Source organism: Pygocentrus nattereri, chromosome 16, assembly GCF_015220715.1.
Source record: "Pygocentrus nattereri isolate fPygNat1 chromosome 16, fPygNat1.pri, whole genome shotgun sequence".
In the NCBI taxonomy this organism is placed as follows: Eukaryota; Metazoa; Chordata; class Actinopteri; order Characiformes; family Serrasalmidae; genus Pygocentrus; species Pygocentrus nattereri.
In genome coordinates, this window is record NC_051226.1 from 24122290 (window position 1) to 24194378 (window position 72089).

Genomic DNA, 72089 nt, shown 5'->3' on the forward strand with positions numbered 1-72089 from the left:
ACATGGAGAAACACAACCAAACTGAGGTAAGGCGTCTAGACAGCCAAGTAGCTAAATTCTTATCTGCAGTCTTTAACTTCTTGTTCTTCTTATCGGACAAATCATCTCTGTCATTTGGGTAATCCATTCTCTCTACTGTAATGATGATTTGAAGACAGTTACCACAGTTATATCTATATAATTTACTATATATGTGAATTCCTAGCAGTATCATTAACGTTCTTTCTTCTGCTAGTGGAAAAAACAATCAAACCAGCCATTCCCCAAAAATCCACCACTAAAGCAGCTGCAGTTTTTAAAAAAAGTTCTCTCCACCTTCAAGCTACAGTAGTTGATTTTCTGGAAAATCTCATTCTCACTTGTAAGCATGTTTACAAGAGATTTAGCAATGTTTACATTCATTTCTTTCATTCAAAAGACTCAAAGTAGCCACTGAAATAAGAACAATAGCAAAAAGACAAGTTAGAGAGTATCTCCACCTACAGTGTCCTCCTATTGAACTGCATTAAAACCTTTGACACAGCCTCCAACCACTGGCTGTGTCTCATGGCAGAAGTCAGATGGAGGGGTGACCCTCTCTGCAGGATGTGTGCCCACTCTGAGTGCATCTGCCATCTCAGAGAATTACTTCCCCTCCACGTTCCTGAGGAAACTCGAAGGAACCGGAGGCCTTTCCCAGAGGGACACATTAACAAGCCCATCTAGTTAAATTGAGCTCCTGCATTACCTAATGTGCTCGCCAACTCCACGGGTAGGAGACAGCACATCCATAATTGATCACATGTGCATCTTTTTTTTCTGAGGCAGCTCAGACTAACAGAATGGGTAGCTTTGTTCTGAGCAAGCTAAGTTAAAGGGAGGAATTTTATTTTCTCATTCGCCTTTCATAAAGACAAGGTTTGCATGGATCGATCACCCCCACACACACCCACCCACACCCCCCCATAAGAGGGCTGGGTGCTGCAGTGCTCAACTCTCCAAGAATGTCAGTGCGCTTCATCTCCACTGCAGTTAGACTGCATTTGCATTTCACACAGGCCATTGGAGATTTGATGAAGTTTCTGTATCTGCTAGATTCCACACTATCAACCTCATCTCCAGATGATGTAGCCAAGGTCAGAGGAGCAAAGCTCTTGTGTGTTTGGTTGGGAAGGTTCAGACTACATTTAGAGCACAAACTAAAACAGAAGTGATCTTTTATTCTGGTTTTGATCATCTAAATAGTGGAATTTAGATTTTAGAACTTAATGTAGTCTTAGAAGAGCAGCGTTATAATATAGACCCCACTTTCAATGGGCTTTCAGTGGATATTCCATTTATAAATAGTTCTCCCTCATCTCTTTTTTAAATCCTACAACCAAGGGTAAAGACAAAAACTGAAGCTAGATGTACACTAATGGAAAAAAGTTTGGAATCATCAACTTATCATATTAATACTATTTGTTATTTCAGATCGGTGGCGTGGTGGGTAGCGCTGTCGCCTCACAGTGAGGAGGGCCTGGGTTCGATTCCCCGGCCGGGCGGCCAGGGTCCTCTCTGTGTGGAGTTTGCATGTTCTCCCCGTGTCTGCGTGGGTTTCCTCCAGGTTCTCCGGTTTCCTCCCACAGTCCAAAGACATGCAGTCAGGCCAATTGGACATGCTAAATTACCCCTAGGTGTGAGTGTGTGAGTGACTGTCTGTGTCTGTCTGTCTGCCCTGTGATGGACTGGCGGCCTGTCCAGGGTGTATCCTGCCTTCCGCCCGAAGACTGCTGGGATAGGCTCCAGCATCCCCCCGCGACCCTGACGGAGAAGCGGCTTAGAAAATGGATGGATGGATGGATGTTATTTCAGATTATTGGAACAACAAGGAATTCTGAACTTATAAACAACATACTGAGACATGTTAATTATCTACCTAGCGATTTGATCACCACTTTTGAAACATTAATCATTCTGGGTATTAATTTTATTATAATTTCCGGCATGACTCTATACAGTCTTCTCTGTTCATCTTTCTAAACGTAGTTAAAACTACAGAGGACTAGCAGTTTAGTCTCATTTTATATATCTTTCCAAATTAGTTTTATATTATTGAAAACATTGATTTTAACTTTACGCACTGATTCCAAACTTTTGTATGGCAGTACATGTCGGCCTCCTCAAACTAGTCCAAGCACTGCATGTAATGGCACCATAAAAGTTTTTACTTACGTATTGTATTTGCTGTATTTGTAAAAAGGGAATCAAAAATAATAAACACTAGTATGTCATTCCACAATGAAGTAAAACAGCTGTATTTAAGATGTTTATATTTGGGAAACAACAGGAATATACCAATAAGAAACGTAAAAGCCCTGATTGTGATTTTCAAGTTATTTGTTGTTGAATAGCCCATTCCAAATCTATAAAACATTAAAAAATGCAGATATCGTTAGGGTAAAACACTTGCGCACTTACTCTGATGCGATTTATCCACAACTGGGTCAGTGGGTGATATTTCTGATAGAACAGCTTAGCCAGCCAGATCTAAAAACTGACTATTTCATCTTCACCTTCAGTAAAATACAAGGGTTGCCCGCTATCAGCCCTCAGCTTGTGAAACTGAGACCTAGGCAAGTAGTAACTCTCATATTTTACTTGAGTTGAAAATGTCTACATATCTACAGTGGCTGTGTTTGTGCCTGGGTTCAAAGAGTAATGCTCTCTTCACAGAACACACTTCCATAAAAGGATCCAAAAAACAAAAAATCTGTGCAGTGTAGAGTGCAAATTGGTGTTCCAAGCTCCAAGCCGGAGAAGCAGAGCGCTGCCCGTGCCAGGGCCCTATTGATTAGTTAGCATAGCCTTGTCTTGGCTCATCCCAGCTAAACGGGAAATTAAAGCTAACTGTCACATTTTTGTGCAGAAAAACTCATCAATATTTCAGTGGCTCCCCAGTCGTTCCCTGTAGCGCGTGCAGAATGCCCCCTCCCTTCTCGCCCCGTCCCGTCTCATTACCAGCTGCTTTGAAGGTGATCCCAGTGTGTCGGCCATGTAAATAAACACCTCCTCAAAGTGGAACACTATCCCCTTCTTCTCAACAGCCGGCTGAACCCCAGAAACAAGAGGACTTCCGTGAGCCCTAGTTGCGGATCCTGAAGCATATCTCCATGCTCCTTCATGCTGGAGCCCAGTGCTACGTTCTGATTCCGTTTTTTCATTGTTTTCCACTTGACATCTCCATGGTAACTGGGCCATAATGGCTCAAAAAACAATTAACTGTGCATGTTAATTAATGTCTATCCAGGGGTCGATGGAATCTTGGCAGCAAAAAAGCAGCTGTTAAGATCAACTGACTTATTTATTCAGGATGGATGGGAATTCTGAAACATTTACTCTCAAGTCCACTCCCAACTAAGAGTTTGAATGTTTCAGATGTTCCTCCATATTAAAGACTTTCATATTAATGCATTAGAGCCTGGCAAACAAAGAAAGCTCATTAAGTATTGCATCATTCTTATTAATGCCAGTCTTCACACTGCACAGAATGACTAAATACATTTTGAGCAATTAATTGTAATATAATGGTTCAAAAGTGCAAGATGAATGCAAAAGTCTACTGAGCAAAATATTAAAGTACCCTGTGCCTTTGCCTGCACTTCCAAATGAAATGAGCACCTTGGCTTAACAGGCTGCACTGCCTCCTAGCACTGGACAGAAAGCCTTCATTTTCACCACAATACACTTATGACCCAATAATGCGCTCTCTCTTCAGTTAGAGAAGCCCTTTATTGACTGATCGATGCTGCAAAGAGAGCTTGCACTTTTATGATCCCTCCGAAAAAAAGACAGGGAATAGGAATGAAAGTTCTGGCAGATACACAGCAGAGACATTTTCTCTCACCTCAACCCCAACAGTAGGTGCATATCGATTTCCCTAATGCCTGCTTGCACGTTATCATTACTGTCATTAGGCCTGCTCCCTGACACTAGGACTGCCTGTGCACTTGGAACATGAAGCTTAGTATTAGAAATACATACCACCTCAAAACTGACTCAAAATCAGAGACTAGAATATAAAACCATAAGAGAATAGAAAACAAAACCATAAAAGTGTTCTTTCATAGCAACTGTTGCGCAGCTGGACAAACCTTACAAATTCTGGCAAAACTCCCATTAAACCTAATGAGAAATTGTAGGCATCCCCCAAACACACACCTTTGTTGAGAGAGCATTTCTTTTTAAATTGTACTTATATTGTACGCATGTAAAATAGTACTGCACAAACATCCAAATCCTAGGAAATCAAAGGGCAGGACACAATGGGTCAAAAATTGAAATTGACAAAGTTTATGTAAACTAAATTTTGTAAAAATTAGTAGAATATGCAGGCTGCAGTATGTGCCACAAAATTAGGGCAATTAATTCAATTAAAAAAAATTTTTTAGTCGCTTTTGCTCTATTGTTTGTGATTTTTTTTCATCATTTCAAAGACTGAGGCTATTTATGACATGGCATGTTGGTGTGTTAGCAGGAACTTTTCGATTCTGTTGTTTTGTTTTATTCTTCATATCGAGCAAGATGTTGTGTTCTCAAGTGGTATCAAACCTGTAGCAGAGTTCTTGGGTGATGTATCCATTGTACTCAACATAAGAGTACAACACAAATTGCTTCTTTAATGTCTCTCACAGAAACTGCTAAATAGCTCCATGTTTACTGTTTTTGTGCTACTGCTCAAACTATTTGAACCTTTCTCTGATAGCAAAGGAGAGAAAAGCTAAAAACACTTATTATTGTTATTTTTATTTCCTGTTTTCGTTAAAATGATTAAAATCTTAGATACTGGAACTCTGTTGTAGGCCTATTTAACGACTGTTTTTTAAGTCAAAAGATCAGACAGGTTAGATTGGGTGTATCTTATTTTAGCTTTCTTTGTAATCAAGCTAGCATTAGCATGATGGCAAATTTAGTATAATTTCCAATCTGGCTAGTTTTGATTAGCTACAACATTGAAACTGAAAGCTAAACAAAGCACAGTACAACTTCTCATTATGATCACAGGGATTTTTCTGTAAAGCTTATCCAATCTGGCAACTCCTGCTATGAAAGAATGCAACAGTTGCTATGAAAAAAATGCACCAACATTCATTTGTAGGAGGAAATGTGGAAATAGTCATAGAACACATAGCTAACAGGTTCCCTAAAATCAGTACATATAATATTTAGGAGTTTTCCACACTGGCTGAAATTTTATCACTGTAGCTTTTTTTTGGAACACAGACTTTGCCAATTCTTTAGTATTTACTGCTCAGGACTCACAACATACAATAGTGCAGAGCAGTGCAGTGCCTGTCCAGCAGGAGGTGCTGCAGTTGAACTACCTCTCTCAATGTACTGCAGTGTGTTGCAAAGCGTATATGGAGCTTCTAGCACAGTGCTAGCCACAGAGTTGACAGGGGTCTTTCCTCAGGACCACTCCCTCATGACAGGCTGACCAAGCAGAAGCTAAGTCAAAGAGGCTTGAGGTAGGACATAGGGGAGCTGGGATGGCTTTGGAGTGCTGCCTAATGGAGAAATCAATGTGCCTCAGAGCCCAAAAAAAGAAGGAGGGGGATTGTGGCAAAGAAGCAAGGGGGCAGAAGGGGGCTGCAAAGGAGGGAGCAGCCACCCAGCTGAATGGCCTCATAAAATAATAATCAGCTAATCATCACCAGAATGAGGAGCTTTCCGACAGAGCGTGGCAATGGTGGACGTCAGTAGAGGAGGGGGGGAATGAACAGTAGTGGGGGTAGGATGGCTTCTCTTCCCACTCCACTGCCCTCTCCACCAGAACACCCACCAGCACAGGGCAAGAGCCTCTTTGGGTTAAAAGTGGCTCGGGGAAAAAGCTTTTTCAGTTGGTGGGGAGGAACAACGGCGCGGAACGACGAGGGCTGAGCTAAAATATTGATGAAGTTTAACATTTTTGCGGCAAGGTAATTGTTTCTTTTTTCTTTCCCCTCACCCTGCCATCATGGATGCCATCACCTAGGCAACTCTCCCTGTCTCCGTCACACTGGTCCATCAGGCTCAGAGTGGCCTCTGACACATGGCAGCAGCAGCGGGACCCAGTGCCATGTAAGAACACTCAACAGTCTCCACTAATGGCCCAGAAAATAACCATGTCAGATCTGGGAGGCAAAGGCTAATACAGTACAACACTTTGGGCTCAAGAGGTGCTGTTGCTGAAACAACCTTTTCTCAGCCTTTGCAGGGAGAAAATGGCATAGGCAGTCTGCCTCAAAAAGTAATGTGGAATCATGAAAGTTTTCAGGGTTCCCACATATAAAAATACTCCATAAAATTGCATTATACCAGTTAGAAGAGAACCTGAGGATACATGATGAGTGATGTCCATGGCCAGATGCAACAAGACCTCAAATGATCTAACTGTGTTCATTGCAATAATGACAGATCAAGTTGAGCAAGACTGTGGAGTTTAAGAGATTTCTGGCCACATTCATCTAGGCTAGGGGTCAGTGGTGTCCACAGGCAAGGACAGGGATTAGATGATGCAAAAATGGCATTTTGCAGAGTTCATCTGTAATTTTTTAGTATACAAAAACACCATTATACACAAAGTTCTTCTAATATTGTAGCATTCTGTACACTAGTCTGATTTTAATAATAAAAACAGAATATATATTGATACATTTTTTATTACAGTGACTATGAAATATTATTCAAACTCTTTGCCAGGGAAAACATTGGTCAACGTTGGGTATACCACTAATTTACAATGCCATGAAGCTTCTTCAGTATTCAATAAACCTAAACTCTTTAAGCATGCCATCATAATATTAGTATCAAACTCGTTATGACATTTCATTATTGCTAAACATTTAAGCTATCACTATGTCGTATTCTGAAGCCATACAGATCTGAAAAACATACGGATGAGAGAAATTGCAGCACTGTGTGATCTGGTATTTTTAACACCCTTTTGAAAATTTATGAATGCAACCAAACTGTGTCTGCCCTGCAGTGATAGTTACACACACACACACACACACACACACACATATATATATATATATATATATATATATATATATATATATACAGTACTTTGAGAAATATTTAGGCATGTAAGCAAAATTTTAAACAATTTACCTCAGCAGTGAGTTTATCACAATATACATTAGAATAAAGTCATATTCATAATTCAAATTAACATAAAAATAAAACAAGAATTTCTTGGATCCATATTTTTCCTTGACACCTTCACAGCCACCACAGAGACTTGCTCAAACCAGGAGTTGCTTTTAACTACATATAATACTGGGCTTCCTCGAGGAGACGTTTTAAAATGGTTAAACAAACAGACCAACATTCATAAAATCATTATTTATTATTCATATGATTATATAATCATATATATATATATATATATATATATATATATATATATATATATATATATATATATCGCACACACACCCCATCATTATTAATTAATATTCTATACATTTTGTTTATTCAAATATTACATTTACATTTACAGCATTTAGCAGACGCTCTTATCCAGAGCGACTTACAAGAAGTGCTTTGTCAATCTAGAGAAAGTATCTTTGCTAGTTATTTATATTAGTTATTATAATATTATCACTTCTTAGCAAATAAACACATGCTACACAAATAAATAGATTTTGAAAATGTGTCTTGGGTGCCTAAGACTTTTGCACAGTACTGTGTGTGTGTGTGTGTGTGTGTATGTGTGTGTGTATAATTTTTTTTTTTTAAGAAAAAGAGGCACACTCCCGAACCTTTACATTTTTTTTAGTTGAAAGAATTTCTTTCAAAAAAAAAAAAACCCTTAATTTAAATATGTTTCCATGCCATGTCATACGGAAACACAAAGACCTTTATTCAATTGATGGAGCTTTATTTTAGCCCCTGCATGTTAAAGCAGGAAGTGACACTGCATCCCTGTCCCTTATGGCCTGTCCCATATGGAATGTTTATTTTAATAAAATAAAGATAATGTAAAAGTCCAAACTGCTAGTCAGTTAAATATCCCAAATATGTTTTCAACTTTGATTTCTCAGCTCTGAAGGACAGATTCAGTAGAATTATCCCAGTAGGGTCTGTGTAGAAATGAAAGTGAATCATTCTGAGGTCATTACAACAGGTTTCTCAAACTATTCAACATTTTCAAACTTGGCACCAAAAAAGCAAGCTTGTGGTTTGTACCACTGTGCTCTGATCCCAGTCTTTTGGTCTAAAGCCGAAAAGAACTGGCAGACTACTGCTATGTTTAGTAGGTACGAAGCCTGAAATAACCCATGAAGGGCAGAAATCAGCACTCCGTGTGAAACCCTCACTTCAGCCCCATCTCCTCTTGTCTTGCTCAACCCAAAGTTCTGGGCGAGCAGGTGACGGGAGAGCAAAGGCCAAGCTGAGCAGTTCTGGCAGAGCGAAAGAGAGAGAAGGAGGGTGATGGGTGGAGAGAGGAGGAGGACAAGGCCCACTACACTCAGCTACAGGAAGGCTGCAATCAATAATTCACATCATCTGTCACCACACGCTCCACTGGACCACTCAACAAACAGCGCAGACAAATTAAAGTAAAAACACACGCAAGAGTCAGGCAGCCCACCCCACTCACTGCCTCACAGCCATAACGTAGAAAGACAATACGCAGCCCACAGACAGTCAGGATAACACAGTCACATAAAGGTAGACTGAATTCATGAAAAAGGCCACACCAAGGCCAGCACGCTCGTTACTGATCAATCTTTGAGCAGTTAAGGGTTTAAACAAGGTTGCTCTTTTATTCTGTAATGCAGTTCTATATTGCATTCACTGATTTGTGGGTATGTTTCTTACACAGCCCTCTAATTTGCATTATTACCATTCTAACCAATAAAGGTGTACAGGTGTCTACTAACAGTTCTCTCTTTACCTAATAAAAGCACACAGCAGCAAAAAGTTCTTGCACTGCTACATGAATACAATCAATAGCTTTTCTGTGCATGTATATTTCATGTACTTTGGAATGATGTCTGCTGATTAGCAGCCCTTTTAAATGCATTTTTCTTAATTACACAAAGTTCTTTCTATTATAATAAAAAAATATTTGATGCATTTTTCTTTAAACTTTAAAATCTCAAATAATGATCCAGAAACAAGAACATTAATTGCCAGTTAAGATCAAACAAGTGGACAAATCAAAACTTTCATTAAATCAAGTCAAAGTCCAGAGCAAAATATGACAGGCTTCATGGAATTTTCCGACATTTTTCGGCTTTTGACTGAACTGAAAATAATAATGACAAGAATTTCTAAGTACTTCTACAAAAGCACAAAGCTTTGTGTTATTTTTCTAAGCCCAACAAAGTCTAAAGAATTCTGATGATGACTGGAAGCCACTGACTCAAAGATGTAAGTTCTGAACATACATTTGGGGACAAGGTGAGTCATCGATGAGGACAGACTAGCAAATGTCCTCCTTAACTCTTTCATAAGTGTCTACGCTATTAATGTGCCAAAAATGAGTTCTCTGAAGAGACGGCATTAAAGAACCATGTTAGATACCTAAAAGAACCTTGCAATAGATGTTTCTGTCAAGAATATTTTTGCAAATGAATGTGAAGAACCACTGCAAAGTTTAAAGAACCTGCAATCAATGTAAAGTTTCTATTAAAGGTTCCTCCAAAAAGCATATGCCAAGTACCCTTTTAGAACTAATTTTAAGATTCTACTTTTGTTGATTCTTATTACATCTTAAAGGAATGCTTTGGAAAAAAATCAAATCTTACCAAGATTTACCAAGAACGTAGTCTATCAGCCAAGAGATGCTCCAAATTTTGCTTCTTTTGTATCACAATGGAGCTACTGTTGCTAAGAAATACTAGAAGTCAATAGTCAACCAAATCTTTTCTGTAATTACATCCCTAAACACCTCACTCAAATCTTCTCAAAATGCACCCAGGTCTTCATCAATGTTGCACAGACTTAGTCAATGTGGTTTAGAGCAAGGTTTCTCTGCCGCTGGGCCTTGTGGTCCGCAAAGCACATTTTGGTGGTCCTCAGTCCAATACTGAAGGAGAAGGAGGGGGACAGTGCCCCTCGGTGGGCCGATGATTGCAGTTTATCTCTGGAACTTCACAACAAAAAAGTAACAAACATAGTTTTAAATTGTAAACAATGTTAGTACACATCTTGCAACAATGGCGCACAAGGGCAGCTTCATCAATTTTTTGCTAGAAATATACATATACAAGGTACATTTTTCAGTGGTCTGAGCGTGAGCAGCTGGTGCATGCCATCATTACGCCTGGTTTCCTGTATAAAACAAGCTTACACTGGGTAAATCTGTTCATATTTTATGTTCACTGATACACAACATATTGCAAGGATAGGTAACCAGTCATAGCTGTATTAAAAATTTTACATTTCCTCAGGCTTTCTAGCCATATATAGGCAGGCCTTGAGCTAAAAATGTTGATATAATTTACAACTTACTGTGAACTATAAAAATGAACACTATGCAGCAGAACACTGGAGACAGCCATTTTAAACAGCAAGGTGTTGTGCTGAATCCTGCTTCTGCTTCGTGTGCTTGCACATGATGCAGGCATATGGACACTACACACACCTGTGGTTGTTCCTATAAATAACTGGTGATCTTGAATTTTCCAGTTGAAGATACATTTAAAAATAGAAAAAAGGGATGTAATCTAGCACCCATTTGCCTGCATGACGTACACTATACTGCCAAAAGTATTCGCTCATCTACCTTCACATGCATATGAAATTGAGTGACATCCCATTCTTAATCCATAGGATTTAATATGATGTTGGCCCACCCTTTGCAGATATAACAGTTTCAACTCTTCTGGGAAGGCTTTCCTCAAGGTTTAGGAATGTGTTTATGGGAATTTTTGACCATTCTTCCAGAAGCGCATTTGTGAGGTCAGACACTGATGTTGGACGAGAAGGCCTGGCTCACAGTCTCCGCTCTAATTCATCCCAAAGGTGTTGTATCGGGTTGAAGTGAGGACTCAGGCAAGTTGTTCCTTGCCAAACTTGCCACCCAAAACTGTTCCCACAAAGTTGGAAGCATGAAATTGTCCAAAATCTCTTGGTCTCTGAAGCATTAAGAGTTTCTTTCACTGGAAGGGGCCAAGCCCAACTCCTGAAAAGCAACCCCACACCATAATCCCTCCTCCACCAAACTTTACACTTGGCACAATGCAGTCAGACAAGTACCGTTCTCCTGGCAATAGCCAAACCCTGACTCGTCCATCGGATTGCCAGATGGAGAAGTGTGATTCGTAACTCCAGAGAACACGTCTCTACTGCTCTAGAGTCCAGTGGCGGTGCTTTACACCACTGCATTCGACGCTTTGCATTGCGCTTGGTGATGTACGGCTTGGATGTAGTTGCTCGGCCATGGAAACCCATTCCATGAAGCTCTCTACACTGTTCTTGAGCTAATTTGAAGGCCACATAAAGTTTGGAGGCCTGTAGTGATTGACTCTGCAGAAAGTTGGCAACCTCTGCGCACTATGCGCCTCAGCATCCGCTGACCCCGCTCTGTCATTTTATGTGGCCTACCACTGATGGCTGAGTTGATCTCATTCCCAATCGCTTCCACTTCGTTACAATACCACTAATAGTTGACTGTGGAATATTTAGTAGTGAGGAAATTTCATGACTGGACTTGTTGCACAGATGGCATGATATCACAGTATAAAGCTGGAATTCACTGAGCTATTGAGAGTTAACCATTCTTTCACACGTATGTAGAAGCAGTCTGCATGCCTAGGTGTTTGGTTTTATACAGCTTTGGCCACTGAAGTGATTGGAACACCTAAATTCAATGAATTGGATGGGTACATGATTACTTTTGGAAATATAGTATGTGCATGAAAAGGGAAGGAGAAAATTTGGGACAAAACACCTGTTGTCTAAAATTGATGCCTGCAGAATAAGTCATAAGTCATATTGTGCTCAACAGCAAGTCTGTGTAACCTTAATTAGGACTGTGTTTGAGGTTTTTGGGGCTGTATTCATGGAAAAGACTTTGGGTGACTACTGACATCTATTGTTAGTTAGCAACACTGAACTCATTGCTCCGGCACTAAAATAAAGAAGCAAACACCCACCAATTATGTCCTGGCTGATCAGCTACATCTGGGGTAAGTGGAAAACTTTTTCGCTGGACTATACCTTTAAGTTTCAAACAACCTTTCTTTTCTAGATATCTATGGTAACGCTCGCTTAATCATTTTTCATAACCATTTATAATGATCAAAACTGTGCAAAAAAAAAGCTGTTGCATTTTGGGAGCGGAGAGACTCAGATTAATCTTTCAGAGCCTTTCCTCATGTCCCACGCCTGACCTTCACATGCCATCAGCTGCCTCATGCTAAAATGCGAATGTGATTCTGATGGTGATTTTAGGCTCATTCAGATGTGAGAGGGCGTGCAAGGAAGCAACAGCTCTAATTTCACACTCCACCGAGTGCCTGCCTCATTCCCCCTGATGGAAAGCAGCAAGAACCTCTGTCAATCAGCACGCCTCTTGATGGAAAAGTGTGATGAGGGGATACAAGACTTAACCCCACTCACAGCTTCTCACCTTTAGTACACTGGAGTTGAACATAGCCTCAGGTTTCTCATGTTCTTCTCTAGAAACCCACCCAGGTTCTCACTAAATGAGCTTTGCCACACACAGCGGAACAGAGGCGAACTTTGCGATAGTCATGTACTTCTGAGGTCAAATAAGGTGCGCTCATTTGATCAAATGCTCCACAAAGCTGTCTGGTAACACCTGTTCCAGCTCTAGTTCAAAGCAGGTGTGTTTGTTAACACGGGCTCTTTTAAGTATGCCCAGACAATGTCTTTATTAAGAACGCTAAAAATGTACAGAGCGTATCTTTTCAGCAGTTTCTCATGTTGGATTGAACTTGTTTTCACACATATGATGGCCCTTACAATATCCACATCTAATCCCTGTTCAGGCATTACATTTACATGGGGTCATGGGCTAATTTACTGATTTACAGGTGCTCCTAGTGATTTTATTGCTGTCCAAATCATCCATGTCTGTGGTTTTCTCCCTCCTCCCCTGAGAAAATTACAGTACCTCCCCAAAATCGGATTATTTTAGTCCTGTCCAGGTAAAATTGCCATGTTTTCCCAGCCTTGCGATTAAGAAAAGAAAAAAAAAACATTTTCGACTACTGATGCTCACAGTATTTGGCCTCCTAGCACTGCCAGAGTGGGTAACTGAGAGAGTTGGAAGATTTCCCAAAGGGCCTGTATCTTTTGGGCCCTGTTACTGTGAGCTAATGGTGTTGTAGCTTGTTCAGGAAATATGTGCATGTTAATTCCAGGTTATTATTTCTACAGCATTTATTTGCTGGGTTAATTCTTTAAGGACTCTTCTGGCTGAGTTTATGTGTAGATCAGAAAGCAATGAGATCAATCTAGAGCTGGCACTTAAGACAGAAGATGTAGTGAGACTAGAGCGAACTGTTCCAGGAAGCTAAAATAAAGCTTGAAAGATTGACGCAACAAATTAAGCATAATAGTGTGAACTGGCTGGCACAACAGGAAGCACTCCTTTTAGATTTTGTTACTTTTTTGCATTACCAATGTAGCCATGTTTGTACATGAATAATGTGAAGATGGACTGTAGCAGCATGAAATGCAAAAAACAACATGGCACTGAGATGAAAAGAATGAAAAAAGATCAAGGAGGATGAGGACATATCTGAGCAAGTAAGTAGTGAAAATGCTCATCATAACTAATTTAACTTGCACTTGTTTGCACAGAAAGAAGTGCCTGGGTTCAGTTCCCCAGCTGAATGACTAGGGTCCTCTCTGTGTGGAGTTTGCACGTTCTCTCTGTGTCTGCATGGGTTTCCTCCGGGTTCTCCGGTTTCCTCCCACAATCCAAAGACATGCAGTCAGGCCAATTGGACATGATAAATTGCCCCTAGGGATGTGTGTGAATGTGTATGCGTGTCTGTATGCCCTGTGATGGACTGGCAACCTATCCAGGGTGTATCCTGCCTTTCGCCCAGTGACCGCTGGGATAGGCTCCAGCACCCCCCTGCGATCCTGAGGGAGAAGCGGCTTAGAAAATGTGTGTGTGGTTTGTAGCACCCCACAACCCAGAAGGAGAAGCGGCTTAGAAAATGTGTGTGTGTGTGTGTGTGTGTGTGTGTGCGCTGTACACGCTCCCCCAGATGTTAAACACTTTCTGAATAGTGAAACAAAAAATGTATGCTTCTGAAGAATCACTAAACCAGTTATGTAGAACAAATTTCGCTAATAAGTGTTATGTAGTGTTATTGGTTCACATATTCTTGTTTACATTACCCAATTCAATATTTTAGCTTTCAATTAAAGCATCAGCACATGTACATGAAACATATCACAATATTGTCACATCATGAATAAACAAAATACAGAGAAAGAGAACAGCCTAATTATTCACACAAGTACCTGATATTCCCATAAATCCACACTTTGATGTCACTTCTGAGTGCATGTGAGGCCTCCTGTTCACTTTAACTTTAACTTATTTATCTATATGCCTACATTATTTGTACTGACTAGTGTTTTAAACAGTGCTTTAGCACCTCTTGTCAACAATCATCAATGACATGAAGAACATAGTGCCAAGCCGAACTCACAAAACCCTCTCAGAGCACTGTCTGAATCTGGCTTCTACTTTAGAGAGGCTCAGGGCTCAATCTATTTCAAGGCTATAGAAGCTGGACTTTCTGTCCACAGCCTGGTCGCAAAACCTCCGTAGTTGACAGATACCCCTCGGCCATACTACCCTGACCCACACTTCAGAGACTCATCAATATTTGAAGTGGTACTTAACGGACAAAACAGAGTAAAGACCATGCCAGAGGCACCTGGGAGGACAGGGAGGGGCTTCTGAGAAGCAGAGTCAGGGGTCTTTTCAGCTTCAGGGAGCGCAACTCTACTCCCATACCTCTTACACATATTTGTCATCTTTTCACTAGCACTATAAAACATGTTTAATTGTCTTAAAGGGTATTCCATAGATTCTTCCAAATGTCTGCATAATTTAATGGTTAGCATGATCTCACACAAGATGACATTATATGTTATGTTGATGATGGTAAAATAGGGGTAAATCCAAATCAAAAAAGTTTTCTTTGAGTATTATTTTGCCCTGTACTTCTCCGTCATAGATTTGGGAAAAAATGTTTTAGACAAAAAAGTTCTCTCAAAACTATCATAAGATAATGCCTCATGCATCAGGCAGTGTAACTGTAACAATTGTACATAACTTTCTGTGAGGGAACTTTCTGTGAGGGAAGAGGCATTAAACTCTTCAGATTGGTTCCCATCGCCACCTCAGTGAACAATTCTGACCCAGAAAGTTTCTTCACAATCGAGCATTTCACATTTAGCATACATGTAGCAGCAATTAATGAAATAATAGTTACTTACCACTGTCAAATCAATCAAACCAAAGCCTCTTACTTCTTTGCTTTCACCAGTGGTGTGAGATACTTTATGAAGACTAGTATCACGCAATAGAGATTTTAGTTTTAGCTTTATTAAAAGATGAAAAAAAGTACTTAACAACAACTGAAATTATTATGGTTAACAGTCATCATTTCATGATGAATGGACTAACAGTAGTGACCCAAAATAACTGTGGGGGGGGTTCTGGTTCCATTGTCTCGCATTAAAAGTAAAGTATGTTTTCTTTCTTCTCCTGTAACGTTACTATTTTGGAGAAACAAGCTTTTTCTTCCAAAAACAGTGATGCTGCCTTCTACCCAGTGCCTAATGACAGCAGGGACAGGCTACAGCACCCCCTGTGAAAAGGTGGATAAGCAGCATAGAAAGTGTGTGTGTGTGTGTGTGTGTGTGTGTGTGTGTGTGTGTGTGTGTGTGTGTGTGTGTGTGTGTGTGTGTGTGTAAACATATGTATATTTTTTTTCAAGCTACCTTGAGCTACTCAGAAAAATGGCTACTCTGCTACTCCCTGGAACTGAGAAATGGGGGACACTGGACAGTCAGAGATAAAGAGACAGGTGAGAGACAGGAAGTGACCGTGTCCTACCGCTCCTCATTCTGCAGAATTGGCTCAGTTAACAAAATCAATACGGGTGTACGTGTGAAACCAAGCCTGCTGCAGGTGAGGCCTCTGTCCCTTGGTGAAAAGACGCACGCACATCAATTATTGAACTGCCCAGCGCTATGGCAGGTCAAAGGTCAGACACCTGCACCCAGTGGCACTCCTGGATGATCCTTAGGAGAACGTGGAGAAAAAGAATCATGACCTGGGCTTATGCCCTAAAGAAACAGTCATATTTACAGACTTATAGTCCAGTAAACCATAAGCACGAGTTCAGGATCACCTATATATATATAAATAATTGAATCAGTGTGGAAAAAATTATGTGCTAAAGTGTTTTGCAAAGCACATATATAAAGGTCTTGATTTCCACAAAAACACGAAAGGGCTTTATTTCGTGTATTTTTCTTATATTTCTTATATTTTTTTCTTATTCCTGAATATAAGGAAATGTACTAGTTTTTATGACATCACAAAAAACTCATTCGAAATGGACCTATTTTTGTAGCCTAGTTTTCACATAAGGGTTGTATGGACTGTGGAGTGAAAAGTACATTTTGAAACTTTAACATTGTTTACATATTACATGAAGACAGTTCTATACACTAAAGCACTAAGATTAAGCTAGGTTTGTGTCCAGTCTGTCTTGTGTCCATGTCTGGGATTACATTTATAGAGACGACGGACTGCAAAAGTACCATGAGATAAGCAGTATGTACATCATAATTATAAGGTTATATTTGTCCAGAGATCTAACTCCCTATGGCCACATAACAGTCTGCTTAGCTGATTTGGGGGTTGGCTGCTATATTTCACTTTCAAGACCAAGCCAATGACCATGCACCTGTCCCTACAAGCCCAAGGTGTAGTTTACCAAGCACACAGTCTACACTGATCTCAAACAGGGTGTCCTATGACGAAAGGCAAGGCTGACTGGGTGCTTTATGGCAGGCCAGAGCTCAGGTTATGGGTAGATTCCCTCTCTTGTCCACATTAATGTTGCATACAGGCTGGGGCTTGTGCCGACATGAGGCAGGGAAGGAAAAAACAAACACTGCACATATAGACACATCAGTTTGCTTATGCCCATGACTCCTCTACATCAAGGAGGCCATGCCACACCAGCTAATCGATCATTTGTTACAACATCTGCACTCTGAACCTAGTTTCCTGTGTCTGTGTTTCCCAACCAGAGGAGCTTAATTTAATAAATCATGGGTCAAGGTGTTGCCTTACTTGAGATCCAACTGGGCACAAAGAGCTTCCACTCTTTTATGGGATATAGTTTAAATGGACATATTTTGCCTAGAGACCCACTCCCCATTTACTTCCACCACCCCCACGAATACCTCTACCCCAGCTCTCATCAACCCAGAGCCTAGACCAGCCCAGCCTGGTCCTGAGCTCTGGGTCCATTAAAGGGACGGCTGATGCGTGTAGCGTTAAAGGGGAAGGCAGCCCAGTTGCAGGCCCCATGTCTGGGCCAGGGCTGCTTCATGAAATATTGAACGGCCGTGTCCCTTCTAGGAGCTGGCTCGCTCATTCTTGGTGGAGGGAGGGTGATTAATATTTTAGACTGCAATCTCCTGCTTGACAAACTCTCCCACATGATTGGGTAAGAGCGCCTCGCTTCCCCTCGCTCCACTCGTCTACCCCACCACCATCCTCTCTCTTTTCGTTTCGTTTTTTTTTTTCCTTTTTAACCAAATTTCATTTATGGGGAAATTAATTACGCCCGGTGATTTTGGCTACCCAAGCCCTTCAACCTCCACACTCATGGGGCCTCCCTGGAGCCCTGGTGGTCCCAATGAATGAAGTAGCATCCATTTTTTATGAAGAGCAGGTTATCCTATTTAGTCAGACTAAAACAGTCAGTGAGGATATGGTTCCAAAGAAACAAGCAAAGCAAAAAAAAACAGCCTTCCAGGTTATCTTCTTTTCTACCCCCTGTCCTTGTCTATGTTATCCAGCTTACCACCCCTTAATGCACACACATACAGAGAGACACACAGTAGCATTTCTGAGGCAGTGAACTAGGCTACAGTTCCCTGCCTTCCCTTTGTTCTCTCACTTAATATTTCATAAGAGTCTAATTACATTTATATACATGAAACATATGAAATGATTTAATTACACTTCCCAAATTCCATGAATTATTTGCACGGAACAAGTGTAGTATTTATTTGTTATTTGACATTATTTAAAGGACCAACAACAAGCCTGCATATCTTAACCACAATCTGAACATGATCTGAACACTTTACTCCAATATACCAACCGACACACAGGCACTGAAAAGTTTCTCATTGAAAACGTTTGGCAGAAAATGTCAGCTGAAAGAGAAAAGGAGATTACATTTTTGACCAAAAAAGAGGCCTACAATGAAGTGTCAAAATGTAAGACTAATAAAAATGAGAAAGAATCGTTTATAAACACTGTTTGTTTCCTTCATTTTCCTGTGTGGTCAGTACAGGCACATTCAAACAGTTTGAGCAGCAGCAGATCAACAGTTAAAATGTCAGCTGCTTGGAACAGTTTCATGGTTTCTACGAAGGACATTAAACAAGGGATTTAGAATCACTGTTAGTTAGAAAACTACTCAACGTGAGAGCAGAACTGTTGCAAAACAACAAAATCCAAAAAAGGAAAATCCCTACAAACACGCTGGTGCAGTATAAATAAAGCTTTAATACAATTCATTGTCTTGGATGACCAGTCATCCTCTGAGGACAGTTGGATTTCATGGCAGAAAAAGCCCATATGTTGTAATAAATTTGATTCTATGAAAACATTTTAAAATGAAAATTTTCACCCCAGTGTGTCCTGAATTCCGGTTTTGGTTTTGGCCGACGGTTTTCTCTGAGTGCTTCGCTACTTACCGATTACGCTTTCTGTTTTTTCTAGTCACACTCCAGTGTTTTTCTATTTAATCTCTGCCAGCTGCATCATGTAGCAGCATGTAGTCTTTTATCACAGATAATAATTTCAAGCCACAACAAAAAGCACAGTAATCAGAACACACAATAGAAGTCAATGGGCAGATGATTCAGCACTACTATAAGTGTGTTTCAAGTCAATAAGTTTTCTGTTCTTTTACATGGAAACATCTCAAAAAACATTACCTGTGGCAATCAACTGTGTGCAACAGATACTGCTAATACAGACTAGCCTCTTTCTTCAGGCCCCTAGTGGACATTCTGCCAGTAGAGAATCAACTCAATGTTTTTAATTAATATAACTAAGCAAAATGTTTTTCTTTGTAACTATAATATCAGATGAACTAAGACACTGGTGGAGGTGCTTGTGAGTAATGAGGGGTGAAAGGGGAGGAGTGTGAAAGCTCTGCTGTGAAAACAATTCATACCTTTCCACAGAAATGAACGTTAATGTACAAATACATTTAAATACAGTGAAAACACTTTTATAAATGTTGAATCACTTGTTTACTTATGAAGACAGAATTTCAGTTTGCTTCCAGTTTTGTAAATCATATATATTTCTAGGGCGGCAACAAATATCTGATAAATTCAGTTTGCCAATGCAATTAGAATAGCTGGGATCTTGACCCATTTTTATAAGAGCACATGCTTCAGTGCATCAGGTTTTATCAGTCCAATAGGAAACAGCGAGGCACCAGAAGTAAAGAAGAGTAGCAGCACATCTAAAGAAAGCAACAATCTGTCTGCACAGAATAAAAATATGAAATTCAACAATAATAATAAAAAAAAATAATTAAAAACGTTTTAATAAAAACTTTTTAATAAAAAAAACACTTTTTATTTAGGCATTAGAGTGAAACACAGCTTTCATTATTTTAAAGAATATTTGAGATAATATTTGGTAGAATACTGGAAAGTAAAAATATCCAGCAGTTTCAGCCCTACAACTTTACTGAAAATACATATGGCAAAAACTGAGGAAGCTCTACAACAGGCAGAAATGGCATTTATGGCTACTGTAAAACAGGGTTATGTTGATAAATCCAGAACAGTATTCCTTTGAAGTTTAACAACTTTCATCAGGTCGCATATCAGCTTTACTATATCAGATGATATCAAAAGAGTCACACAAGAGCATCAGATTCTCTTCTATATCAAGAGACAATAGGGATATGCACCAGCACACACAGACAAGGGAAAGCATATTTCCCTTCTTCATCCTGAAAGGCTAAACAGAATGATACCAACATGAGCACAGTGGCAAGTCACACAGTAGGTCCTAAATGGGGCTGCAGGCGGGGTTCCAATGGACAGACGTCTCACCTAGAGGCCCTGCCATGCCAGGACAGTACCTGATGTCCCGCTGCGACAGTCTGCTAAATGATGCAGGAGGTACCAGACAGTCCTCTTACATGGGAAGGCCAATGGCACGTAAAAACAAGTGGGCAGGATGAACATTCGCCTACTCAGCAGGGCTGGGACTGGGGCCAAGGGAGGATTTAGCTCAACTACAGTGAAGTTTATTCATTGCAGAGAGAAAGAGCAAGGTGGGGTGGGGGGGGAGTTGGTGGTGAGAAAGAGAGAGAGATAAAGAAGAGTCTGATTTCACCTCCAAAAAGATGAGATGAAAGCTCTAAATAAGCATAAACACATTCCCACATGCCTCAACTCAAGAGCTTCTACTCATCTGATGTAACTTTCCACACACAAACTTTCATCGAGGCACGCAAAATCATGGCACGGTGAAAGCCTGCATGCTTGGCACAGCGGTATGACACAAACACACGCAAGCACACACGCGCACGCTCACGCAGCAGTGCAGTACATTTCGTAACATCCGTGCTTTAAAGGACAAGGCCATGGGGAGAGTCAGTGAGCGAGAATCGATGAGAAAGCTGTGTCTCTGTCAGGGAGGTGAGGCTCCTCACTAAAGGGGCAGAAGAAACAGGCAGTCAGGCAGAAAGACAGCAGCATTCCTGCTGATCCACTCGTCTCAGAGCACACATACACAGACCCCCCCCGGACATGCACACACATAGACCCCCCAGACACAATCAAAACACAAACGTTTTGATCTGATACAATTTAAATTTCATGATACTTAAAGTTGCACTATGTAAGACTTTTTGGTTAATACTGAAGGAAGCAGCATTAGTGGGTCAAGAGGAATAAAAAACATGCTGAAATATGCTGTGCGTGAGCTGCTTTGAGTCACTCTGTAAAACCTGAAATGGTCATTTAAGGGGGCGTTCACACCTACCTCATTTGGTGTTGACCTATGTATCAAACTCTTTAGTCTGGTTCATTTTGACAAGTGTGAATGCTTCACCCATACTTGGGCGCACATTAAACAAATGAACCGTGGTCCAGCAAAAATCGCGGGTTTCTGTCAACCTACAAATGATGGCAAATGTGAGAGTAGAAGAGCAGTTGTCTCCCTGTAAAATTCCTGACCAGTAAACAATCACCCACATATGTAATTTGGTGCATTTTTGCTGTTGTTTAAAGAGAACTTAGTTGGTGAAGGATGCATCATCTGAGGAAGTCAATTATCAACAATCATCATCATATCTTCATATCATCAGAATAATGTGCATTTGAGAGAAAAGTAGTTCTTTTAGAGTATACTGTTCCTGCCAAGCAACTATGGACTGTGAAGGAAGCCAAGAACTTTTGGTCTCCTATCATTGTATGTTGCTGTCATTTCATGAACTTTTTCATTTTTTGTTCATTAATAATAGTTTTACTTGACTAATTACCAACAGTAATGCTAATTATTGAGATTATAATGTTAGCACCAAGCGAACAGTGTTGTAAGTCACCTTACATTCACCTGAGGCTGAATCTCAAATGGCTCCCTACTCCATACACTACATAAGTTTTAAAATGATCTGCATATATTGATTAGGCACTATACACTATACCGGCCACTTCTTTAAGCACACCTCTTTGTATCTTTTCATTGTCCGCTTCAATAGCTCAATTTATCTTACAGGTGCACTTCGTAGTTCTACACTTACAGACTATAGTTCATCTATTTCTCTGCATACTTTAATAGGCCCCATTTATCCTGCTCTTCAATGGTGAGACCCCAACAGGACCACCACAGAGCAAGTATTACTTGATTGATGTATCATTCTCAGTACTGCAGTGACACTGGTGTGGTGGTGTGGTGTTAGTGTTTGTTGTGCTGGTAAGAGTGGATCAGACACAGCAGTGCTGCTGAAGTTTTGAAACACCTCCATGTCACTGAGCTACAGTCTCTGACTTTACATCTACAAGGCGGACAAACAAGGTAATAGTGTCTAATAGAGTGGACAGAGCGTTGACACAGTGTTAACAACTCCAAGTCTGCTGCCCCCCCCAAAAAAAATCAAGTCTATGATTAAGATGAGACTGAAGCCAAGATCTGGGGATACAGGATAAAACCGTGGGAACGTTAAGTAAATGCCATTACTAGACTTGGGTCGATATTGTTGGGTGAACACAGTTCAAAAAGCCTACAACAACTTGGGGTACTGGAATTCTGCAAGTAGCAAACCGATAACTATGACAGACAGAAAGACAGACAGAGAGACAGACAGATCAGAGGTTTGACTCTCAGTCTAAGTCTCCTTTCCAGCACCTTGGCAAAAACTTTCCCAGAGAGGGTGAGCAGTGTGATACCTTGGTAACTGGCAAATTAGCAACTCTCCGGTTGCCTTTCTTAAAAATAGGGACCAGCAACCTGGTCTGCCAGTCTAAGGGTACAATGAGGTGACAAAGATGCCAAATTCCTTTTAGTCATTCATCAGCATGGGGAACATTAGAGATACAAGTACCATGACCTTCATAAACGTGGCAGTGGCTCTGAAAATATTTACATATCTGAAAATCCCATGTCCACAGCAACTGTGCCTGGAAGAGGACACACAGTGAGGACAATCAGAGAGTCAAACATTTCTCCAAAGATCACAGCGCTGTAGATTTGCAGAACATAGTAGCATGTTGGGGTGACCAAGTCTCCAAAACTACAAGTAAATGCCACCTTCATACCAAGAAACTGTTTGGAAGGCATGCTAGCCTTTCTTTTCATCTAACCACAAATAAAATAGTTTCTATAGTCTGGAGTATGCTAGGCACTACTGAATCTTAGACTGGAACTTGGTTCAATGGTCTGGAGAGACAAAACTAGAGCCACTTAAGGTTTGGTATAAAAAGAAATTGCTTATACAGAGAAAACCTCATCCCCACTATTAAGTGGAGGATCTGTGCTGTTTAAGGGTAGTTTTCAAGCTAATTAACCAAAAAGACATTTGTCATCACCTTTACCATGGGTGCCATGTGTTTTTTAAAAAAGGTACCATTTACCTTTTTAATTCCTAATCCACTTCCTGCAATTCCTGATTGGCTTGGTAAACAAATGTTTTCTTGTCTATAACACACATTCACTGTCATTTTATTAATTAATTTTAGTTTTAGGATCCCTGACTGTTAAAGACATGTAAACCTCAACATGGTGTACAAGCCTAATAAATATGTTGCATGAATCAAGCAGAACATTTTATTTACTGTTAAAAATAGACTAAATCTCTCCATTTTTGATGCTGCATCAAATGAGTGAGGAATAGTGAGCTGAATACCCTTGAATTACACCGTTAAATTACTCGAGAGAAAAACCTTTCAGTAGTCTTATTTTTTGCTGGACCGAGTCAATTGTACAATTATGTGAGTCTTTTTTTTATTTCTTTTATTCAGTTTTGGGTTGCACCAAGTATCGGTTGTGGATAAATGTTTATTTGCCATGCATGTAAACTGCAGTTCCTGAGCTCCTCTGTTACTAATGCTACAGCAAAAGTCATACCTGTCTCCTTCTGCCAGCAAAGCAATTACGTGAGATTACAGATGCCAGACTGGATTTGAACATTACAGAAGATCTGGATGAGATTTATAACTCAACCTGAAGCAAAGCGTAATTTACACTAATCAAATGTCTACTATTGTGCATCTAATTAGCTAATTCTTGTTTTTCTAATTTAATGAAAACGCACATAAGGAGTCCATCTCAATCATCACTGTTAGCCATCATATCAAACCATTTGCAGTTCATGTAACTTCAAGACAAAAGTAATCACCCCAATGTCAAAACGCTCACACTTGAGGTCACGTCTTGAACAGCAGAGTTATCAAATTAGACAACGGGTTCCAGCCCCTGGGGGGAGTTCCTTCTGACAGACAGCAGCTAGAAAAGAGTTGGAATTCCCTCAGAGAGTTCTCAATGCCTGTGGCATCAGTCTCCTGCAGCACCGAACCAAAGTGTCCCCTTCCGACCGCTCTGGAGAAGAAAGCAGCAGGAGACGCAATTAGCCTCATCAGAAGGACTTTGAAAGTGTTTGGATTAATGTAATTAGCAGCGAGCAGAAGCTCTCAGTCCTCGAAACGATCCCCCCCTAGACACGGCCTCGAAGAGAAGCGCCACCGTAGTGGAAAAGGACTAGGGGAAAAAAAGATCACTTGTTTTAAAAGATAAATGCTACTGTGCAAATATATTTCAAGCAGATGCCAGGGGAATAATCAAGTTTTAATTTAGCTGCTAATTTAATTAGCCACTAAGCCGCCCCCAAAGCCTCCCAGAAGTGTTCTGCTCAGAGAAAGAGACAGGGGGTGGGTATTTTACTGCACACAAGGAAAGATTCTTCAAAAATTGCAGTCGTTTTAAGTTCTGCTGATTTTAGCAGACAGCAATTAGCACATGTAGAAGACAATGATGTAATCCCATAGAGCCTGTGCCTACACAAATATGAACTGCATATGAAGTTGTGCTGTATTATCATGGTGGCATGATTGAAATACTATGAAAACGTTTTTTTTTTGCCATTCGTCTGCTTAGTTTCAAATTTACCTCCAAAAACCAGACACGAAAGATTCAGATACTTCGACACATCAACACCACTAAGGCTAATAAGAAGTTATTAATCATCAGGACAATGATTATTTATGTCATCATCTGCATTGGGCAACTTGACTGGTAACTCGTGGAAGGGGGTGGTCTTATGCTAGCTGCTTGGGAATGCAGAAATCAAAGACTTCAGCTGGCTGGTGAAATGTGTGTGCGTCTGCACATGATGTGGGGAGTGCATGTGCTGGGCTGGAGTAGGCGCACAGGGACGGATTGGCGGGGGGGGGGGGGCCGAAAGGAACGTATGCCACTCAGTCCGCTGGCGAGGGGGCCAGGGGCTTCATTAGAGGGAGCCAGAGGCTGACCCCGGCTGCTGCGGGGCGCAGACCAGGCGGGGTGCAGGGGGGGTTTGGTGAGGGTGAGAGGGTGGGGGGGCAGGCTGAGCAAACCACAGAGGAGCCTCTCCCCTGGGCTCCCCCTCTGCCCGACCTCCCGGATCTCTGGACGGAGCAGAAAAATCAACAGCGTTCCTCTTTGAAGCCGTCTCCTTCTCTGTTTCTCTTTCTCCACGCTCCCTTTCTCCGTGAACCTCATGAATCATGCATGCAACACACACCCTCCAATACACACACACACACACCCTTCATATTTTGCTTTCTCTTTTTTTCGACAGCCTGCCTTTCAGACAAGGCATGAAACAGACAACAAAGGATGAGTGCCCGTTTGTGTCATGGCTCCTCAGTGCAGCCCATTATCAGTCGTGTTTGACAAATTACTTAACACTGCCATGCTGCTGATTTGGCAGTGGGGAAAATACGTGGTGCACCCACATCCATGAAATTTAATAAGCTACAACTAATGAGCGAGAGAGCGCAGCTCAAACGAGGTACAACAACAAACTGCTGTCTGCAGCAGAAAGAATGGTATCCACGTAAGTCAATTAGAGAAAACCAAGAGTGCGTGTGTGCCTTATTCTTTAGAAGAAGATTATTTTAATGTAGTAATTGGTTTGGAGATGAAGTGGCTAATTGCTGTAATGAAACCAAGTTTTTCACATGAAAGTCAAGTAAATGAATCGAGAAAGGCCGCTTGAAAGTGCCCTGGGAATCCTGGGAGGCTCTCATAGATGATCTTTTATTCTTTCTCTTCAGAGTGAAACTGATGTGGGGCGGGGGGGTAGAAGAAATCACCAGCCCAGAGAGGCAAATGAGAGTGAAGCCCCTTTCTCCTGCACTCCAGGAAAAAAAGGAGGTGGGATTGAGGGGGGAAACAGAAAACAGAAAGTTAGTTGGCTCTGAAACATCTTTGAACGAAGAAAAACTGACGCATCCCATGGCGAGCAAGTCAGATCAAAGCAGGGGAAAATGAAATAATCATAAAGCAATATAAGAAGACAAAGTTTTTAAGATGAGGGCACCAGCAGAAGTTGTGGAAAGAGACGCAAGCCTGTTTAGCTCCAGCTGGGCAGATGCTGTAGAGGAGGAGCAGGTTATTCCTTCTGCATTCCCACTGCTCTTCAACTCTGTGGTTCTCATATGCACAAGAGATCCACTTAAACAGTTGGATAGACACTTCAACCATGTCATTTCTGGTATTTCTGAATATCCTATTGTTAGACTCAGGGAGGGAGTATGTGAGATTGACAATGTCCATCTCCATTCTCATGCATGCAGAGAACAGCATATTTCAAAAAACTAATTCAGATTATGGCCCCAAAAGCTTTTCTCCTGAGAGTTTCAGTTGAGTTGCCATCTGTTTTCAAATTCTTTCTTCAGGAGACCTTCTAGTTTCGTTTTTTTCGCTGGCCTTGAATGAAAGGACATAAGGCAGTAAAAGAATGCTAGACTAGAAGACCAGAGTATCTGAGCCCAGTTCCCAGCATGAGGCATCCAAAGAAAAAGAAAAAAAGCCTCCTCTTTCGCTAATGAACACTCTGAGCATGTCAAGTTTGAACCGCCTTCCAAGAAGTGGGCAAGACTTCAGAATTGGAAGTGATGACCAGCTCGTTATCAGCTAATTATAAACTCAGCTACGGCTGTCAAGCCCACCTCTCGGGAGTCAACCCAAGATCTTCTGACATGTGAGAGACGAACACCATCTGTCTCTGGGCTGCTCTTTTGCAGATGTGTCTGTTCGGGAGGGTTGAAGTGCGTGTCCTGCTTAAGGTTTCGGAGTGTGTTGATGGGCGGTCCAGTGGGGTCTTCTCAACTCTAAGCGAGCCAGCTTAGGACACTGCCACTTGGCACGTTGTTTACAAGGGGCGGCAAAAATGTCCCAGGCCAAGGGAAATTAAGCTTTTAAAAAACTCCTTTTGATTGATGTGCTCTTATTTCACGCTTATGATCAGTGATTATCTAGGATAAATAATTCAGGGTACTAAAAAGTTAATAAAGAAAAATACGATGAAGCTCATCATTTAAGTAGAAGACATCTTATGGGAGAGGGAAGATGCTACGAAAGAGAGAGATAAAGGGATGGCTGCATGGAATGGAGAGTGAAAGGTGAGTGGTGTAGATGGACAGAGAAGATGAGGGGGAGGGAAGGAGGAGGAGGAAAGAGGGGAGGAACAGAGGTGTGGCAGCAAGGACCGAGGGAACCAGGCCCCTAATTGGTACTTAAACACTCGCGGCATGCCGAACTGTTGCTATCATAAGAAATTGATGAATTAACCGAGAGAGAGAGTGGGAGAGAGTGCGGGAGAGGCTTCTAAATCTTTTAAGAGGATAACTTACTTGGGCAAAACAGCTGTTTATGCATTATTTGTGCCGAGAGCCATTTACCACCATTTAGGAGGGAAGCAGGCCCCGAGTCTGAGGAGACACCCACAGGGACTGGTGCCTGGGAGGACAGAGAGAGAGGATCATTTACAGAAAAAGAAAAGATGAAAAATTCATCCACTGGTAGTTCTTTTAAAGACTTAAAGACCTGGCCTGTCAGTCTGTGGCTTGCATTTAGTGACAAACAGCATAGGCGGGAGAGGAGGACGCAAGGGGACATGGCAACATGTTTTTTGGGCAGGACAACACGAAGTTCTCTTGAAGCCTGGTGACTATGCAGCATTGCTTTGATGATTAGAAAGTGAGTTTGCTGTCACGAAGAGGGGATCAGTGTCATTTCTGTCAATCTTATCGTAGGCCTGCATATATAACAGGCTGGTTTGGGAAAAGGAACATAGAGGAGGATTTCAGAGCATTATAGTTAAGTGGGCTAGCACAAATTGCTCTATTTTTCATGCTCACCTGTGCCAGTTGAGGAAAAGGGGAGAGGAAAAAAAGAAAACAAACCCTGCAAGAGCATCTGTGTCATGCTGTGCAGGCTGCCTGTGCCACTGCTGCATATCGCTGCAACAAAGTCTTGCTCCCACAGTGCCTCAGGGCGACAGACAGCTCCATTTCAGCAGTCACTGATGCTAATCGGGCTTGAAAGATGAATGTTTGCCCTCTGTTTGTTCTAACACACCGCTTTGTCCGTCAAATGCCTGCGGGTGACCAGACCAGGAGACCAACTGTGGGAGCTTCACTTCTTCACTCTCTTGCCCACTCGCAACCAATTACTGCAACACATCATCCTTGATTAATAGGTTATTCTCAGAGTTTTATTTTGTTATGCAGCCCTGTGAAGCTCTTATGAAGCCTATGCCTACATTAAAACATATTACTCTTTCGACTTTGATGGTTGCTGCAATCTGACAGGTCAAACTCACTCTCAATAAAAGAAATTTATTAAGATTTCTCCCAGCTCTCACACTGACCCATCTCCTTGGTGATAGCCACATAACCAAGGTGCCCCTCTCACCTAAAATATCATCATTCAGGTCTGCGCCTGGACAGGCAGGCTGAGCCATGATTAGCCCACAATTTATTCCCTGCCTGCGATTGAGAGGCAGGGTGCCCACATGGTAATGTGTTTAAAATGTCAGCGTAGAGGTAAGGATCTCATCAACCTTTGGTCACCCGGCCGCTTTGAATATTCTTATTGCCGTCATGCATTAGTGATAAGCTTTTGAAAAGTAAGTCAAATTTAACCTTCGCCGTACCTGTCCCACGTTATGAATATTAACCAGGCCTATTATGTGTACATGATCTGAAAGAATTTAACCCCGCCGCACCCGGGATCTAGGGCCCAGCCTTTCGAGCGATGGAGGGGAGAGAGGAGGGTGTTTACCGCATAGAAATGATGTTTGCCCAGGCTGGGGTAATGTCTGGCCAGATTAATGGGTTATCAAGGAACAGTTCCCCAGAGATGGTTAGAGATTGACCAATCATTCTTTCAGATCATATCAAAGATCCAGGGAGAACTGTGGGCAAAAGTATTTTCTCCAGCACAGGGATGCAAACATGCAAATGCAAACACATGAACTTCATGCTGAAATTTAAGGGCAGCACTTGCATAGACCTGTATTTCTTCTTTCTTTTTTCAGTCCAAGTGGCTGAGCCTTTAAAGCTGCCAGTGCTGTTGCACATATATGTTATCACCAAACACATGAAGAACTGGCATAGTATCACGCAGTCACCAGAGGGTCCACTCTTGATATTATCAGCACATTTATTTTTAAGATGCACTACTTAATAATAGATTGATCAGGAGTATGAATTTGAAGGTTTTATGTGCAACTGAATGCTTTACAGTTAGGACACAGTACAATCTACATATAATTCAATCTAAATAAGAATATTTAAAGTTAAAAAAAAACATTTAAAGCTGAAAAACATCATAAATTAGGCATGCACTGAAATTCTGGCCATGGAAAATGCTTGGTCACAATTTTTGGCCCCAAAAAAATGTCAAAATAGTTTTGAAAATTTAGAAGCAAATTATGCATTGAAGAAATTATTATGCAATTTACCTATAGTTCTTCTACATTCATGTTGTATATTGTATATTGATTTGTATGTTGTTTACTGTAGGTATGTGTTACACGGTATGTTAATGTGAATTGCTAATAAACTTAAATTACATGTGGATGCACCGGAAAAAATTACCACCAGCATGTAGTGCGGCAATAAAAGAATCAATCTGACAAAAAATTCTGTACAATTGCATGTTGTCCTCATCACAAGCCAGGAACAGCTTAGGACTTTCCCTCGTCGTCGATAAATGTGTTTTTCCAAATAAAATATAAGGCTGAGCACTTTTTTGGGTGCATGGCTTTATTTTTCAGTAAAAAGTGTGAGCAAGCAGAATGTTGTCATCTTCTTGCATCACAGATCTACTGCCAGAAAATCTTTACTGTATAATCTTTACTGTATAATCACACGGTCTGCCATAGATTTGGCAAAGATTTTATTTGCAACACTTGTCCAGTCAATAGCTGTAATGATAATAAGCAGAAGGCTTGACTTCTTTTTCAAACAACTTTAAAAGTATCAAAAATTAAAAAAAAAAAAAAAGTTTGTTCCTTTCACTTTTCTGGCAATAATTTCAGTATGTTTGCCTTTTTTGGTTATCGATTTTGGTTTTTGGAACAATGTGTCTTGAATTGTCTTGAATCAGTTTTTGCCCAAATATTTTCATTTCAGTACATCACTATATAGGTAAAGCTTACATTTGAACAATTCTTTACAACTCTAGATACTGATCTACAGTACCTAATCCTGGTTTTGGAGATTTACTACCCCAAAGATTTCAGATAAAAAAGCAAAACAATCTTCATTACCTGGACCAGGTGTGTTAGATTTGAGTTGGAGCTGAATCTGACAGATCTTCAGGACTAGAACTGGACCCCCTGGTGTAGGCGATCAAACCTACACAAAAGCACAAGTTAGATCTAAGTCAATATCAAGATAATGTGCACTTGGTGTTTCAAGCATAGTCTTTTAAATTTTCATATAAACATTGTGAAAATGTTTTTTTCAAGTTTTACTCTGAATGAACATATTATTATGAATATATAGGAGTGTTAACCTTCACTTTTGTACGTTTTATACCATGTCACAACAAACTATTACATTTCAGAATACCAAAAACATCTTTGAAACAAAACATGCTCATCGTAAACTCTATATGTCTGCAATTGTAGGTCCACTATGTGCTCACCACACTGCAACAGTAATTACAATCAAAACACAGACCCATTCAGTCACTCGCTCACACACACAAAGCCACTCTCCACTGTCAAAGAAAAGCTTTGGCATTTATTAATGTAACTGCTGAAATTACTGCTGTTTTGTAAATATGAAATGTTTGTGTCCTCCCTTTCATATGCTGGTCCAGGCTGTCATGTCCTGTTTTATTCAGATAAATGAGTAATTCTTCACAACCCTTAATTCTAAAAGATTTTGAGGAGCCATAAAATTGCTGCCATAAAGGGGACCAAATATCACTCTCTCAGTGACTGTATAGTTTCTACAATACTTCAGAAACATAATTTATTTAAGATGTGTTTGTCCATGACAGGGTTAGCACAATTTAATGTTGGCTTGACACTGCAAAATAAAGTGTTTAGCTTGACACAGATGTTTTCTGGGTCGTCTCCAGTCTTCTAACTATGAAGAATATTCAAAGGAAATAAAAATCGTAAGTAATTTTGTTTAAAATTATGAGTTCCCAAAGGCACAGCATGCCTGTATGATCCATATGCTTTTGGTCATTAGGGCTTCAAGATTGCTACTCTCCTTATTAGTTAGTGGATTGCTTATGTCTGCAGACATCCAAGGGCAGCTCTCTCACTATTATTCTCATTAAAAATGAAACGACAAAGAGGAAACACTACGATGTGCTTCGCGTCTTTTGTTACCTCCCTTTCAGGGAAATGTCATGTTTCAATAAAAAACAAACAATATCTGTTCTCAGAAAACCTTTGTTTAAGGCCTCTTGTGATGCAAGATGACTAGAACCAGACAGCGTAGAACCAACATTAGCTACAACTAACACAACTTAAAATGTATTTATTAGAATGTTAATATTAGAAACAAACAACATATCTAAAGCTTATGCTAGGTAGCAAATATTTTTAAAGGTAGGGGAAATATTGCATATCGCTGTTGTAGGAAAAAACCTGTATTTTTCAGTTTTGGACATAATTTCAAAATGCCTGTTGTCCTTTATATATATAAAAATGGCTTCTACATTGTATATACATTTTATGATGAATGGACTAAAAGAAATGACCCAAAATAACTTGGAAACAATTCTGGCTCCATTGACTTACAGTACATTAAAAGTAAAGTAGGTTTTATTTTCTTTCTCCTGTAAAGTTCTCATTTTGAAGATACAAGGTGTTCCTCCGACAACAGCAATATACCAAAAAAACTACTGTTTCTACAAACCCATCTTGACCTAACAGGTACATTTTCTATTATTTTAAACTTTCAATTTTTGAGAGGTTTTGTGTATTGTTTTTATTCATCCAGTGAAAGGCAGTAACTCTGTGATCTTAACTCGAGTATAACTGTTATTCTACTTTCAGTCCACTCTTCTGGAGGTTAAATGCTAGCACAGTTATCTCATGGATTGATTGATACCTTACATGTGGTGGTCTTCCTTACTTAGAGTGCTGGAGTAACACTGCCTATTTGACTTTTTACTTTTACTGTTTTTCGGTCTTTGGCACTTTGAATTTATTTTTCCTCTTCATGCTCTTTTTGCTATTATTTATATAAGGCACAGTAAATTGCCTTTGCATATGAAGTGTGCTATATAAAAACCTGCCTTGGCTTGTTCAGTCTCACTCCACCTTCTCTCCTCCTCTTATCCATTTTGCAAAGTTGTGCACATGAACTGTGATTCTAAGCTATAAGTTAGTTAACCAGTTAAACTAGCTTGCCAGTTAGTTCTACAGCACATCTCTGATTTAACACAGTTTACTACACAATGTATACTGTGTATTTGATATGGTCTGTGTGTGAGATGAGGGGGCAGAAGACTGGTAAGGGTTTTTCACATATTAACAGTTGTGGCTGCGCTCAGCTCTATTTCACCTTTCACGCAACAGACAGGTCAGACTAATGGACGGAATATCCCCCCTGTGGCTCAAGGCCCCCTCCGCTGTGAGCCACAGAGCAATTGCCCATTCTGCCTTTCCCTTAGTTATGCCATTGTTTCTGAGTCACACAGAAGTAAATAATAACTACTAACAGTAAACAATTTTAGAAGAATACAGCAAAACAACATTAGCAGAAACAAAAATCACTGCCATTAAGCTAACGCCATCTGCAGCCACTGGTTTTATGAAAAAAATCTAAAATGTATAACCAATAGTGTCAAAAGAATATAAAAAGTATAACTAAAATAGTGTCAATAATTCAAACTTATTGTCAAGAATGACCAGTCATTCTCTGTTGTCGAGGGCAATAAACTTAGTGGCACATACTGCAGGCTACACACTGTAGCAATTTCAGTATGTTTATTTTCTCCAATTTGTTTGGGTTTTGATTTCTAGTCCTATTTAGTTTTTTTCGCTGAAACCCAGTAGCCATTTTTTGTATTTTATTTGAAAAGTATTAGCCAATCATGATAACTGTCACAGAAAAGGTACATCACAACCCCTGTCTTTGCTCTGAACACTACCAGCAATGCCAGTTGTGCTTGATTAAAATTAAGAATGGCTCATGCTGTTTGAAAACCTAGAAACTAGCCAGTAGAAACAGTTTAAAAAACAGCTGCCTCAAAATTAAATCTTTATCAATAATGTATAAAGCAGTCAGCTGGTGCAGGTAGCACAGTCATGCACAAATTATGCACAAGGACCAGCATGGATAAAACATATATAGGAAATGTATGTTTTAAAAGCACTATGCACAATTAATTAGTTCTCCCAGATGCATAATTCTCAGTAGCTGTAACATGACTACTAGAATTTAAACTGTTTATTGTGAGAAAAAGTAATTATATTACTGTAATGTGTTAATCTGTACCACATTACATCGCTCCTAGATACCACCACTATGATAGAAAAACATGATTCTAGGCACAAATGCAGTACAATTCCCCTGGGTCTGCTCTGCTCCTCTTATCTAAGATAATGTTGAGCAGCTTTGGTCTGTCCTCATGAAAGTCAAGCCATACTGATCCTGTCCTAAAGCTTTTGTATTCTGGTTATTGATTTAAAGAAAAATGGAAATCTCGGCCTCATTAACAGCGGATGAAGTCATGATCCGCCAGCCCGGCGGCCACCTTTCTTCAAGTATTACTGTCCCCTCGTCTTCGTTGCTATGCTTTGCTGTATCTTGCTGTCTGACACCAGGCTGCTGTATTTCCATCACTAAAGGATCTGTATCTTACATTTTTCTTGTGAGTTTAGTACCAAAAAACAGTCCTAACTCTTTTTTACATGACCTCTCTTTATCCCTTAAAATTAAACAAGCTGTTTTGATTACCGCGCCTTTATATGTAAACTGATATATGTAAATGAGCTCTGTTCTGATTAGCTCTCCTGTATTGTGCCTCATTCCAAAAACCAGTCTGAGCTGAAACACTCGCTACCTTCAACATGTATAGGCAGGACTAAACTGCTGGGAGGAAAAAACAATTCAGCATTTAGATCTTAGATCAGGATGGGGACTGAGGGCCAGAGTCCAGCAGTTTGGTGATTTTCTTGCTCTAGCACAACAACCTGGTAATTACCTGATGAACTGAAACTGGAAGAGGTGGGGAACAGATTCCAGCACAGAATTTGATGATTTATCTACTCAGGCAAACCTAAGATGTTTAAAATGATTATATTATGATCTTGATTTATGCACAAGATCATGATTTAAGCACAATGCATTAAAAGAGATAAATATAATGATATACATAAAACTTCTAAATTTTAACTTAATATATAAAAAAACCTTGTATGTTTTTGCAATGTCATTTTAATCATAAGTGAAATTGAAAGATTTAGATTTATCATAAGTTTCATGATTTTTAAATACAAAAAAACTTTATCCAAAAAATGCTGTCCCACAGAGTTTTAGTCCATGGGCGGAGCCTTATTTTAGAGCAGGAAGTGAGACTGTATCCCTGTCCCTCATGGCCACATGTTGAGCAGTTAAACCCCTTTGTTTTGGAGAAAATGCATATCCCAAAGCTTGACAATCAATGTGTAACATTAAGAATTGTCACTACAGAAACACAAACATATTTTCTGCAATTAAGTACATTTTTTAGTATTTCATTAAAAATATTATCATTTCTGTCAGATTTTTTCAAATATCTTCACGTTTGTCACCTGATCACCTCAAACATTAAGGATGGGAGATTCAGAAAGGAATTAACCGACCTTCAAATGTTGTTAGTTAAGAAGGACCAGGCTAGAGGGGTTGACTTCACCAATTCATGGCATTTTGCTAAACAGTGTTAAACCATCGTCAGACACACTGAGAGAAATTTAGGAAAGGGACTTAGACCCAATTATCTCTGAAGAGGACTGGTGCAATATTTGTAAAAATCTGTTTCCCCAAATGTTCCTCATCTGGTGTTCACAAGCTTAACTTTAAATTCATGAATAGGATATACTTTACACCTGTTCGCCTACAGAAGATGTTTCCAGACAGATCTAATTTGTGCTTTAAATGTAAAACTGAAAAAGGAACTTTTTTCATGCCTTTTGGCAGTGTAAAAAAAATGGCATTTTCTGGGACAGAGTACACAGCATGGTAGAAAATATCTTTTAAACAGGATTTCAGAAATCACCTGCCCTGTATCTTTTGGGAACGAGAACACATTTTGATACTGATGGCAAAGTTTTGTTTCTAATGTTTTCAGTCCTGGCAAAAAAATGGGCCAGCCCCTCTCCACCCAAGCTGCAACTCTTCTTCCCCTGGAAAAATTGACCTATGATCTACGTCAGCAAACGGACAAATTCTGGAAACTTTGGACCCCCCTGTGGACTTCAGTAGAAAATCTTTCTTAAAATCCTACGTATGTTGGCCTTCTGTGTGAGATTTAAATGTATGATTGTCAATACTTTATAGAGTGCAATTTTTTTTTTAATTATGATTTTATGTGTACACGGCTGTTCAAAGCAGTGTCTGTTAGTCACGTACTGGCTGGCACTTCTGCTCAAAATGAACTAAAATTATTACTACTGAAACAGTAGCTTTATGACTGTTTTGATAGTGACAAAACGGAATGTTCAATCATTTGTTTGAATAAAATAAGCTGCACATGTTAAAATTAAGGTATAGGATTTTATTCTAAACCCCAAATCAGTTTAAATTCAAAAATGAGTTTTGAACCCTCACTTTAAACCAATTCAGTACAACATTTATATATTAGTGTGTTGTCATCACAGAAGCAATGCACTAAAATTGGGCTGTTTGTGCAGCTCAGTGTCCACAAATGACTTCATGGACTAATAGTAAATTTGGAAACGTCCACAGTATTACTATTTTAACTACTATATTACTACTATATTAACTACATCAAAGCCTTTTATTTAAAAAACGAGGAAAATTCTATGATATGGGGCCTTTAAGTACATTTCACACACTTGGTTTTGAGCTAAATCGAGCTTGATCCGACTATAACCAGAAAACTGGAAACGTGTCAGCGTACGCTTCACACAAGTCTCCGGTGCCTTTGCACATACAAGAGAAGAACGCACTGGTGCAGCCTCTCCTGCACAGACTTTATGTAAACCCACACCTCTTTCTACTTCATGATCCAAATCTGAATTGAGATTATCTATCAATCTGTCGGCCTGTCAACCAGCCTTCCTCTCAACATCCCTGCTTTTCCTCTGGTGTTTTATTTAGCTGCGCTTCAATCGGCAGGGGATTTCTTACACTCCCCCTCCCCCTCACCTCCCCCCTGCACACTTCGAGCTATGGTATCGATCGGCGAGGGGGCGCACTCACAATGCAGCCAGGGCCCTATTCGAGCCTGCATCTTTCAGAGGGAGGCATCGATCCTTTCTCCCCCCCCTCCTTTTCTCCCTCTTCAAAGAACTTTATTGAATGCAACAAACAGAGAAGGGAAGACTTGAGAAAGAGGAGAGGAGAGGAAAGAAGAGGGGAGGAGCGTCGTGAGGCCTGGCATGCTGCCTATGCCGCTGGGTCGAACTGGGAAGAGGCTTTCGGAATGCTAGGAATATTGAATCAGGAATCAAAGGATTCCACATGCCTGCTAGGTTATGCAGCAGCAGGAGATTATGGGGGGCTGCTGGCACTCCCAAGGTGGGATTCTATTCAATTGAGCTCAATGAGGGTCACCGAGCTCCCCTCTTTGAGCATGCGTCTGTTGTTGAAAGCCTCACTCACTGCAGATTATGTCAATTTGCTGGGGAATCCTTTGTATCTCCTCCTTGGGCCCAGGGCTTGGCTACAGTGGGTATCAAAAAGCACCTCTGGTTCATCTCTCTTTTCCTCGTCCCCCCATCTCCCGGCCTTCTATCAAGCAGCATGACAAAGCTATGATCAAACGGTGCTCCAGAGGCAAGGACGGCGGCGGAAGCCGCGTGTCATGTCCACTTAGCGCTTGGCGTAGCACTCGGCTGCATGTGTGGTACGTCGATCACCGGCAAAGGGAAGAGGAAAGTAGTGGGACTTGGCAGAACTGGCACGGGCACACACTTTGCGAAGATGGATTTGTAAGGTTAAAGCCAAGCCATTAATAAACAGAGCAAACAAAGCACTAATTAACACGTACAGTAGAGGGGAAGGTTCCCATGAGCCCTGCTTTAAGTCATTAGCGAGGCAGCGTATGCATTCTGATCAAGCCGTAAACAGGCACTGCTACTGAAGCCCTTCCCCTTTCCTGCCTTCCCTTGTTCCAAAGGCTTGTTAGAGACCGGCGTCGTCCATGGATCTTGTTTTTTTTCTTTTTGCCTTCCTCACTACATGTTGAAACTTTCCAAGCAAGGGTGACTTCCAGGGTGAATGCAAAACATGGAAAGAAAGAAGAACAAAAAAATCAAACACATCATAACAATCATAACAATAGTTTCCCTTTCTGGGCATCTCTGCTTAAGATCTTAGCTGAGATTCATGGAGTCAGAAACAATTACATTTCTGTAACTGCCGACCCCCCCTTCCTTTTTTTAGCGTGGGTTTTCAGTAATTTGATGTTCCAGTGCGGGAGATTGTTGGCTTTAATACAAATCATGTTTGAATCGTTACTTTAAGACCTTAAGCCCTCCCCGGGTGTCAGGAGGATTCAGATAATGAGGCCTGCTGGGATTTCAATCATTTCTACATCTGTTGAAAAATAAGGGGGAAAAGAAAAGAAAAAAGGGGAAAAAATCAACTCTTTTTCGAGGCACCCCTCCCTCTCCCGCAAAAAAAAAAAAAATCTAACTCATTTTGAAGATTAAGAATAATAAAAAGAGACTCCCCTTTTTAACTCCTGGACTTTTGTGTGCTCTAAATTTATTGGCCTTGAACTCCCTCAGTACCTCAACGCTTTAACTCCCCAAACAATTTCTCACAAGCCTCTTCCTTCATTGGAAAATAAATAAATCCCTCAGATTTTGCCTTTCAGACACCTCTTTATTACGTTCCCCTCATTCACACTCGATCTCCAAGGTTTTTTTCTCGCATTTTGCCTGTAAACAGTCAATAAAAGCACTTTCAGATCCCAGTCTGAGACATATTTATAGTGTTATGAAGAATGTACACCCTGTTGAGGGCCATAATCGAGCCCCAACTCAGGGTGCTTAAAATGAGACAATAGTTAGGTTATGCTGACTTTTCACCAAAAGTTTTTGCTGAAGGTTCAACCAAAGATTCAGGGTAGTGTGGAGGCATCACTGCTCATCATAAAAATCCAACCACAGCTGTACACTATGGGGACACCGGATAGGCTCAAAAGAAGACCAACAGTCGTGTATTTGTACAAAAGCATGTTTTTTGGGTTGTGTATTTGCCTGGGTGCCGTTCCATTAGTGGTATGTTTCTAAAAACTAAAGTGCTAACGTTCTGCCTTGTTACTGTTTAGGCTGCAGAACTAGCCATCAGTTTTTTGTGGTGAGTTAATCCTTTAAACCCCACTGGAGGGTCCAAACTTTTATTACACACTTATATAACCGAAGAATAGCTCTGCAAGTTTGTACTGAAGTCCGTGTAGTTGCAGAAGTCTTAGCATGCAACAAGCTTGGAATTTTAAGAGGTTAATCATTTGAACCAGCCCTTACTAATACATAATAATTTTTCCACTACTCTAGATACAACTTAGGAACTGTTAATGTTTGAAAAATGGCAAGTAGCTGGAGTGAAAGTGCTAATGAAAATTTGTATTAGACAATTTCTTTGAAAAGTTAAATCTGTGAGCAATCATTCAAATTTGCTTTACTCAAATTCAGTTTAGTGTGATATACGAAAATGGCAGAATTAAATGGAATGATGTCAGACTGTAAGGCAGGAGTGCAGTGTAGTCGACAAAATCACATCCATGCAATCAAAGTACCACGAAACTTTTGAACTGTCAGTTCAATTTTTTACATTGTTGCTTTTTTCCTTAAAAAATACTCTTTAAAAAGATGGTTCTTCAATGGTTCATTAGAAAAGAAACAAAAATTATCTATATAGAACCATGCACACTCAAAGAACCCTTTGCATGAAGGGTTCTATATAGCACCTAAAATGGTTCTTCTATGTTGAGCTTGTAACAACAGGATAATTCTTTTTGGTGTTGTAAAGAACCATTTTCAGAAAGGTTGTATACAGAACTACATTCAACATTTTCACCATCAATCTGAAGAACGATGTCAACAAGCAAACGGTTCAACCTTTAATGTACAATTTAAGGGAGTACTATGCAAAGGTTTAAGGCACCTGAGATAATGATCTCTGGTAAGTAAGCATTTATTTGTTCAGAATAAAACAACAGCATTAGAATTAATACAAATAACATTCATACAAACAGTAATTTTACATTTGGTTTAACCATTTCCAAACCTTTCTCAGTGGCAGCCCAGTATAACTTGTGGTCATCATCCATAATTAAGGTCTGTGCTTGCTTACTGTATTTATCTCGTGCTCCTTATTTACTTGCTCCTTACTTAGTTGAGCCTTTCAACATACAGACTGATTCAACAATTCAAATTTTTTGAGCTTCTACTGTTATAAAAAATGATGTACCCTGCATTCTTCCCCTTTCTTCCCATTATTCACACAAAAATCATTATCAGTAACTTTTGGTTTTGGTAAAGATAATCTGGTTGAATTGTAGCATTGACAGCATAAGCATACCAACACAGCAATTTCCAACATTTTTTCCATGTTAAGAATTTAAAAATCTGCAACTACTCATGTCTGTAAACCAGATGTGTGAAGAATCCACCAGACTTTGTAAAGTAATTCATAAAATATTTTAAAAATAGATGAAAGTAAACATTCGTACTTTGTTTAATTCTTGGTCTAGAAGATTCTACAAGCTAATAGTAGTAAGTATGACAAATATGTACATTCACACCCTTTATAATAGCTAATTCAGCCTCATAGAGTTTTCCAATTTGAAGTGAAGATTAAGCCATGTTCAAAACTTATTTACCCAGAAAGTACAAAGACATTCAATGGAAGTAAATCCAGACAAAAAGGTTATTATTTTTCTAGGGCATATTATACTATTTCCCACTTCTTTTTATCAAATTTAAATGAAGTTTCTCATTTTTGCTGAAAAAGAAAAACAGAAAACTGCAAAGGCAAATATTTCAGAAGTTGCACCTTGTAACAAAACTACTTATAATTGGACAAGAGAGCGTTAGTGCACTAATTAAAGCATACTTACTTAAGCACGCTGCTTGGGCGCTGTTTTGATCTGCCTTCCCCTTCAAATTTCTTTCATTCAGGAGTTTAAAGTAATGAAACAATCTGTCCATCTAGATAAAAGATACAAAAGAGAGAGAGGCATCCTATAAGGCAATAGAAAAAGGCCTAAATGACTCTGATACTCACAGATTTATCCAATATTAGCCTTTTTGTTGAAGAGTAAGATGGGTTAAATTGCATAATTTTTGCTGTTTCTGTTTGCAATTGAATGTTGGTAAATATAGGCTACCCCCCTCAACCACCCACCCATGTCATGGGTTGTACCTGGTTAAAATGGTTTTCAAATCACTTTACCAAGCCAGAGGGAGAAAATAAAGCAAAACTAAAGCAATTCTTTGTACTTTGTACTTATTTCCCACCAGAGTTTCATGTTTCATTCAAAAATATGTCATGTTAAACAAGAAAAATGCATATGATTTCCGATTCACATTGATTTTAATGGAACATTAGGCACTACACTTTGTGTAGGAAACCATGTTAATTCGAAACGAAAACACCAAAGTGTTGGTGGTGAAAGAACTTTAAAACTCTGCGAAAGGTTACCATAATTTTCTGTCATTATGTGCTTAATAATGCTTACCTAATTTACTCCACACTTTCCTTCTCCTGTGCAGGGAGAGCCTTTATCAGAACCTAGAACACACACAGTAAAGATATCACAACCTGTCCTTCACCCTTGAGGATGTCGTACACTCTGTGAGTGACAGCCAGCCTCCCAGAGCGCTCTTTATTGATCAGTCAGTGGCTCTTGTAACACACAGTATCTTTTGAGGGTCAGCACACCTTTAAAATACTGCCCTTTACAGCAATCACTATGACTTTCAGCACAGTTAAGAAAATCTGAGCCTGTATCTGGACGCACACTTTAGTCATTCACGCTCATAACTACAGAACTTAAATGTTAGTTTTACAGTAACAACTGAACAATTTATGTACTTATATTTAAATATAATCATTTTTATAAAATAATGTATATTTTAAAGTCCTGAAGTTAATCAGTTAAAGGGCCCATATCATGGAAAGCATCTTCACTTTTCTGAAAAAAAAAAGATCTTGATTTAGGGTATAAACATGTAAACACTGCTTCAAAGCAAAGTTTCAAAATGTACAGTTTACTCTTCAGTCCATTCAGACCTTACAAGAAAACTAAGCTGCAAAAATGGCCTGTTTTGAATTCCCTGATTTTGTGATATCATGAAAACATTTACTAATATCTGCCTATTCAGCCTGCAGCAGTTTAGCTCCACCCATTCAGTTAAAGTGTTTCAGCCTGAACTCAGAGCAGAAGTCATTTTCATAAACACAAGCCTTAAAGTTCCCATATCCTATATTTTTCTTGAATTTTATTTTTCTTTTAACAGACTGTTTTTGTTTCTGTGCCTTTAAGACTGATATATATATAAAAGAGCTCCCTTCTGACTGGCTGCCCTGTATTTCGCCTTCACAAAGCAGCCTGTGCGAATGTGCGGGGCTAAACTGCTGTAGGTTGAATAGCAATGTAAACGTGCTGAATATGTAAATGTGTTGGTTTTCATGACATCACAGAAACAATTGATTGACAGCTTAGTTTTCATACATGAACCACATGGATTAGAGGAATGAATGGTGTATTTTAATGGTGTACATCAGTGTTAATTTGCCACGTCAAACTCTTTTATTCCACAAACGCAAAGACAACTCAGTTTTACATGACAGGCGCTTTGAAGGCATATTAATGAAATCAGTCTGTTTCATAGGATAAAGAGAGGTTGGGAAAAGGTCGTGTAAAAATGAGCTGAATTCTGAAAATTTTTGTTACAGAAAACCACAAAATGTTGCATTTTATTTCAGAAAAATGACAATAAAAATAGGGAAAATATAGAACATGGGTCCTTTAATAACAAGTGACTAAACTGAACCATTTTGCACAATAACTAGGGCAAACTGTATGAAGCAATAATGTATCAGATAGTCCAGCTACACATTTAAAGACAGATCATATCTTCTTCTTCTTTCGGCTGCTCCCTTTAGGGGTCGCCACAGCGGAAAGACATAAGGACAGATCATATGACAAAAACATAACATCACAGCATTTTCATAATACACTCATATTGCCCACCCCTACATACACTTATGGCAAATCTGTTTCATTTCTACTTACCATATTAGTACAGTACATACATATTTACTATCACATCAGAAACACATTACAGTACACAGACTCAAAGACACAGAGCCGAAGAGCGAAAGGCATAAAATTGGCATTTGATCTCTTAATAAAGAGAAATAGCCACAGTGCTGTGCAAAAGTCAGAGCGCGCCCTTCATGAATTTAGTTTCCTGTCAAAACAACCATTAAGTACAAGTTATTCATTATTCAGTAGGATATTTCTGAGGAGATTAGATATTTGATAATCCACTTGTATGAGGAAGGGTACGTCAGAGGAAAATCATTTTTAAATGAGAGTTTTGAAAAAAGGATTTTTATAAAATTATTAAAAATTATAGAGGAAATGGGGCCACTGAGCAAGACCTGGTAGACCACCAGAACTGTCACCATCAGATAAACAGTCTTTCATCTTTGATAGAGAGGAGAAAATCAAGCTCCACTCTTACTTCAAATCTGAAAAAATCCACAGGTGTTTCTGTCCATCCTTCCGCTGTGAGAGGATAATCCACAGTCTGAAAGGATGTGTAGCTGTTACTGAAAACAGGACATAAAAAAAGTAAAAAGAAGAAAATGTGCAAATCAAACAAAGAAGCTGCTGGTGTTCTCAGAACAGCGGACGGACCACCCCAGTCCAGTCCAGTCCAGACCTCAACTTCCCTGAATGTGTTTGGGATTATTTGGACTGTGAGAAGCAGAAAATGCAACCAACTTCTAAGATTGAACTTCAAAAGCGTAGAAAAATATTTCTACATATTTCTTTGAAAATCTGAAAGCAGGTCTCCTTAAAAGAATCAAAGCCGTGATAAAAGCAAAGGGAGGACACAGTAAATAATGATAAAATTATATTATATTTAGTTGTTGAGATTTCTGTGTAATTTGCCTTTGCTCATATATATTTGTTTTTTTTCTGATGCTTAAAAATTAATAACTTGTATTTAATGGCCGTTTTGACTAAAAATGAAATAAATGAATGGTGGTCTCTGACATTTGCACAGTATTGTTTAATCTAATGGATTAAATAAAATAAATAATATTATAAAATAGGGCGCTCACTCTGTCAAGACAGGTCACTGAACACTACAATACAGTGCTCTGTCACTCTGCAACCCTGCTGACTTTTTCACATAACATGGCAACACTGCCATCTTTAGGTCTCGACACGCGTGTAAAATTGCTAACGGCACACCACAAGAACACTTGTGTTGCTGAGCCTTTAGAAAAGTGGAGCAATGTTAAATAATTCATTTCTCTGGCCTTTAGTGAATGAAGGAGATGTCTTTGCATCTTTGCACTTAAGCTTGATGTAGGATATTGCTCTAAGGATAAAACTGCTCCGAGGCATTAAGCCTCGCATGGTAGATGTTCCATCCACTGTGCAAACAAAGCCAGAGTAAGCAAAATAAATATGCTGTTTTAAGAGAACTGCGCATGAATTTCAGATTAAGAAAGTCGAGTGTTTGTGGGTGATTCCATGATTGGGGTGCCATTTGTGTCCCACTGATATTACCTTTATAAATATGTATGTGAAGTAAAGGTAAATGATATTTTAGACATGGGTGAAGTGTCTCTAACAAGCAACCTATGCACATGTTTCAAATAAATAACTACATTATAGTTATACAATAACATTTCTACAGCACTTAGAAAACAGCTGACTGCCCAAGTCCACTATAAGTTAATTATACTGTATATACCTATTTATATACCTATTGTATATAAATGCAATCATTAGAATACTTGTTTTCATTAGAACACTTCACAAATTGTTTTACTTTTACATTAACGTGTGATTCTCCTGCCTGAAATGTCCTTTTTTTCATGTGTTATCCATGCATTATGAAAAATGTCCACTTTAGTTAAATATTTAGAATATTCCACAAGTTACACATTCAACAAAAAATTGCATCATCCAAAATTTCCTGAAGATCACGGAAAGAGGAAAACCAAATTCTCTCATTCCTTTTTTTTCCCATTATTATAAATTATATTTTTTTACATTGACACACTACGTCAGTATGGAAGTTCAAGAGTTACTAAAATTATAGACTTAAAATAACACATTTTCAACAATCCTAATCATTTGTATCGCAAGTTAAAAGGGAAGTCCAGCGATTTAGCAAAATTATTTAATCATTCAATGGTTTAGATGTGAGTAAAATCATTCAGAGTGGTTCGTGTGTAAAATGCAATTTTGTAGAGAAATCTACTGAGTCAGAATTGTTCTCCATTATAGCACTAGGAACCAGATGTGCAAAACATTTCATGGCTCTAACAAACAAACTCAAAGACACCGAACCCGCCGGGCCGAGGCAGAACAACCCAGAGCTAGTGGAAATTGGTGGTGTCAACAAACAAAATGATTCTTTGCACTGTAAAATAGTTCATCAGATTGCTGAAGAACATGTGGTATATGCTTCTATATAGAACCTTTCTGAAAATGGTCCCATAAAGCACCAAAAAGGGCTGCTCTACTGTTACAAGCTTGACATTGCAACAATAGAAGAACCCTTTTGGAGCTATATAGAACCAACGCATTCTCTATCAGCCTGAAGAAACATTTCACCAGGAAAAGAACCATTTAAGCATGAATTAGTTCTACATACAACTATTGGTTTTATTAAAGAACCCTTAAAGAACCATTTGTAAGTGTGTAGTTTTGATACATAAAACCAGACAAACATTATAAGTGAAACTCAGGGAGAAAAACTAAATTACAACTGAAAAACGCTGAAAAATTAAAAAATGATACCTTATTAAATTTGAAAACTTTCTAATAATTTCTGAAAGTTTAAAAAGGTTAAATGGCATCCCCACTGCGCAGTCACCCATGTGGGAGGAGACCCCATAGGTAGTCATTTATGTAACTATGCTTTATTTTTTTTTAGCAGGCTTGATAATACAACCCATGCAGTGAGTGATACATTTCACTTATAGCTAACTCCACTGCGCACAACGCGCTTCTTATAGAGTGTCATATTCTGCCTTGCCAAATAACTTCGATAAGCCAAAGTTCACAATAACAAAATAAATGTTACATCCATTAGATTTGATTTCACAACAGGCAAGGTTATCATTCTTGGCCATACCAATATGGGCTTTTATCTTTGGCTGCTAAGCTGTTGTTGTTAAGTAAATATATCACCCAAAACTGCAAGCAATAATTAGTATAATTTTTATGCATATCTCTAAGTAGAGCCCACTCACTTTTATTAATTACTGCCAGCATTAGCATTTCTAGATGTTCTATTCATTCATCAGTTGCTTGCAAACAGCATCAGCGACTCAAAGTAATGAACGTACTGTGTGTGTGGCTGTGTTCTCTGTGCGCAGGCAGATACTCACCACCACATGATGGAGACAAAAGCCAGTGCATAGTAGAGTCATTACATCTGCTCTTACACTCTAACACTGCAAAAGAGGAAAATGACAAAGCAACTTCATTCATCTGCTCATACCAACCTGTCAGTCCAGGCGTATGGAAAAGTTCAACATCCTCTGCAAATGACATTTTGTTGATTTTGTAAGTGAAAAAAAGTTAACCCAGCCTCTACAAAGAATTTACAGATTTATTTGCTATTTGTATTTATTAATAAATTTTAATATGTTGAAGAAAAGAACATAAAATATAACTTTTGTCAAAACTTTTACACAGGGCACATTTTATGCACTCTCTGTAGTGGATGTGTTAACTTACCTTCACTTAGAAAATCAACAAGACATGTCTGTTGTCCAGGGACACCCAAACCTCTGCATATGACAGTGCATTGTAAACCTCTGGATTTTGAGTCTTGGGTATTCTTTCAGTGTAATTTCAGAAATGATGCATACAAACTGAACACAGGTCAATTAATTTCTTAAAAGCCAAACAAGGTAAGCCTAGTTTTTTTGCCAGATTACCATCATCACACAAGTGTCTATGAAAACGTTCAGTAATTGTTCAAGTATATAAAGTTACTTCATTGAAATGATACAACTATACAGGGACTCTTATGACGGCAGAGTCATTCAGGGCTGGTAAAGGAGCATTAGAGGATACAGCTGTGCTTTTTATGAGTTCATTTGATCATTTATTTAACAATTCTGACATACTGGGTCTACTGTTATGCCACGAATGAGTCCATGAGAATATATGTAGCTAGCTTTCCACAAAGCTGCTAGTTTTTACACTGAGGTTTCAGCAAGCTGGGCTAGGCCTGAGTAGGAGGTGTGGCCATGAGAGTGGGAAGCATGGGGTTGAGGGGCTAAGGTGGTCCATGTTTTTTTTATTGTTTGTTTTTTCTTAGCTTTTTGGGGTGTCCAAGTTGCACATTAACCCTGTTTGCACAGCAGTGCTACTTTTTATGTTCAATAATTTTGGTTCTAGATGCATATCATACAGAGAACCACTTGGGTCCACAGCATTAGGAATGCAGACATTTTTCATTTTCCTGCCAGTCAAGCTCCATCTCAAATATTACTAAAAAGCTATGTCAGCATCTTCAGTCACGCTCAAATCTGACCTCTTTCCATGTCAACACGACGTGTCCATTCAAAATAAAAACTATTTTTTAAGTAAGATATATTCAAATATAATTTATTCATAAAATAACGTTCTGTCACAGTAAGTGGTGAGGAGTGACAACAAGACTGAGAGATGGTAAGTTCTGCTTTTGTTTAGTATTGATCATTTGTTGTTATCACCCTCCTGACCTGGTCAGTCTGCTCTATTGTTGTCTTATTGTTTTAACCTCCTTGCTAGCCCAGGCTAGTGAGTCATGGGAAGAGTGCCTGCGGGAGGCGAGGTCAGACTCCTTAATGTTGTTTATAAAGTTGTGCCACAGTCACTTTGTTGTATTCTGAAGATTATACTCTTTACAATGAGACAAATAAATATAGCATTTGAGCATTTTCACCTTCTTAAGTAAGTCGTATTCCATTGAAATGTTGAAAAGTGTGGGCAGAATACAGAATATAGCTTAACCTGTTAAAAGCGTCTGTTATCGGTAACCAGTGGTCCAGTTCATCGCCCGGTTGCAGTTGATAGGCATGGATTTCAAACCTAACGGCTACATGTGTAACTGTGTAAGAACAGCCTGTCCTTTGCCATTCAGCTAAACTGTTTAGCTTGTCAAACAGAACCGCGCTCAGTATAAAATGTGCTGCTGTGTGTGGTCACGAACGCTGTTCTTGCTCCTATCATTTTAAGAGCTGTCTTGTTATTGGCCATGTTTAGTTTACTGACCGAGTCGGTTATTTACCTTTTTATTTTCCTTCAGTTTCCTGCTCGCTAGCTGGGCCGTTCATCGTCTGTCTAATGATAGTTTCACACACCGCAGTCAGGTAATTGTCTTCCACAGTCGTCTGTCATTGGTTCGCGGTTGCTACTGAAGCCCGTCCTGCCCCGCCCCCACTGATCTAAAGCCAAGCCGACTGACAGTGAACGGCTGGCTAGCTGTTTATTTATCAGTAAAGCTGAAGTAATGGGAAACTTTATGAGCGTTCAGGTTCATCGTTAGCTCGTTTTGATGAGAGACGTAAAAATGCGTGAGAAATTCACCTCTGCTGTTTTATTTCTGAGCGCTTTTTTAATTTCAGAAATAGGAGCACAGAACTTGTAGAGAGTCAAATTTACCACTCTGCAATGTCTTCTGGGTTTCTCTAACGCTAGAGGGCGCTACCGAGTGAGTCCAAAATGAATGGGTTGATATGGAGCGTTTGAGCGAAATTTATAATTTATAAATGCTTAAACATTTTTTATGTAAAAGAATGCAATCAAGAGCATAAAACATCTTAACACTGCTGTTATATCTTTAAGAGCTTTTAAAAAGTTTTAATAAGCGCCTTATATACGTTCATGACGTCAGTGAGCGGAACAGCCAATGAGCTGCTCCGCTCTCCAATCAATCATCACTCTCTAGAAGTAATTTCCGCCTTCTGCTGCACAAAACCCGTTTGCTGTAGAAAAGGGGAAATATGTAGGTAGGACTTATTTGTTTTTAGTGAAATACATCCTTCTACTTTCTAAAATTAAAGAAACGTTCAGGATGAGTGATTAGAAACTATTTTCACTTCTCATTTTTAGCCATTGAGCGCCATTTACTCCCATTCATTGAAAACTCGCTCCGAAGACGCCCTTTGCTGTTTTTTATATAACGGGGGAATAGGAAGTGGCCGGGCTCTTCATAATCCGGCTCTGATAGGAGTTTATAACAGCATAATCAGCATTCAGTAACAGTAATACCAACCAATCAGCACTCAATAGTAATATCGCCAACCAATCAGCACTCAGTAACAGTAATACCAACCAATCAGCACTCAATAGCAATATCGCCAACCAATCAGCACTCAGTAGTGGTAATGCCAACCAATCAGCACTCAGTAGCAATAACACCAACCAATCAGCACTCAGTAGCAGTAATACCAACCAATCAGCACTCAGTAACAGTAATGCCAACCAATCAGCACTCAGTAGCAATAACACCAACCAATCAGCACTCAGTAGCAGTAATACCAACCAATCAGCACTCAGTAACAGTAATACCAACCAATCAGCACTCAATAGCAATATCGCCAACCAATCAGCACTCAGTAGTGGTAATGCCAACCAATCAGCACTCAGTAGCAATAACACCAACCAATCAGCACTCAGTAGCAGTAATGCCAACCAGTCAGCACTCAGTAGCAATAACGCCAACCAATCAGCACTCAGTAGCAGTAATGCCAACCAGTCAGCACTCAGTAGCAATAATGCTACCTCTCTCCCGCCCAAAACCCATTTGCAGTAGAATTTGGAAAGATACTGATAAGTTTTCTTTAATTTTTTAATGGACTGCATCCTTCTGCTTTCCAACATTAAAGGAAGGTCCCTGACAAATGGTTATAAATAACCCTATTCATTCAGGACCCATTTGCAGACACCCTGTTGCGTCTTCTAGGGTTCAGTAGCTATTACAGTCATTCACACTGCCATTAGCAGCTGTTTTCAGTGGATTTTTCAGCAACAAGGCCAAGGGACCACAGCACTGTTCTGATGTTGCTAACTGACAGAGGCGCAATGCAATGAGGCTAGTGGACTGCTTAGCTAAAGGCTAAAGCAAGCCAGTATTGGGTATCCTTATCGGTGCAACCTTAGTTTATTGTTCATAACTTCCAGTATTCATTACAGTGAAGTGACAGCTGAGTCTTAAGTGCAATTAGGGATAGCCTTTCTACTTTTAGGGCTGCCACTATGAAATTATACTGGTAATTGAGTAATCTACCTATTATTCAGACAGTTGAACAAATGTATTTAAAAAAAAATCTAATAAAAATAGACTTAACAATTACAAACCATACATAACCATTCATAAACCCAAAATGCTGTACTGTAAAAAGATAAACAATGAATCCATTTAAAAGGCTACTGAAAAACACATGAAACACTCCATGGCAAATATGTATAAAAGACTCTGTTTTTTACTGTGAAAGAGATCAGTAGAAGGATCTGAAACACACATTATCATCTTTCAAACTGCTACTGTCAATTCATTGAGAAAGTAAGTTTGATCACTTTCTTTTCAGTAATCACGTTTAATCAAGTAAACTTCAACATTCTGTCTGTTCTGCATTCTCGTGTTTCGCTTTTGTCCTCTTATCCTTCCCAGAGTTTATTTAAAGTTCATTCCTCTGTCATTTACTTTCTTCCTTCAGTTCACTGTTTTCCCAGAATAATCTGGTTGTCTCTGAAAATATAAAAAACAGATACGTCTCCAAAAAATGTAATGGTATAGTCATCATTATCAAAGGAAGAATACAGAGGAAATGCTTCAGCAACCATCATCATCTTACTGAACCTCGGCTCTCGTAATGAAATAAATAAATGAAACTGCAACCCAATACTGAGTTTCCTATTGCAGAGGAAATGTGTCAGGAACAAGCATGCTGCTAAATTATGTTAAGCCGGAGCACGAGCCCAGGTTCAACAACATACGTACAAATGCACCAAGCGGAATGATAAGGAGTGCCTGAATTAAACGGTCATGATATTAACAACATGTGATGTCACTAAACCCTCACAACAGAGATTGTAAGCTGTGTACATGTTTGTATTATGTACATTTAATGCTTTTTTTCAGTACAGCATGCTCAATGTCAGTGTTTAATGCCTGGGCTTGATTTTAGATGTAGCATTATAAGTCTGAGCTTATGAGCAGTCTGTAGATGAGTAAGACCAATGAGAAGCAACCTGTGCAGATGACCACATAAACACAACTGGAAGTCTACCTTCAGCATTCTATGTGCAGCATTCATGCCTTAAGTAAAAAATGGACAGTGGTCTTCTAAGCTAATAAACCAGGCCTGCATCTTGAATTACAGAAAATAACTGCCGCTTTAATCACAGTAACACAGTATTGGTGAGAAATATTGCAGTTTTGATATTTTGATATTCTCCACAACATTGCTGATCCCTAAAAACTGATGATCTCAATTACTTTCTCAGAGCAATCTGACTCAAGAAAAGCATCAGTTCTGTCCCACATCACCTCATAGTGTGAATAACGTACATGTGATGAGGTCTAACCACAGTTACAGTACTGTTCATTTCTATGAGCGGCCTTATGAGATTTGAGATATTATTAGTTAGTTAGTTATATACTTATGGCAGTTCCAGCTCAAACACAGACATTTGAAGTTTTGCAGCAGCTCCACATTTGGTTTACAACCAGAATTTTTTTTATATTCATTTGCAATTTTGTTTAAATTATATTTGACTTCCTTTATAAAGCAATCTATGTATATAACTTTATACTTTATACTTAATTCCTGAACAGGTAGTATGCAGACTTTGCTATTCCTAGGATCTTATCTAACATAAGACTTTAATATACACATACAGTTGTGTGCAAATGCTTGGGCACTGTGGACAAATTAAATATTTTCTTAATTGCTGACATGTAAAGATGCAAACACCCCATTTCCAGAAAAAGAGCATCCCAGAGAGGCAGAGTCTTTCAGAAGTAAAGATGTGGAGGAGTTCACCACTCTGTGAAAGACTGCACAATCAAATAGTGCAACAATTCAAGCATAACGTTTCTCAGTGTACAATAACAAAGAACTTTTGCTTTTCATCATCTACAGTATATAATATCATTATAAGATTCAGAGAATCTGGAGAAATCTCTATATGCAAGGGACAAGGCCAAAGACCAGTATTTGCTGGCTGTAATCCTCAGGTGGTACTGCATTAAAAACAGTGGAAATCAGTGCATGGGCTCAGAAAAACCTTGGATAATCATTGTCTATGAACATAGTTCATCACTGCATCCACATTTAAAATGGACTGAGCAGAAGTGGAATAGTGTCTGATAATTCAACATTTGAAAATCATGAACATTGTGTCCATGGCATTGTGTCCATGGCATAGGCATAAGACAATGCCAAAGCACATTCTGCATGTATTACAGCAGCATGGATCTGTATTAAAACAGTCTGAGTGTTAAATTGACCTGCCTGCAGTCCAGACCTCTCAGCACTGAAAACATTTGGCGCATTATGAAATTAAAAATATGACAAAGGAGACCCTGAACTGTTGATTCACTGAAATCCTATTATCAAACAAGAATGGGAAAACATTTCACTTTCAAAACTACAGCAGTTGGTCTCTTTAGTTCCCAAAAACTTACTGTGTTGTTAAAAGAAAAAGTGAAGAAACACAGCAGTAAACATGCCCCCGTCCCAACTTTTTTGGAACGTGTTTGTTGGGATCAAATTCCAAATGGTCATATATTTTTCAAAAAACAATAAAATTTCTCAGTTTCAGCTTTTGATGTTTTTTTTTGTAGTATTTTCCTTTAAAATATGATTCACATGATTTGCATATAATCTCATTCTATTTTTATTTACATTCTGTACAGTGTCCCAACTTGTTTGGAAATGGGGTTGTACATTTTTGCAGCATGTGCAAAACTATAGACACCTTGGCTTTTGTAGAGTCTCAGAAATAGGAATTAACTCATTAGGCCTTAACTGACTCATGAGGACTAGTTAGGCAGATCAAGAATTGCCATTAGGAATTGTCAGCTGATGACACTCCCAAAGCAGAATAAATTCTCTGGCACAAACCTTGTGATAACTCTTATCAACCATAAGCTCCTCTAATTAGTTGGCTGACGGTCTGAAAATGAAGCTAACTAATGCCTACAAAATATGGAAAGGCTTTGAAAGAGATTTCAAAGTGCTTCCAGTTAGCAATTTCCACTGTTCATAATGTTATTAATAAGGAGAAAGTCCAGGCAAGAGCTGGAAGACCAAGAAAACTCTCACATAGAACTGTTCATATGCTGTCCAGAAAAGCAAGGCAAGCCAGAAACATTTCGTAAATGAAGTTTATGGACTGGTGAAGTAACATCACCAAAGGAGTGTTTAGAGAAAAAAAGAATCAGCATTTGATGAAAAGACCACCAACTTGGGGGTGGAGCTAATATGCTTTGGGGTTGTATGGCAGCAAGTAGCACAGGAAACATTTCATGGGTAGATAAAAGAATGGATTCTATAAATACCTAATTTAACACAACTAATTTAACACAGTCAAGAAACTAAAATTGGAAAAAGGCTGGCTTCTACAATAGGACAGCAGTCCAAAACATATCTCAGAATCCACTATGAACTACTTCGAAAAACTCAGCTCAGAGGTTTGGGAATGGCCCTCACAGTTCCTTTACTTGAAAATCATTAAAAATCTGTCAGAAGATCTTAAACACACTGTGCATGCAAAACGTTTCAAGAATACTGCAGAACCAGAAGCTCTCTGCAAGAAGACTGGGGGAAATTTTTGTTAAAATGTACTGAGTACTGATCTATTAGGGTGTCCAAACCTTTTTACATGCCTCAATTATTGTTTTATTTTTTCTACTATTTAAAATCAAATTTAAAGTGAATGTGCGTACTTTTTTTTCACTTTATAGACCAACAAATTGCCCTTTTCATGTTCATTCTGTACAAATATGTATAAATGTGTATATCATTCCACAAATCCGGGTGCGTCTCTGAATCATAAGTGAGAATCTTGATCTCAGTTTTAAGCCAAAAAAACTTGATTATGGTTTATAAAAATATGATAATTTTTTTATTAACAACATGGATTCAGCTGTTTTTATTTTTATTTATTCAAATTTTGTTCAAAATATCATGAACCCTGTATCATGAAATGAACAGTGAGTTGATGATATCGTTACACTCCTAGTGACAGCTTGCGATGGGACTCTGCTGAACTAAGGCCCTGGCCTTCGTCTTCTAAAGAATGTGCATAACATTCCCACAGACCTCTTCTCCTCTGCAGTGGTGCATCATGGGGGAAGTTCTAGAGCTGGTCACTCTGAGAAAGCTGGGATGTTGATGGGGGGGGGTCAAGGGGGTGGCTGTATAACCTCTTCCTTCCTCTGAGCTCCATGGCTCCCCTAACAGGCGACCTGGGGCCTCTTGGTGGAGCAGCTGTCATGGGCTGTTTCCGGCCGGGTAGTGTGGGAAAGTCGGCGAGGTCTCCACTGAACCCCCCAGCCCTACTCTCGGCCTGCTTCCTGACCACCGCTAAATATACCGGCCCTTTTGTTCCTTGCCGGGCCCAAAAATACGCTGGCGCTGACATCAAACGTGTTCTTTCCAACTTCCTCCCGGTGGCTTTTTCAGCCACTGACGCTCTTCCCGCTTGGCAGCAGGCGCCGCTTTCCTGGATGGTGTGAAGCATCGGGAAGTGAGGGCTGCATGGATGTGGCTGTCTGATGCAAAACATAAGAAGAAGATATTGGTTACAAGATGATTGGAGGTTCAGTGCATGCATCATAGAGTTGGGCTGTTTTCAAAAGCCATCATAGTTTTATTATTCTTTTTATGAACTTGATCAATTTTATATTAGATTTTCATGAATTACAGTGTATGCTAAAAACCTGCTCTTGTTCAAAGATAGATAGGAATGTAGGCAACAGCCATGGCTAGTTAATCTTATTTTGTCTACACTGAAAAAACTAATGGGATGACTTTGTGTGTACATGATTCCTGCATGAATAAAATATTTTAACATATAATATATTTTAAATTTTATACATTTTTAAATATTATAAACCGATAATAAAATATCAGTTTACTTACTACTGGCAACTGTGTTAAAATAACAGATTTTATTCACAGCTGTACTTCTGATTATCAGGCGCATATGTGCGTATGTCTTTTCTGATTACAGCTAACACTACAAATTAAATGACTTATTAATTAAATAATCTGATTATTATTTTTATGATTAAATTAGTTGAACTGTGTTTTTCAAAAGACCAGACAATGAACATGGACTGAACAATAACAAACCATGCACAAAACTTTCAGCACGTCACTGGAAAACTATGAACTAAGAGGCCTTAAATAAAAAGACAAGGACTAATGCAAAAACACTGGCAGTAAATGTATATAAATTAATATGAGCTTCAGCAGTTCTTACTGTATTTAGTGACCAGTAAAGGAACATGCATGGTCAATAAAGTACACTTTAACCACAGTAACTGGGATCATTTGTGCAGTTGTGACATCCTTACTCTTCATCACAGCTTAGTTTACGCATATCATAAGGACACCTGAAGGAAGACACATAATAATAAACGTCACTACATGGAACTGATTAAGTAAGCGCGTCATTGCACACTCATCCTGAACTTCCCTCCTTGTCTTTCCGGCCACTACGCCATCATTCTGTTTTTCATTCCACTGTTAGTAGACTCGCCTCTACTGAACGGAGCCCTGCACTTAACCTTCGTGGGCAGAGCAGGTGTGGAAAACGACCGGCTGCTAAGATAGAGTACACTAAATAATTCACCCCAGACCTCTTTCTTCATGAGATGGACAGAGCCTCAGACTTAGTGGGCCAAACGCTCTCCCCTCCCCCAGACACCAGCCCAGCATTCATGTGCAGACGTGCAAGGACAGTGGACACACCACCACAAAGGCTGCCCTGAACATGACAGCCTTCCTGCTCTGAACTGAGCTCACATTCATCACACACCCCCTCACCCTCTCCTGCTGGAAGTGACAGGATCTATTCTTTCCTTTTTCCCTCTCTCTCTCTCCTCTATCTGAGCCATTGGGTTCATTCAGACTGAGCTGCTAGAGCAATGAGTGGTGTGAGCTGACTAATCGTCTAGGCTCCGGTGACTAAAGCACTTCCAATCTGTTCTTCCGATATCCTTTCAAAAGTCCCAAACAAAGTGTGAATAGGCCAATATGCTGTCAGCATCCTCACCTTATGGGTTAGACAGTACCATATGGTGTTTTTTATCATCAGGAACGTTACACAAACATCCCCAACCACCCCCACTATGTCATGAAATATCTAAAATAGTATCAGAATGAAGACAATTCAGTGACTTCAATGGCTGGAAATCTTTACATTAGTAAACATCTGTTCCAGCGTACTTTTCCTTTTTCCCTTCCTATTGTCCTATTTATACAGACATAACAAGCACCGGAAGGACAATATTCACAGCAAGTATTAACAGTATTAATTTAGTAAAGTATTAATTACAGTATTAACACTAGCTTAGAAGCTAAGTAAGCTGAAACTGGCTAAATGACTGCCGCACTATGCCACAACAAACCAACTTTAGCTTAGACTACCTTAGTCTACTCTACTGTTATTTGGGCCTAAATGTAACAGCCCTAAAAACAAACCTCAGTCTTTTCAGTTACAATAGCTATAAGATAAGATAGACTTTTATTATGCAAATTTCCCCCAGTGGGATAATAAAAGTCTATCTTATCTTATCTTAACACAAGTCGAACAAAACTTGAGGTAGTGGTGTAATTTAGTCTGATTACAGCCCACCCCAACCCCAAACACTCTTACAAATAGGCCATGTTTGTGTTTGTAAACTGATGTGACGTGTTTTGTGGGCAGAGCTTCACGGCTGGCAGAAAGTGAGTTAGCATAGAGGTGTCAGGTGGAGGAATACAGATCATCCAGATGCCTTCTCCAGTTATTTTAACGGTTTGCTAGCACAGAGGTTGCCATTCACTAATAAGCTAACCCTTAGCCTTTCCTCCTGACCTCTACTCACTGTCGGGTCAGGATCCAACTAAATGGCCAAATTTACAGTCAAATACAAATACCTTGTGGATAAACCCAACATCTACAACAAGGAAAAGCTGAAGGCAAACAAATCTCTTATGCACACAATTTTGTACTTTGCTCTCATGTCCAGGGCATTGAATACTAGGATTTGTTGAATGTTTTTGTTTGAGCATTATGGACCAACCTATTTCCTAGCTAGCGAAAGGGATGTAAAACGCACTTATACAAGACGTGGGCTATCAGAAAGAAATCAAGCAACTATATATATATATATATATATATATATATATATATATACTGATAGCAAACTGCACTTTTGGATGTATATTAGAACAATGTAAATCACTGGAACTAGTGCTGCTACCACTTTCTAGCAGTAATGTGGGGGTAATACAGTTAGCTGTCACCTGTAGCAGGTAGCTGAGGCTAATACAGTATCCCCTCTATAAACTGCATATGTGAATTTAATCAGGATTGGGGGAGCAGCGAAGTAGCGTGTTACTTTTTATAGTTACCAACAAATATTTGTAGCTAGTAGCTGCTACAATCTTTTGTGTAGCTATATCGATAATATTCGCTATAATTTCGCCACAGGCTTCAGACAACCCGGGAAAACTGAACCACAGAGGGCGGCCATTCACTGGCCTGGAGGCGACTGACCTAGCCGCGGACAGCTCGAGCAAACGGGCACGCGCTCGCCCCACGCGCTGATCACCCCTTACTAGCAGGCTTAACTCAGGGGTCGCAACCGAAATGTTAAGAAGAGCCGTTTTGCCCTTTCAGCCAAAATCAAATAACCCACCTTGGGAGGCTCGACGTTTCTGTCCGTTTTACCCTCTTGGCTGTAAGTTTGTCTCAGTACGAGCTGATGTTGTAATACGGGCTGGAACATAAACCCAAACCCAGACCTGCTCTGCTCTGCTTTAACCTTCAGCTCAGCTGTAGCCACTTTTCTCACATCTCAGGAAACGTCTCCACAACTTTCCCGTAAAATGTCTCTCAGTGTTTGACTTTTTATGGGGTTGAAGTCGCTTCTCATCCTCCAGCTTCTCGCTCGAATTGTCCCGTTCCACCTTAAATTGTGCATGAGGCGCCAGATTGTACTGCTGTGCCATTTAAGGTGGAACGGGAGAATTCGAATCAGAAGCAGAGGAACGTGAAGCTGACTTAAGTTTCGCAAGTTGCTGCAGATTAAACGCATCAAATCAGCAAACCAGAGTGATTATAAATGTAAATAAGTCCGTTCGTCTCCAAATGATCGGTGTTCGTCTTCTCTCTCTCTGCAGCTTCATTCTCTGCATTGCTGTGTGTCCAGCAGTCTGTGCGTCAGTCTTCAGCCTTAAAGGTTGGTGAATTAGCAGTTATGCGTTAAGTCCAGCGTTTAACACCATTTATTGTGAAAACTGTGTTAAAGTGATACTTTTTTGATCCCACAACCGGGGAAATTCCACCTCCGCATTTAACCCATCCGTGAAGTGAAACACCACATACACACTAGTGAACACACACACTAGGGGGCAGTGAGCACACTTGCCCGGAGCGGTGGGCAGCCCTATCCACGGCGCCAGGGGGGAGTTGGGGGTTAGGTGTCTTGCTCAAGGACACCTCAGTCATGGACTGTCGGCCCTGGGGATCGAACCGGCAACCTTCCGGTCACAGGGCCAGATCCCTAACCTCCAGCCTTGTGTGTTATAACGATTTTACAGCACAGGAGGATTATTATGTTATTTTACCTGGAAATCTGGTTCTGCTGTGGAGCAGCTCTGCAGCAGTGGAGAGATTATTCAGGCCTGATTCTCACCCCAAACAGAGTCAGAGTCAGTGATGAGGGTTTTGAGGCTGAAGTGTTGCTGAAGTTTAATAAAGACTCTGAATGTGAATGTTTGTACATATGATGATCAGGAATAACATTATGAGCACCTCCTTGTTTCTATGGTCATTGTCCATTTTATCAGCTCCACTTACTGTATAGATCCACTGTGTAGTTCTACAGTTACAGACTGTAGTCCATCTGTTTCTCTGCATACTTTGTTAGACCCCTCTTACTTTGTTCTTTAGTGGTCAGGACCTCCATGGACCCTCAGAGCAGGTACTGTTTGGGTGGTGGATCATTCTCCACACTGCAGTAACACTGATGTGGTGGTGGTGGTGTGTTAGTGCGTGTTGTGCTGGTACAAGTGGATCAGACACCACAGTGGACTTTTAAACACTGTGTCCACTCACTGTCCACTCTATTAGATGCACCTGCATTGATGGTTCACCCTGTAGATGTAAAGCCAGAGACGACATCTCTTGCTGTACAGTATGAGGTAATCATCCTCTAGTCCTTCATCAGTGGTCACAGGACACTGTTGGCAGGACATTTTTGGTTGGTGGACTATTCTCAGTCCAGCAGTGACACTGAGGTGTTTAAAACTCCAGCATCTCTGCTGTGTCTGATCCACTCAGACCAGCACACTAACACACCACCACCACATCAGCGTTACTGCAGTGCTGAGAATGACCCATCACCCAAATAGTACCTGCTCTCCATGGTGATCCTGACCACTGAAAAACAGGGTAATAGGGGGCTAACAAAGTATGCAGAGAAACAGATGGACTACAGTCTGTAACTGTAGAACTACACAGTGGACCTATGGACGATGAGCATTGAAACAAGGAGGTGGTCATGATGTTATTCCTGATCAGTGAATCCTGCTGAAATGTTGAAATTGGGCAGTTTTATTTCAACAGTTGACAACACTTTGCACAAAATCCTCTGGTTTGTATTCAGTTATTTTTGTTGATTTTTGTTAGGAAAAACCTGGAATGACTGACTTTGCTTTTAGTCTTAATGTTTGTTGGATATCACGCCTTTGGCTGTGTCAGTTTGATTGTTGGTTAAACTTTCTGGTGATCTTTTTGTATATTTGCAGCTTTTCAACTGAATGTTTGTTTCTGGCACAGGATTAAATGCAGTGTCTTGTTCACACTGTCAGTTGGGCCTGTTTGGTGTGTCAGGTGGCGATTCACAAACAAACGTTCTGACAATTGCACTATGAAAGTAGCTAAAAAGTAGCGCACTACTTTTTCTGGAAAAGTAGCTAAATTGTAGCTAGCTACAAATTTTGTGAAAGTAGATACAAAGTAACCAACTACTAATTTTTCAGTGGCTATCCCAACTGAATATTATCTAGACCTATTGAAATTCATGCACTAATGCAGGCAAAGCAGCACAGTTACGAATCCATGCGACCATGTAGCTGCGCTGCTTTTTAAGGTTGAGGTGGAAAGGATAGACACAGCAAGCATGTCAAATGGCATCTTTGACAATAGTATTCTATAAAAATGAAAGTCATTTTTTTTATATTTCTGTTCCATTTCTATTCAGCAGCATAACAAGACATTTTTGTAATTTTTCCGTGGGCCTAGCCTGTTTAGATCCACGTTTCTGTTTTTTGTCAACCTTAATGTTAATGCACCTGCAAGTGACATAACAGTGACATCCACTCCAAATTGGTCTATATCAACAATAACATGGATAGCAAGATTAGCCAAGCTAGCAGACAGCAATTAAACTTAACACATCCTGCATTAACATGTGTTTCATTTCCGGATTGTGTCTGGATAAACTTTGGCTAGAACTTTTCAGTAAAACATGTCCCCAGTGTGACTAGGTGAGATTTCATTGTGTTTATTCTGCGTAAAAAGCATGTCAACACTTATGCATACACTGAAAATGCATGTAAATGCAAGATGCAAACAGGCCCTAAAGGTAACTTAGCTACTTCCATGAATACCTATAATGTTTTTATTTAGTCTTTAGTAGAAGGTTGAGTATTTTTATGTAGATTTCTATGTTTTTCATGGTGTAAATTTAGTTATGACAAATTATTTGGCTACAAAATAGCTACACGTAGCTAACATTAACATTAAGCCACCAAAAGATCACCAGAAGAGAGAGGGATGAGAGGGATGCTGGGCTTTCACACTACCACAGGACAGGTTTAGGATTCTAAAGGCAGGTTAATTGTTCCAGTCATCCTTGTACTGGTAAACACTTGTTTAAATGAAATAGCATTAATAACAGCGATAGTTTGAGGGGATAACTTAAATGCCACCTTGAGGTTTGGGTCTCAGTTTGTAACTCAGTATCACAAACAGTGGAAGTAGAGTTTTTCGTGAATGCTAAAAATGTAAACCTCTTACCCATGATTACATATTATTAAATACGTATATAGAAATAGTGAAAGTGTCTTATACTGGGAATATTATACAAAGGTGTAGTATATTACATAGACTACACCTTTGAAATGTAATATATGTAATTCATCTCAAAAACTGAACTATAGTTTAATTTTCAAACCAGCAATTTGGAGTAGTTAAAATAACAATAGTGCAGACTTAGAATCGAATTTGTACCTTCTTTACTCTATAGAGTAGTATTTTCCTTCTTCTTTTCTTTGTTTACTTCAGCAGGAGGGATCAATGCAATGCTAAGAACAGATTTAATAAACATCGGTAAAACAAAAAGATATTATGAATCACCTGTAGTGGTTACAGTTGCATAAAGAGTCCTAGTGATCTGCAAATATTCACAGTTTTGGCTTCAGTCTTTCTATTTGTTGAATCCTTTTGACTAATCATTTTGATGTACAGTTTTCTCTCTTGTAGTTCACTTAGAGCCCCAAAAAGTTCAGAATCATCTCTTCTACTACTGCAGTTCAGTAAAAGGTGTAACACCTTAAGCCTCAAATTGATAAATTGTTTATTAATACATGTTTTAGCAGCCACTTCAGTTAAATGGTGTCCCTAACCTGGTCCATTTAATCATGGTGCCAAGACAGCATAGATTCCTTTTACTGGAGGGCATGAACTTGACATGGCAACGAAGTAAATCTGTGACTAGTGTCCAATCAATCATAAAGCAAAATATGTTGGCCTGTCAGTAAAAGACGTGGTTATGAGTGGTCAGAGGTGGCTAGAATTTACATGCACTTAAGCAAAATTTGAATGGGTTTGAACTCTGAGTATTTTCATACAATACATTTACTTCATCTGAAGTATTACAGGGCCACTTTAAGCTTTAGCCATTTTCTTTTTGTGTTTGATTTCATTCTGTTGTGTTGGTTCAGCACCTGGACTGCTGCTCTAGTTTTCTGTCTCTTTTTGAACTTAACACTGTATTTTGCACTAAAAGAATCCCAAAAATAGAAGCACCTAATATACTTCAGATTCTGTGCTGGTAGTTGCTGGATTTGAAGTTCCACTACAGTTGACTACAGAACCTGATTTTTATTTATTGACAGGTGTTGGCTAAAGTGGTATAAAGCCTCCTGGCATTGGGCTATGGAGCAGTGCAACTGTGTTCTTTGGAGTGATGGAGTGACATCCAGTACCTCCATGGTAGATCCAGAACTAATCATTCAACATCAGTACCTCACCTCACTAATGCTGTATGGCTGAATGCAGTCAAATCCTCACAGCCATGTTCCAACATCTGGTATAAAGCCTTGCCAGAAGAACAGAGGCTGTTTGAAGCATTCGATGACTCGAAAAGCTACATCATAGAAAGTTATGGCATGAAATGGTGCACGTTGGAAAAAGCTGCCTGATGCCTGAAGCTTTGTTTTATGATAGTTTTTAGCCAAAAATGTGCTCTAAGAACAATCAAGGCAAAGAGGTGCATGCAGGGTGCTGTAAGGCCAAATATTCTCCAAGGAAAACTTTTTTTCTGATTTACCACTATTTATTTTATTTATTTTGCTATTGTCAGCATTTGTAAACTCAGGAGTCACGTGCAGTTTCACTGGTCACTTTGGATAGTAAATAAAAGTGTGTTGTAGACATTGGGATCACTGGTCCTTATCACTATCATGGTAAAGAAATCACATCAAATCACTCTGAATGACTTTGTTCACATTCTTAAGCATGGGATTATACAAACATTTAGAAATATTGGTCAACAGACAGATTTTTCTATATATTTTGAAGTTTGTGATGGCTGATTGTATGTATTTATTAATACTGTCTGTCATGAATGGGCCTGAAATATGGAACATGATTTAGTGAGCAGAAACTCAGTCCTGCTCTCCCCTCATCACACCCCTGCCCCCAGCTTGGTAGCTACGTCCGGCCAAATCGATGTGTTCAGCAATTTGCAACATTTTGAAAAATGCAAGGAATGCAACAGCCTTTCCTGTTTCCAGCCTTTAACCACCAAGGATTACTTACACGCTCTTGTACACACACACACACACACACACCCACCCACACACACACACACACACACACACACACACACAGCAGTGAAAGAAAGGTTTGGAGTTGTTAAGTGTAACTACATGAACACATTTTTACATTGACTTGTTAGTGGTGTGTCAGCGTATACTTATGGTTTAGAGACTGTAATCTTTATTTTCAACCCATTCTTCTGTAAGGCATGATATACAGTACTGTGCAAAAGTCAGAGACCACCCTTCATTTCAGCTAAATGTCCTAAGGCCATTTTGTCTGGAATTTAAGCAAATGAAGGGTGGTCTCAGACTTTTACACAGTACTGTCTAATTACCTATTTATCACTGTAAATCAATGTCCTTTACAAAACAGCAGATGACATGCATTGCTCCCAACAGCATACTGCAGTATACTGGGAGTCACATGACCTACTCCGAAACCCAGAGGAGAGCAAACTCAGTCCAAAATAAAGCAGGGTAACCCTCAGAGGACCCAGTGGAGCTCTATCACTGTGAGAATCTCTCTGTGCGCAGCCCCCCGGGGAGCTGTTTAACAGCCCTCTTTAAAAAAAAAACAAAAAAACAGCGGAACAGAAGAGGATATTGGATCACCACAATCGAGAACATCTGCACGGCGATTTTCGTCCCTACTCTTTCTCCAGCAATATGTGTTTGTGTGTGCTCACTGGACTCACAAGCTCCACCACAGACATAGACCGTGTCTTCCTCTCTCTCTCTCTCTCTCTCTCTCTCTCTCTCTCTCGCTCTCTCTCTTTTTCCTTCACTCACCCACATACACACTAATGTCCTTTAATGGTAGTGCAGTGTGGGCCACAGCTCTGGCCGAGGCCAAATAACAGATATTATCCCCATCATAGTTTGGCCTCTGCGTGGCTGTAGTCGGGGCCATCAGAAGAGAGGAGAGAAAAATGCAGGCACTCGATACGCAGGCAGCTGGGAGGGAGAGGAGCCCTCAGCAGTTCCGCTGCTGAAATGACAGGCCTGCATGGATTGGCCTGGACAGATCTATACTGCAGTGCAAGCACTAGATCTATGCCGTCATTGATTGACGGGGGGAGAGAAAAGAGCCTGGCACACCCAGAGATATGCATTTAGGCCTCAGAGCACAGAGCAACCACATGTGCCACATAGAAGTAAGTGTGTGTGTGTGTGTGTGTGTGTGTGTGTGTATGTGTTTTGTGGCTTGGGGGGTGGTGGGTGGGGTTTACTGGATGAGCAGTGATCTTTGAAATCATATTTTGCTTTTTTTTTCAACATTTCTTTAACATTTTCAGAAATGTGTTATTTTGATAGCCCACAGGGAGAGTTTTGTAAATACTTACCTTTCCTTTAACATACGTTCAGGTAAATATCCATTTAATTCACTTCAGATAACTCTAACCCTGGCCCTAATCCTAATCCTAACCCTGACGCTGTAAGAATTAAGAGTTTCAACAGAAAGTTTGTTAAAAGGTCTGTATCTTAAATTTTCCTTTTATTTATTTTTCCCCTTGAAGCCCACTTACAGCATTTTTGTGGTTTTATTTACTAAAAATTTGAAAAAAAAAAATAAACAGTTACCCTTTTACATTATGTTAAAATTTCATAACGAATGCATCAATAAAAATTGTCACATTAACCATGTTATGTAACAAGTTATGTAATAAGTTTTTATATAATTAATAATTTGAACATCTCTAAGCAATTGGTGAATGTTCAAATATAGTGCAAGTTTATAGACAGTTTAAAGTACTGCATCTTCAGATGAATTTCCTTTTTTCAGGGAGACAAGACATAATGAAATTATAAATATGTTGTAATTATCCATTTAGAAAAAATTCTTTTCAAGTTACTTTTCAAATATGAGGCATTCTGGATATTCATTTTGTTACAACAACTTTATTAATTGAGCACCTTACATCTATCTACTTTAAAGACGTGATAATGTTTATCACTAATAGTAGAAATGAAAGGTTTTTTGTAATATTGTTACTGTTTGGTGCAATAAGAAAAAAACTATTATTAAAACTCAATTCTTGATGCTCTACAACTTTATCTGTCATTACCGAATTGTATACAACTGTCCACACATAAGACTTCCTGCCTCCATCTATCCATCCATCCATCCATCCATCCATTTTCTAAGCTGCTTCTCCATCAGGGGGGGAGTTGCTGGAGCCTATCCCAGCAGTCTTCGGGCGGAAGGCTACCTCCATCTAATTATTTGAAACCTACTGTTGCATAGTACCAACAACAAAATGCTTCTGTAAAAAATCTGGTTCTACATCATCAAAACAGTGAGGTCTTCCTGAAGCTTCTCAGAGAAAGAGTGCTGATGTAGAATAGGTTCCTGTAAGTAGTAAATAAGAGGAGAATCTGATCCTAGATCAGGGCTCTGACTCTGAGATGCTTCATGTACACTGGCTAGTGATCATAAACTTTTTAACGGTGTTGTTGTTAAAACGCAGAATGTGAAAGTGAGACACACGCACTGCGAGTGGGAGGTGGAGGAGAGCTGAATTCCAGAGAGCGCAGGGCCGTGGGGCCGGCAGCGGAAGTGTGTTAAAGCTCTCTGCGCCAACCCTTGACCCCGCAGATACCATTCCCATCAACTCCTCCTCCAGCTGTCCGCACTCAGCCACCCAGCAGGCCTGCAAACAAACCTCCTCCTCTCCTCCCCGCTCTCAATCTCTCTCTCTCTCTCTCTCTCACTCTCTTCCGACTCCCCTGCCTCACACGCCATTTATCCACCTCCCCGTCTCTCAGCACATACCTCAGCACCAAGCCGGGGCCTATTACCACTCTGACGGCTCCAGATCGAGGGCCTTTTTTAGTTTATACCTCTTTATATTTTATAACTTCCAACAAATACAACTTCCTTCACTTCATTTATGTTATTTGTAAATTATGACAACTTTATGGGGTGATTTTTTTTATTTATTTATCCAGACGAATCACACTTATCCAGGAGAGCTGAATAATTAGTGTCATCGCCCAGATGGGAAAAAGCAATCTCAAGCTTTACTGTGCAAAAACCCACATGTTTGAAAGCAATTTAGTGGGAACCATTTAACAGGGAGGAAATCTCCCATTTCTCCCAAACTTCCTCTTTCCCAGGTCCCATTGGCCACATGAGAGGAGCAGGATCCACAGATCCTCCTCAGCCTCACACACACCCCTCCGTTAAACATACTTCACACGCTTTTAACACACCACCACCACCGGCTTCTAACCATTCACCACAGTGCAGATGGGTCCTCTCTGAGACCATGAGGGGGGGAAAAATACAACATGAGCCACAGTGAACTTAACTCCCAAATTCCCCAGCACGTCTCTGATGTCTCATTAGTCCACAGTGAAGACCCGCTTGTTTTGGCCTTGCTGATGTATGGCTTTGCTTTTCATTCTACTGCAAGGTTCTGAGCCCTATTCAAGCTGAATTACTTTTACCTGGGGAGGTGCTGTAATTTGAGTGATTGCCAACAGAGGCAAAGTTTCCCAAATGCTCTTTAGTGTTAAATTCCACTGATTTTTCAACATTTCTGCATACTTTAATTGCTCAGATGGAAACAAAGTCATTAAGAGTGGCTTGATGTGAAATGGTGCATTGTAGAAAAACTTACTGATTTCTTTACAGTGGTGGTAACGGGAACCAGGGGTCATGATGATTACAATGCAAATATAGCCATTTTAGTTACTGTCCAATATGTCCAGTGAATTTGCATGTGTCTTAAGTTTTTATATGTAATGTTGATGATGGTAAAGTAGTAGTAAATCTGAAAAAAGTCATTCTTCTTTGGGGACTGGTTTGCTTCACAATACCCTGCATTTACCTCTCCACCATGAAAAAAGCATTTTAATCCAAACATCTTATCTTAAATTTATCAGTGTCTCAGGCATATGTGGAATAATTCCATTTCATCATTCTCTGTCAGAGAGCTTTTAGAGGCATTAAACCCTTCTGACTGTTCCTATCACAACCACTCTGAACAATTCTGACTCAGCTGGTTTCTCTACAACAGAGCATTTCTAACTGCCCTGACTGAGTTTGTATACATCTACATGATGGAATTATGTAGACATTTCCCTTTAAGATCATTTAACTGGTAGCTCATATTAGTGCTAAGATGCTTTCGGGAAACCCAGCCAAGGTCTACAATTGTAATCTGTTATGAATATGCAATGTATATGGTTTTTACAAGTCTGCTAAATAATAATTCCAGACCAAATGACCAATAGTTTTAGTAATAGTAGTAGTTATAGCATCAACCTTGAGTACTAACAAAACCTGCTTATAGACGTTGCCAACTGAAAGATGAGACTAACTGTTAAAATCACCTAGACACAGTTCCTTTATCCTCAATTCCAACACACAAATTATTCCATACGATGTGGCCTGTCAGATCCCTTATGAATTACATTACCACTCCTCCTGTAGTAACACTAGTCCAGCTCAAATTGAGCTTTAGAGGAAAACTTTAGAGGAAAACTGTAGAGGAAAACTGGAGCTGGATTAGTTTTACCAGAGGAGGTTTGGCAGTGGAATGTGTAAGGAATCTCATTAGGCAAACTTTACAGGAAGTATTTCTTCTAATTTCCTCAAATTACGACAGTTAGCCCTGACTGAAACATCATAGCTCAGATGTGTACATTAGATTGTACATTAGATAGTACATGTACATTGTTAGATGATAGGCACCAGACTCAATGACAATAACAACATGTAGTATTTGTATTTACTTTACTGTAAGGTTGACTGGAACAGTTCAGTCAATTCCATCAGAATGTCATTCTGCAGAAACATCCACATTTCTATCTATCCAACAACAACTTCCATATATATTTTATCAGGTTTATTTGGCATTAATTTTCATGTCATTTAAATCATATATTTTATAGTCATGCATTGATTGTTGCAGTTAAATAGCAGAAAAAAAATGTTTTTTACCTCAAAATAATTCACTCACCTTTTACACATGTGAGGATGAGCACTTCTGTGGTGCTTGGAATTCTATATATTTGATTTAAAACTAATATTGCTAAATAAATGAAAATTTAAATAAATTGTAGTCCTAACATGTTTTCAAGTGTAATATATCTATAAATGGCATAATATAACTCATGACTGTCAGTCTTACAAACATTGCAGTTTCATACTGGACTGAAATGTAGGTCCCATCATCATTCATCATTAAATTACAGTTACTTCCCCAGATAAACCTAAAATACCACAAAAATGGCTTGGAAATAATAATAACCAAGAAAAGAAAGGGCAGGGACAACACACTTGCTAGTTAGTTAGTGACACTGGTGCCCACTGTTAGATGTCTCCTAACTCCCTGCAAGCAGAGCCAGTGGGTCAACTCCACTCTGGCCTCCTCTGGCCCTAGTCAGCCCTCTCTGGCGCCTGCTTCTCCATCACACCTCCTCCTGTCAACAGCCCCAACTCACTCCCCAGCCTGCAAGACTCCACCGCCCCCCAGGGAGGCAACATGCTGCACAACCAACAGCCCTCACCCCTAAACTTCTTCTGCACCACAAGTACAAAGGCTTCCATCATGCTGAAAGCATTGTAGCTAAATCTTGGTGTGCACTTTGGGTGATGTAACAGATCAGCTGGACAGCATTCTTTGACTGTGGCTTTGCTCCAGTGTGTATGTGAATTTGAACGTTTCTATTATACACTAAACTACTGTACTATACTATGCTACTATAAGCAAATCAGTAACTACTACGACTGTAGGATGGTTCTTTATTTATGAGAGTGAAAACTGAAGGCCCTCAGAGTTGAAAGACTTGGCAAATCATTAGTACAGTTACTCAGTACAATATATTGACTGGCTACAAACTGTGGGCATTCAATTAAACCTAATTAGCATAATGCAAATACAATTTGAAATGTTCAAATTTTCTCCCAAACACTGTGTTTGTACATATGATGTCAGTGTCCATAATCCCCAAATTAAGCAAACAATTTGTAAAAAGTGCAGTTTAGGAGTAGGGTGTTCCTACAGTCGGATTAGCACAGCTAAGAAAAAGTCTGCTTTCATACTCCATCGCACAGTGATTGACGTGTATGGAACGCTGACTGACAGCCACTATTGTAGCCATCCCACTCAGTGTGGCTTTGAGGCTGACCCCTGGGGTGTCCTATACACTGCCTGTCCCTGCTGGACAAGGGCCACATAGGGGAGTTTGCTGGTCGCAGAGGGCAGCAGGGTCAGAATGGTAGAAGATCAACTGACCCCCATCCCTCCTTGTCCTTTATTGGCTGGGTTAAAGGTTAAGTAAGCAAGGAGCATTCCTGTAGGGTTAGATTTGTTAGCAGCTAAAAGGAGTCCACTCTGACTTTCTGGCTGGTGGCAGGCGCCATTCTTATTCCATGAGGCATTTCATTACATGGGACTCTCTCTGTGTGAGGTAGGTTCAGGTCAGCTAATGGTGGATGCATTTTTATGCGTAACATTTACACACATAGACTGATATACAAATCTCTACTCCAAAAAAGTTAGAATATATATAATGTTAACAAAAACAGAAAGCCGTGATTAGTAAATTATGTTTGACCTGTATTAACTAAAAAATAACGTTTGAGCTGTTGTTTCTGTAAATATATGCAATATTTTTAAATATGTATATAAATATATTTACATGTTTATATAAATATATTTGCATATGTATATATGTTAATAGATATCATTCTAGATTCTTCCATTATACAAGTCTTCAGCTGCTCAACTGTACAGGGCCTTCACTGTAGCATTTTGCACTTCACAATGCACCGTACATTTTATGAGATTGATCTGGGCTGCAGGCAGGCCTGTCTAGCACTTGCTCTCTGTGAGTATGCAGCCATGCTGTTGCAACATATGTGGTTTGGTGTTGGCGTTAGCAACTTGAATTATCCATGAATATCCTTGAAAAAGACGTAGTGTTAAAGGCAACATGTTTCTCCAAAATGAGTATATTTCTGTCAGTGTTAATGGTGTCTTCACAGATACAAGTTAATGCCATGGGCACTAATACACCCCCATACTATGACAGATCCTTTAGGCTGGTGACAATCTGGACAGTCCTTTTCTTGGCCTGGAGAACACGTCATCCATTATTTCTATACACAATCTGAATGGCTGACTCATAGGCCCGCAATACACATTTCAACTGTTCAAGTCAATAGCATTCCTAAATGTTGTTGACATATGGCTTCTGCTCTGAATAGTCCAGTCCTAACTTGCATTTGTGCATTTGGTGTTACTCGTTACACACAGAGATTCCCTGGTTTTTGATATGGTTTTTGTGATGCGCCATAGTGGGTGAAATCACTCAGAGAGGAACATTATTCTTGAACTGCTGGATTATTTATATGAGCCTCCACCTGCCATTGTTTGTAAAGGACTAGACCTTTTCTGGATGCTCTGGTTTTTTTACAAAGCATGATTTCATCACACGTTTAGGATGCTTTATCACAACATTCTCAGTCTTAAATTGCCTCATCCCAACTTTTTATATTGCAGACATCAATTTCTAGTTAATTACAACAAGGAGGCTGTATTAAAATCCATGACTTGTTTTGTCTTTGTGCTGTTTTCTTTTCAAAGAAAATGTACAAATCACTGCGTTTGCTTTTTGTGTTGGTATTTCATATACTGTTCCAACCTTTCTGGAACTGAGGTTTGTAACTGCAATTACTTCATGAACCCAAGTTCAGTTGCATCATGTCTTGAGTTAATGCAGTCTAAACATAATCAGTACAGGACATGCAATGATTATTTAAGTTTAGGTGGAAAAAGGCTACAAGCACACTTCAGATAACATGCTGTAAAATGGAGGATAATGATTTGGGCCACAGTTGATTTATGATTATTATGGCTTTATCCACAGTTTGGACTACTTGATTGAGTTATTGTGTCTGTCGGAATGTAGCAACATGGAGGAGTGTATGTACAGATGAACACACATGAGGATAGATGTAAAAGCTTCTGAGTTGGGAAAGGATGTGCATTATTCATGTGGTTTCCGCTTCACATATACACACGCACACACTGAATGAGCGAGGATTTTAGATCTTAGGATGCGCACTTAAAGGGGAAGTCCACTGATCTTTCAAAATGTCTGCATAATTCAACAAATGAGGTGTAAGCATAGTCAATTAGAGTTGTTTAGTGTGAAGTGGCTCGTTGTAGAGAAAATTACAGGCTCAGATTTCTTTACAGTGGTGATCATAGGAGCCAGGGTCATAATGTCTACAACATGAGTATAGCCATTTTATTTACTATCCAAAACCACCAGTGAACCTACACTTTTTTTCTTGTTCTTCTTTTTTAATAATGTACATTGTTGTGAGTGAGCTTTACATACACTCTATAGATTTGAGACTGTTACAAAGGCATGCACAATATTTTGGAACTTCATTTTTGATGGGTACTGTTTTAGTTTTAGATCAAAAACTTGTTTCCAAACAATCATGAAACGATGCCTCAGGCAGTGAGGAGGTGTATTCATAGCCATTTCATATAATGACTCCAATAACTTTCTGTGACTGAGACATTAAACGCTTCAGATGTCTGGTTCCTATCACCACCACTGTGAGCAATTCGAATTCCTTCCCCTTTAATGCTTATGGAGCTAGAGGAAAATCAGGCCGGATTGGAGGTATATAGAGGAGCAGAGCTTTTCTTTACCGTGATGCTGAACATTAAGGGTCTCTCTGGAGTGCACATGTGCACACAGATGAACACACAGACGCACATGTACACACACACACACACACGCACACACACACACACGCACACACATACACACACATCTGTATTCACTTTTCTCAGAAGCCATTAGCACGAGCTGGCCTTGATTACTTATTTATGAGACAAACAGGCTGAAGTGCGGGGAGCGGAGTAAAGAGACGTGGACAAAGACTGGAACTCCATAACACTGCATCCCAGACTTACGCGCACACACATGTACACATTCTCAGTTACACTAGCAGTCGCTACCTTAATCACCACAAATTAGCTTCCACAATTCACACAAAGCATACAGTTCTTTCCACACATACTTCTGGA

At 39.6% G+C, this 72089-nt stretch overlaps 1 long non-coding RNA gene across 2 annotated transcripts; it reads right to left on the minus strand.

Annotated features, from left to right (window-relative positions):
• Nucleotides 1–19971: 19971 nt before the first annotated feature.
• LOC108431242 lies at nt 19972–48066 on the minus strand. Of its 2 annotated transcripts, none has more exons than XR_001858138.1 (7): nt 47982–48066; nt 46087–46152; nt 41177–41229; nt 40556–40646; nt 30561–30648; nt 27637–27742; nt 19972–20953 (listed from the first exon to the last, which is right to left on the minus strand). It is a non-coding gene; the product is annotated as an uncharacterized LOC108431242 (long non-coding RNA). The 2 variants fall into 2 exon arrangements; XR_001858137.1 differs by lacking the exon at nt 19972–20953 and adding an exon at nt 23783–24340.
• Between the last annotated feature and the right edge of the window lie 24023 nt (nt 48067–72089).